The sequence below is a fragment of the Rosa rugosa genome, chromosome 1, assembly GCF_958449725.1.
Source record: "Rosa rugosa chromosome 1, drRosRugo1.1, whole genome shotgun sequence".
Lineage (NCBI taxonomy): Eukaryota > Viridiplantae > Streptophyta > Magnoliopsida > Rosales > Rosaceae > Rosa > Rosa rugosa.
The window spans coordinates 4945855-5014509 of record NC_084820.1 but is presented as its reverse complement, the minus strand read 5'-3'; the positions used below and the strand labels follow the sequence as shown (position 1 = coordinate 5014509).

General features: G+C 39.4%; 4 protein-coding genes, 2 long non-coding RNA genes and 1 pseudogene across 9 annotated transcripts; 2 read left to right on the top strand and 5 right to left on the bottom strand.

Annotated features, from left to right (window-relative positions):
• The first annotated feature begins 91 nt into the window (after window positions 1-91).
• On the top strand, window positions 92-2576 carry LOC133744780 (uncharacterized). The gene is made up of 4 exons (XR_009863436.1): window positions 92-798; window positions 1389-1444; window positions 1727-1789; window positions 2408-2576. It is a non-coding gene; the product is annotated as an uncharacterized LOC133744780 (long non-coding RNA).
• A 16891-nt stretch (window positions 2577-19467) lies between these two features.
• LOC133727033 (uncharacterized) lies at window positions 19468-23574 on the bottom strand. Its single transcript, XR_009854973.1, has 8 exons — window positions 23517-23574; window positions 23107-23181; window positions 20933-21166; window positions 20772-20849; window positions 20202-20316; window positions 20050-20116; window positions 19865-19963; window positions 19468-19762 (listed from the first exon to the last, which is right to left on the bottom strand). It is a non-coding gene; the product is annotated as an uncharacterized LOC133727033 (long non-coding RNA).
• Window positions 23575-23647: 73 nt separating this feature from the next.
• Window positions 23648-25149, bottom strand: LOC133730768 (uncharacterized). The gene is made up of 3 exons (XM_062158312.1): window positions 24532-25149; window positions 24220-24390; window positions 23648-23691 (listed from the first exon to the last, which is right to left on the bottom strand). Exons 1-3 carry the CDS (start codon window positions 24623-24625, stop codon window positions 23648-23650), a joined length of 309 nt encoding a protein of 102 aa, XP_062014296.1. The 5' UTR covers window positions 24626-25149.
• A 3162-nt stretch (window positions 25150-28311) lies between these two features.
• LOC133712017 (2-oxoglutarate-Fe(II) type oxidoreductase hxnY) lies at window positions 28312-31619 on the top strand. 2 transcript variants are annotated; one of them, XM_062138105.1, is made up of 11 exons: window positions 28312-29019; window positions 29112-29307; window positions 29419-29517; window positions 29644-29695; window positions 29942-30063; window positions 30148-30248; window positions 30355-30413; window positions 30655-30711; window positions 30882-30927; window positions 31149-31228; window positions 31313-31619. In XM_062138105.1, exons 1-11 carry the CDS (start codon window positions 28912-28914, stop codon window positions 31401-31403), a joined length of 1011 nt encoding a protein of 336 aa, XP_061994089.1. In that variant the 5' UTR covers window positions 28312-28911; the 3' UTR covers window positions 31404-31619. The 2 variants fall into 2 exon arrangements, with proteins under 2 accessions (XP_061994089.1, XP_061994081.1); XM_062138097.1 differs by having other exon boundaries at window positions 29416-29517.
• Window positions 31620-32080: 461 nt separating this feature from the next.
• LOC133712009 (NADP-dependent malic enzyme) lies at window positions 32081-38245 on the bottom strand. Its single transcript, XM_062138086.1, has 19 exons — window positions 37839-38245; window positions 37322-37442; window positions 37067-37141; window positions 36796-36947; window positions 36599-36704; window positions 36423-36488; window positions 36196-36291; window positions 36032-36103; window positions 34106-34189; window positions 33922-34020; window positions 33745-33792; window positions 33603-33656; window positions 33411-33509; window positions 33243-33332; window positions 33066-33143; window positions 32887-32961; window positions 32707-32797; window positions 32471-32599; window positions 32081-32379 (listed from the first exon to the last, which is right to left on the bottom strand). The coding sequence occupies exons 1-19, from the start codon at window positions 37988-37990 to the stop codon at window positions 32291-32293; spliced, it is 1776 nt and encodes a 591-aa protein (XP_061994070.1). The 5' UTR covers window positions 37991-38245; the 3' UTR covers window positions 32081-32290.
• An 843-nt stretch (window positions 38246-39088) lies between these two features.
• Window positions 39089-49833, bottom strand: LOC133711997 (probable RNA-dependent RNA polymerase 4; annotated as a pseudogene).
• Window positions 49834-52846: 3013 nt separating this feature from the next.
• Window positions 52847-64438, bottom strand: LOC133711980 (probable RNA-dependent RNA polymerase 5). Of its 3 annotated transcripts, none has more exons than XM_062138051.1 (29): window positions 63807-64438; window positions 63482-63613; window positions 63267-63398; window positions 63051-63179; window positions 62837-62965; window positions 62679-62750; window positions 62395-62550; window positions 62188-62310; window positions 61976-62104; window positions 61772-61900; window positions 61551-61691; window positions 61314-61434; window positions 61078-61207; window positions 60531-60605; window positions 59754-59946; window positions 58750-58948; window positions 58553-58640; window positions 58298-58438; window positions 57128-57202; window positions 56930-57001; window positions 56550-56656; window positions 56178-56326; window positions 55752-55977; window positions 55080-55305; window positions 54500-54648; window positions 53806-53968; window positions 53541-53679; window positions 53273-53442; window positions 52847-53178 (listed from the first exon to the last, which is right to left on the bottom strand). In XM_062138051.1, the coding sequence occupies exons 1-29, from the start codon at window positions 64144-64146 to the stop codon at window positions 52945-52947; spliced, it is 4269 nt and encodes a 1422-aa protein (XP_061994035.1). In that variant the 5' UTR covers window positions 64147-64438; the 3' UTR covers window positions 52847-52944. The 3 variants fall into 3 exon arrangements, with proteins under 3 accessions (XP_061994035.1, XP_061994044.1, XP_061994052.1); XM_062138060.1 differs by having other exon boundaries at window positions 62837-62890; XM_062138068.1 differs by lacking the exons at window positions 62679-62750; window positions 62837-62965 and having other exon boundaries at window positions 63807-64437.
• Window positions 64439-68655: the final 4217 nt, after the last annotated feature.

The following is a 68655-nucleotide window of genomic DNA, read 5'->3' as shown; positions in this document are numbered from 1 at the left end:
CAAAAACCTTTGTTCTTATCTTTTTAAGAGAAAATTTGCATTGCTTTTGTGTTATCATGTAAAGTTGGAATAGATATCTAGAAGGAAAATTTGTAATGCTTTTGTCTATTTCTCCTTTGGTTATTGTCACAGTGGTCCAGGCAGAGCTGGTATATGCACCACACCATTGCATTCCCACTTGGTTAATGTGGGGTTTGCTAAACTGTAGCTTCTTCCATATAACAGGAAAGTGACTAACTCACTGATTGATCTGGGAGTCACTAAGACTCACACCAAACCACATGTTCAAGATATAAAGTCACTAAACTACTATCAATTTAGGTCATAGGGAAGCGAGAGATTGCTCTTTTTGAGCTTTCTGTTTGATTACTCATAAAGTGAGAGAACAGGAAGATAAGTGCAAGTTGGGTTTTCAAGTGTGTAGTTTTGGGCTTTTGAAAACTAGGGAATCATGTCAGGGAAGTTATGTGCAAGAAAATTGAAGAGAGATTTTGTTTAATAAATTGATTGTGGGAAATAGTATGATCTTCTATCAATTTGATTCGAATTTGTAGTCTTAGCTTGAAATTCTTAAGATCAGCTTGAAAGTTGGTTACTGAAATTGAAGTATGAAAATCTCAATTGTCTTTGAAGCTCCAAATTTTATTCTATGCATTTATATTAACTAGTTTCAGATTTTGTATTCGATAATTGGGTTCTCTTTTTGTGTATAATTTTTTTTTTTTTTTTTTAAGGGATCTAGGCTTGTCTTTGGTGGATCTGGGTTGTTTCTGACTATGATGGGGATATCATCAGTAGGTACTCTGATCTAAACTTACATCTATCATGATTAATTATCTGCCATTTCTTTTCCCTTTGTAGTGTTTACATGAAATCTTTTTTGTGAATCTACGATATCATATCTAAGATCTAGTGTGTCCACAGTTTGAGTAACAATCTGATAGTATAATGTGGGGAAGATTTTGTTACTTTTTTATTGGCTTAGGGAGGGGGGGGGGGGGGGTTCAAAAGTGGTCTTGTTTTTATTATTATTAGTTTTAATATACTTCTGAGCACATGAGTGTTAAATTATAAGTAAGTTTTTTCCTTTTCTATTAATACTACAGAACTCTGAGGTTTCTCACAATAAGAGCAGTCGGTGCTTCTGCAGTTGTAGCATCTTTGGTTCTTCAAGGAGTTCTCCGTGGTTTTAAGGATACAAAAAACTCATCTTATATATCCAAGTTTTGTGTCCCTTTGTGCATGAACAATCATTTTCAAAAGATACCCAGTTGTTTAAGTGTTGTATTGAATTCTTTTTATATTTGTGCATCCCATTAATCGAGTGGGGAACTCAAACTCTAAATCACGAGAACTTAGAATTGTGTTGTTATTATCGATCATTTCAGGGGAACATGCTATTTAAAGAAGAAAATTTGAACTTGCGAAGGCAAAGTATGACAAGGTATTGTATGCATACTCTGCATGATTCGTTTTGGATTATGAGTATTTTCCTACAACAGTTGTTTGTTTGATCCCATTGCTACGTTGTCTGCTGCCTGTTACTAATTGATAAGCTGTAGGAAGTTATAACTTATAATATACCTTCATTTCATGGTCAATCCTTTGAGGAGTTGTATTATTGGCATGCAAGTGCCATTAACTCAGTTACAGCCATTCAATTTTTCAGATTATACAAGTTCTCATTGAAATCTTATTGTAAGTCTAAGAGTTTAGAGTATCCCAGGTTGCAGATGAACTTGTAGCAGAGTTTTCTGACCCTATCAATGGTGTTACATCCCCTGATCAGGTTTGATAACCAAACTGATGTGGTTCATTCTTTGGTTGAAATGCATGGTTCATTTTCTTTGTTAAATTTGCAATGTGGATAAATTTTTTAGTGTGGTTCATTCCTCATCTTTCTTTTTGGGCTAAATACTAGTTAGTACCCTGTGGTTTAGGTCCAAAATCAATTCAGTCCCTGGACTTCTAATTTCATCAAAAACACCCCTGCACTTTCAATTTTGATCTAATAGGTCCAATTCGTTAATATTCTTTCAAATAGTTGGATTATTTGTTGAAAAACTATTTATTTTTAATAGTAGGACTCACTCCTAAATTGACAATGCAGACCACCTTGACACCACATCATAAAATATAGGCCATATATGATCCACATTAACAAGTTAAATAACTCAATTGTCAGAAAACTAACAAATTGGACCTATTAGATCAAAATTGAAAGTGCAGGGGTGTTTTTGATGAAATTAGAAGTTCAGGGACTGAATTGATTTTGGACCTAAACCACAGGGTAGTAATTTGTATTTAGCCCTTTCTTTTTTGTCTTGATTTCTTTCTCTCTCTCTCTTTCTTTCTTTCTTTCTTACTTTCTTGTCATAGCTAATTGTTCATTCCATTTTATTTGCAGGAGAAAACAGAATATTTTGGCTACTAACATGATTTTGAGTAAGGCTAGTTTTTGCTTTGAAGCAAAGTTTGGTGTAGAACCTTTGTAGTTGGTTGCTAATATGTTTATAGGCTAGCCTTTGTAGGTTTTGGGGTTTTATTTTGTGAATTATGTAGAATCATGAATGAAGATGAGAGAATTAATGGAAAGCCCCAATGTTTGGATGATGAGAAATGTATTTCTAGATTTTTTCCCACCACCAGCAGCTACATGATTATTTGCACATCATTCTTATATGTATGAACTGATGTATATAAATGGGAAACAAAACACTAATGTCAAAGAAAACGATGTAAATTCAGAGATTACAAATCAGTACCTAAAACTGGACTGATGTCTCATGATTATGAACATCTCGAAATGTCACCCAAAAATCGATGTACACAAAATCAATGCACATCGATATCTAAACACCAAACTGTTATCTACTGTCAACGTACAAATCAGCTATTATAAAGTAAACCGATTTACCATGAAATACAGGACATCGGTTTTGAAAAATAGAAATGATGTCTACAAAACTAATAGACATCGTTTCAACTAACGAAAAGCGATGTTCCTAGTAACATAAAACATCATTCTTAATAGATTAACTGATGTTGCCTAAAGGTGCATACATCGTTCTCAGGAGAATAAGGCGGCAAGATGCACGTAAAAATGGACGCGAACAAACAAAATTTTTTGGAGACTGATGTCTACGAGAGTATTAGACATCATTTCTGAAATTGTAATCGATTTAAATGTTCACTTAGGTATTGTTCGAGATATACTTTATTAACCATAAAATGTGAAAATATGAAGAATTAAATATAGTTAACATAGAAGATTATGATAATTATAACGATTATACATCGATTTCTGTTTTAGAATCGATGTTGGTCGTTGTCTGGGACATCGGTTAAAAACGCGCTTATACTGATGTCTGCATCTTTTACATCAGCCACTAAGAGATCGGTCAGAATTTAGTTTTACATCGGTTCTGGACTGATGTAAATGAACAGAATTCTAGTAGTGGTTGAACTCATGATGCATCTTCATCTTCATCGCACACGACAATAACAAACCTAATAAACTTAAATTTGACCAGCGACCAGTCATATATAGTAGATTAGTATCATAAACACAAATATTACAAAAGACCCAAAACCCAAATTGGCTCTACAACGTCCACCACCATGTGATTTAATGTTGTAAACAATATAATTTAATAGCGTACGTTATGCGAGTTATTATCCCAAGCATTTGTGTTTGAAATTTTACGGTATACCCAAGTACTCAACTCAACATGCCTACTTTGTTAAAAAATGATGTGCCATAGCAATTGAACTTGCAGCAACTTATGCAAAATCATTTTCGACACAACGTGCATCAACAATAATAATTGTAATATCAACCCCTAGAGTCTCAGATATATTCAAATTACTTAAGTTTTCTTTAAAGAAAAAAAAATAACAGCAATAGGGGTAATAGGGGTTCTAATGATACCGTCATCGATACAGGTTGTCCGCCCTGTTTTATTTTTGCACATTCTGTTCTTTGTTTAAGAAAAATTGAATTGGGAGAGAATTGAGTCGTACTTTCATTGATAATAGAGGTCTCTTTATATAAAGGATTACAAGACATAGAATCAAAGTTGTACAAGGAAAGATAATCGTACAATTAATCAGATATCTATAAATATCTCCAAGAATATCTCTAATTCAAAATTAACCTTATTACAACTAGGTCAAGTAACCTAGAGTTTGGGCTAGACACATATTTTGGATTTACTTGAACACTCCCACTTGTGTGGCCCAAACGTGGTGCTCCTCTCGTTGCCTCGTTAAAAACCTTGCCGAGTAACAAAAACCCAGTGGGACAAAAATAATCTCTGTCAAAGGGGAAAAAGAGCACAACACAACCTTCACGTTTTGAGAGCATACATGTAGACATCTCCCCCTGATGTCTGCATCTCCCCCTGATGACAATGGTCATGGGAGTTCGGATAACTTCCGCAAACGATGCTACCAACATGTTTCTTGAAAGTGGAATTTAGGCAATGACTTAGTGAGCAAGTCTGCCACATTGTCCTCAGATTGAACCTAGTTCACTTTGATCTTGAGGAGAGTCTGTTCTTGTTGATTATGCTTGTTGTTGTCGCATTTGATATAGCCCTACTTCATTTAATTTGTTCAAAACAAGCAGCATTATTCTAAATGCTCGTAGGCTCATATGTGGTAGACTTCAAACCACAATTGCTTCGAACATCCGTAATTATGGATCAAATCCATCTACATTCACGAACCACTTCGTGAAGAGCAATAATCTCTGTATTGTTCGAAGATATAGCGACTAGGGTCTATTCTGTAGACATCTAAGATATCACGGTCTTACCCATGGTGAACACTTAACCAGTTTGGGAATGACCTTTGTGTGGGTCAAAGAGATACCTAACATCAGCAAAACCTTCCAAAACACTTATTGTTTTGGGATGGAGATAGAGGACGCATGCCAGTGTTGCCTGCGTTCCTGGTGTGTGATGGGTCCGAATCCATCGTCTCTCTGTAGAGATAGAACAAGCCCATATCAATCGTACATCTCAAGTACCGAAAGATATATTTTACACCAATCCAATGGCATTGGGTTGGCGCAGAGCTATACCTTAGCTAACAAGTTCACTGCAAATGAGATGTCCGGTCTTATGCATTGGGCAAAGTACAATAATGCACCAATTGTACTAAGTAAGACACTTCTACCTCTAGCACATCTTCGTCATCATCCTTTGGACGAAGAGGATCATTTTCAGGATCAAGACTACGGACGATCATGTGGGTGCTTGAAGGTTTGACCCTGTCAAACTGCCTAAGCATCTATCAACACGATGCTCAAGTTCCAAACTGAGACATAATGGTGTTCTCCCAAAATCCTTCATCTCAAAATCGGATTTCAAGTGTTCAGCGGTTTCCCTTAACTCTTTAAGGGCTTCTAATGAAGATCATGTTCAACATGAACCACGATAGAATCCGAAACTTGTTATGGAAACGGGCGGGCATATCCCTTCCCAATCAAATAGTCACTTTAGTGAGCGTTTCAACATCTTTGTAAAACGAGCTCCGTGGTCTAGAGCCACTTGACTTGGGTAAATGAAGTTCACCATGAACCTTCATGTATATTCCATATCTAGATCCCCATAGAGATACGTAGTGACCACATTCGTAAGCTGCATGTTCAGTTATTCGGAAACTACCAAACTGACAGGGTAGTGGAGTACAATGACATCCATTACGAGAGAATATGTCTCATCGTAGTCGATTCCAGGGCGTTTTGTGAGAAGTCTTGCGCCATAAGGCGAGATTACCATCTCTTTTTCTCATTACGCTTTCTAACGAAAACCCATCAGTTAATAAGTTTTATGTTAGGAGGTGTTGGCATCACTGGCTCGAAAACCTTCCTTTTCGTTAGAGAATCCAACTTAACCTGGATCGCATCTTTCGATTTAGACCAAATTTCTCTACGTTGGCATTCATTCATCAACGGAGCGTGGTTCGATATCATCAGACTCAACAAACTCATACGCAACTACATAATCAATTATAATGGAGTTTCTATCCCACGTCTCATGTACACTAGTGTAATTTTCAAAGAGCTCTATATTCTCAGGAATAAGTTCTGATGTTGAGGCGTCCCCCAACGATAACCATAATCCGGAAGATTCTCATGAGACGGATTTTTAGTCTTGATGATCAAAGGATTGGAATGTGCCAAAATATCCTTCGAACCCACGGGCCTCCCACGCATCCTAGCTGGGGCCATGACCTATAACGCCAGTGTACATACATGTACATTTGCAAGCATAATTAGCTATAATGGGCCACGCTCATTGTACCGCTAAAGGTACTAATTCCAACCAAAGGAATGACATACAGATACACCGCCAGGCGGGCTACAACCTCAGCGTCGGATCACCCCCAGATCACCGCCGATGCGCCGCCACGCGTCGCGCCAAAGTAGCATCAGAAGCTTCTGAAACTGGGAACCGAAGCACATCAGTCCCACATCGAAAACAAGGAGGAGGTCAGCCTCCTCCTCACTTATAAAAGGTTCTCTCCTCTCTCCTCATTAATTACGCATTCAATACTTACCTACTGTTACTCTGTCTATAAATACATTGACTAACTTAGGCATCGGAGAGTTGAAGGCGGCCCAGCGCGGTCTCCCTCTGACGCCCCCTTTGTATTTTATCTGACAGGTAGCGGAAGCTGAGAGCATCATGACTAGCGGTCCGCCCACCGGACCCACGTTAAACGAAGGATTGGCTACCGCCAGACTTTGTGGCTACCGCCAGACTTTGAACGTTAACATTGGCGCCGTCTGTGGGAATCCTTGAACAAAAGGTCATCCCACCACAATCACCATGACTAACGGTAGCGGAGGAAACGCTGGGGAGCAGGCGGACCATTCCACCATCCCCCAACCCTCCGGCCCAGCGGTAGGCGTTAACCGCGTACAATTCACAACCCCGGCCAACCCCGGCGGTGAGGCAAATCCTAGCGGTAGCCGCCCGCCAGGCCAAGATCTCATCACTATGTACGAGCTGGCGCTGGCGGATCTTCATAGGGCAAACAGAGAGCGTGAGGAGGAGCGCACGCAGAAGGCTGAGGCCCAAAGACAGTTGGCTACGCTGATGACACGTTTCAACAAACTGAAAATGACGCTGGAAGCCACCGCCAATCCAGCACAGAGTGAGCAATCACGCAGCAGCAGGCGCAGTCGGCCCGGCACCGGCACGTTGGTACCAGCGCCAGTCACGCAGATGCAGGTAACGCCGGACCCACCTGAACTATTGGGGATAGGACCACCGCCCATCCCCCAGCTAATGTTAAGGCAGGTGGCGGAATCACTGCCGAACACCAACCGCTCGGAAGCCAGAGCAGGGACTAGGGACACTCCGCCTGCTCCAGGGCGCGGGCAAGTACAGCGGAGTACCCAAGCAGGCTCCGCCGACGGTACAACTGCCCAGATACTGGAAAGGATGCAGCAACTGGAGCAAAGATTAATCCGGGCGGAGTCGGGCGCCCCGTCGCCAACTCAAAACCCACTTTTCGCTTCCAGACCTGGACCCTTCACCGCTGCGATCCTACAGGCTATCAGACCAGCGGATGCAAAAACCCCCAAAGATGTCACATTACGACGGCATGTCTGACCCCTTCGTCCATATGGACACCTTCAAGATAGTTACCAACAACAAGGGATTTGACGACGCCACCCTGTGCCACTTGTTCGGTGAAACACTAGATGGTGAGGCTATGAACTGGTTCTTCGAGTGTCCGCCAGGATCCATTGATTCATTCCATGCACTATCACACGCCTTCCTCTCTCGGTTCCTCTTGTTGTCCGCCAGACATCACAACACAGGTCAGCTTTTCAGCGTCAAGCAAGGGGCGGACGAATCACTGAAGGCATTCATCACACGATGGCGGACGGCAGCATCTCAGTGCCGTGATCTAAACAAAGCAATGGCATCGGCGGCCTTCAAGTTGGGACTCCTCAAGGGGCCATTCCTCTATCACCTCAATTACAATCATCCTAACGCGGCATATGACCACGTCATGAGTGAGGCGGTCATCCATGCCCAGGCGGAATTCATCACATATGGAGAAACCCCACCGCCACCAGCAACACCAACAAGTCAACCCAGCCATCCTCCAGTCATCAGGAAACCGCTAATGAGACCCCTTCGGCACCGCCAACTGACAATAAGAGGGAACGTCAGCAGGACCACTGACGGCAACAACTACCGCCAAGGTAATTCACTATCCACTGCCGCTATGGTGTCCCGCATACAATTAATCAGCGGCACGAAGTTCAACGGGGAACTCATGTCTTTCACCGCCAACCTTGGCACTGAGATTTGGGTCAATCGCCCATCCCCAAACCAACGACCCACATTTGGGATACCGAACACTTTCGGTACTACTACTACTACGTATGGTCATGCCGCTACCCAGGAGCATCTTGACTTAGCTAAACTTTTGTTCAATATTTAGCTAAGGGAAGCTACCCAACGGGTACTACCCCACTTTTGTATCCGCTGACCAGTCAGCTATCAATGAAACGAAGAATTATTCAAACCATTGTTCCCACGTCTAGCACCGAGGGCAACTGGCAACGCCAGTAATCGTTAGCGGACCACGTCCGCTACGTGGTGCACTTGGACCAATCTTAATTCCTTTAATGTTTCATCGATTGGCAAAAGAACACTACAAGTCAAAACTCTAACGGTACAGACATCATCACAAGCACAACTTCGAAAACTGCATTCCATTTCAAAGTTTCTGTTACAAGTTATTGTGCCTCAACAGCTACACAAAAAAAAACAAGGGAATCTTTGGCGGTCCCAGCTGGCTTCAGGGGTTGCCCTCGGCATCTTCTGCTGCAGGCGGCGGCACGATCGCTCGACTCGTTTGATCGGACCCTCGAGCTGTCAGACTGGGGGTCTCTATGGTGCCGTCCGCCCAGGTGTGCGCCGCCAGGAATCTAGCACGCGACACCTCCGACGGTGTCGGATTGGGGGTCTGCTGGGACCCTTCCGTCGGATGTGCACCGCTTTCCCCACTCCCTGAGCGGGCACCTCCCGCTGGGGCAAACACGACCTCTTTCTCCAGCGGGGCACTCTTGGCCGGCGGCGTATCGGGCTGTGACGCTTTGACGAAGTCGATGGCGCCCTTCCGCTTCAGCATTTCTATGTTTGCCACGGCCCCGGCGTTCGCTGACTCGGTCATCGCCTTCGCATACTCCGCCGACTGCTTGAATGCTTCAACAGCGGCGGCCGCGGCAGTTTTCCCTTCAGCCCTCAGGCGGACAACCTGGCCTTCCAACCGCTTCAGCTCCGTCGCCCTGGCGATGGACTCCCGCTGCACAATAATAAGTTTCTTGTCCTTAGCGGCTATCCGCTCTTGCAGCAGGGCGATCTCCTCCTCCAACTTAATGACGCAGTCATTCCTCTCCAAGTCCCGCTCGATGGCCACGTCGAGCTTACCGCGGACGTCGGCGAAGTCACATTCCACCTTGACCCGCCGCCTTTCTGCCTCCGCCAGCATCTATCTTGCCTCCGCCAGCTCCCTCCGGAGACCTTGGATTTCCTCCCTGAGCTCCCCCTCGACCAGAGGCTGCTTTGACGCCGCCACGAACATGTCGTGCAGCCCCGCCGATATTTGGCCAAACGCCGAGCTGTAGGGTGACTGGTCAATGGCCGTTGGGCGCGAAATCCCCGCTAGGCCGCCGAACCCTAGCCGTTCGCAGAGATGGAAGAGGAACTCCCGCTCACCATCCGTCATAAACTCCGCATACGCGGCAAACGAATCCAGGTCACTGGCGGCGGGCGCCTCTCTCTCCACCACAGCAGCTTTCGAGGGAGCTTGACAGGCTTTCTTCTGCTGGCGGAACCCGACGATCTCCACGTCATCCCCTTCCTCATCGGGGGAGTCGGGCTGGCGGCGTCTTCGCTGGGACATCTGTGTGTTCTCAGCAGCAGGCCTCGCTTCCGTCGGTGGCGGCCTTGCAATGGTAACGGTCCCCGCCGGCGACACCGTTCTCTCTTGTGGGCCGCGCCTGTTGGCGGGCACCCTTTCTTTTTGGGGCGCGGCGGTTGCAGATCTTTTCTTCCCGCCAACCACTTTGGCCCTCGCCTGAACGACGGCCAGGCCATCGTCACCTAGGTGAGAGTGGAGCGGCATTGACAGCACCACAGGAACCTCGGACTGGCTTACCGCCAGGGTCTCCGGGTTCACCACGGTCTTCTGGGCCGCCAGACCCTCGGCATACATCGTCTCCAGGAAGTTTTCAACCTCCGCACGATCCATCGCCTTCTCGAAGGCGTCGCGGCTCGACTTATTCCCTGGCAGAGTTTCTAAAAAAAAAAAAACAAAAATATATCAGTCTGGGACACTTGGGATCTAAGGAGCAGTGTGGCGGACATTTCTTACCAATGGCGCGAGTTAGCTGCTGGCCAACCAGTAACTCCCAACCGGTTAGAAGTCGAAAGTCCAGCAGGTTACGATTTCGCCAGCAACCTCTGATCCGTGCTACGCGACACTCCTCCTCGCACGTTAGGTTGTACCGCAGTCCCGCTGCACAAACACATCGATTAGTAAAGGTACATCTGCAAATACAAGAACCCGCCAACCACATTCAGCGGAAGCTGGTTACCAACCTCGGATAGGTTGGAACTCTGACTTAATCCTAAACGTCGGCCCTTCCTCGTTCGCTCGAACCTGATACTCCCACCCCTCTGTGGCGACGCAGAAGGTCCCCCGCCAGTAGGACATTGAATCCCTCAGATTCTCGATCAACTTGGGCGCTACCTGGCGGCGGCTCAGGTTCACTTGCCCGCTGCAACCCAGGCGCTTCACGTAGACCAGCTCGTAGAAGTGGAGCACTTCCGCCACAGTAGGCCCCTCGCACCCGGACAACCGCCACAGGGAATTCATCGCCAGCATCAACCGCCACATGTTGGGGCAGATCTGACCAAAGGCAAGGCCAAACTCGCACACCAGGATTTGGAGATTTGGCACCAGCGGAAGTGTCACTCCTTGGCGGAATATCGCCTCATGCACGGCCGCAAATCCCTCTAGGAGAATCGACGCCTTCTCATCTACAGTCGGCGGGCGCAGCTTCACCGAGCCCGGCAACCGGAACGTCTTCTTCATTCGAGTGACGCCGGCGGCGATCATCCGCCCTCCTGCCTCGTCAACGGCGATGCCATCCTGGAGGAACCACGCTGACTCAGCATTCTCCCCCGCTGTTTCTTCTTCCCCAGCGGAGCCGCTGGCAGCACTATTGCTCGCCAAACGCTCGTCGCGCCTAACTTTGGCAGCAGCGGCCTCACCAGCCCTAGAGCTCTCTGGACGTGGACCACGACCCATGGCTACTTCCCAAGGTATGGTCTGTAGCGGCTCAACCTCTAGCGGTTCTAGCAGTGAGGTTCCTGCATGGGCAGACGTACGCAACGAGTCAATAAATATCCTATCCGCCGCGCTGAACGACACGTCAGACCCGGAATCCTCACTGCTCGAAATCTCTATGACGTTAGCCATCCCAAACCCTAAAACCCACACCAGTTAGCACAAACACAGATCTAGCCTATTCTTACATCAGCCATAGCCAAGAACATCAAACACAATTTACCCAGAAAATGCCAAAATAAGAGCAAACACTCGGCCCAGATTCGACCATCTAGCAAATCCCTAAACACAAACTCTCTGCCAACCACCATAACCCACCTTCCCCCCCCCCCCCCCCCCCCCCACAAATCTCACTTCACATCTCAGAACACGCCAAAGAACATATATCACCCCAAAAAACAACAAAACCCAGAAAATAGCAGATCCAATGAAACAGGGAAAAGGGGAGTCCAGATACCAACCTCGATGGTGAAGCCTACGATAGGATGGTGCGCAATAATCTCTGGGGGGTGAGATCGTCCTTTCTCCGGAAACGATATCTCCACGCTCCGGCAACCTCTTCCTTCAGTCTCGGACGAACAGAGCGAGACGACGACGACTGTGAGTTTGAAGCTTCTACCAAAGTGTCAAATCTCGCTGAGTTTCCCCCCCTCTTTTATGTCAACATCAGCGCGTTCTCAGCCGTCCGCTAAAAAACGACATCACACACCAACCGTACACGTGTCGCGGGTCTCCACTTACTCTCCGGATTAACCGAGGCGTCGCCTCGGTTACGGAATCCATAATTACTATCATTAATGACGAGACGACGGCCAGGCTTAGGAGACAAGCCTCCGCACGCTAACCCTTTGCTGGTTAGACACGTGTCAACCACCATCAGACGAAGCGTCTGGTGGAGGTAGCCACTTCGGATGAATTCACCAACCGTCAGAAGTCTCCGCTGAGTGAAACCCCGCCAGCGGAACTTCTCCCTTGTCATCTTCCAAGTGACGAAGTCTCCGCTGAGCGAATCCCCGCCAGCGGAACTTCTCCCTTATCATCTTCCAAGAGACGAAGTCTTATCTGAGCGAAACCCCGCCAGCGGAACTTCTCCCTTGTCATCTTCCAAGAGACGGAGTCTCCGCTGAGCGAAACCCTGCCAGCGGAACTTCTCCCTTGTCATCTTCAAGAGACGAAGTCTCCGCTGAGCGAAACCCCGCCAGCGGAACTTCTCCCTTGTCATCTTCCAAGAGACGAAGTCTCCGCTGAGCGAAACCCCGCCAGCGGAACTTCTCCCTTGTCACCTTCCAAGAGACGAAGTCTCCCCTGAGCGAAACTCCGCCAGCAGAACTTCTCCCTTGGCATCCTGCAAGCGGGGCAACTTCCGCTGCACACCACTAGCGGAACCCCTTATCATCTTGCAAGCTGCGTACTTTGTTCAGCGCAATATCGCTCAATAAAATACCGCCAGGCAGGTCTTCTGGACGCTGCTTCCTGCTACAGTCAGTGGGGGGATATCCGCCAGCGGCGGATCCCGAGGCCACGCCTCACTCTGACGATGACCGTCACGTGGCGTTACGGTCAGATGGTCCCTACGGGACACGGGGACTTGTGTCAACAGTCTACGACGGCCTTGATCAGGCACGTTGACCCCCGTCACTTGGGTGCTAAAGATTGGGCTCGCTACCCAACACCCTCTGCTCCGCGCAGCTCCCCCTCAACAAACAATTTACAGACCATCCGGAGGTCTATCTTAGCCGGGGAGTGGGGGACTCCCTGGGGGGCCTAGCAGGGCCCACCCGAAAGGGTATAAAGCGTTTGCTCAGTAAAATCCATGGTTGCCAACGCACTGACGCTAATTATGCTCTTGCAAGTCTAGCGGAAGAAAACGCTTCAAACCACCGAACAACTCCCTAACCAAGATTGCCCTCCTTGACTGGGGACTTGGGGGACTTGTACATACATGTACATTTGCAAGCCTAATTAGCTATAATGGGCCACGCTCATTGTACCGCTAAAGGTACTAATTCCAACCAAAGGAATGACATACAGATACACCGCCAGGCGGGCTACAACCTCAGCGTCGGATCACCCCCAGATCACCGCCGACGCGCCGCCACGCGCCGCGCCAAAGTAGCATCAGAAGCTTCTGAAACTGGGAACCGAAGCACATCAGTCCCACATCGAAAACAAGGAGGAGGTCAGCCTCCTCCTCACCTATAAAAGGTTCTCTCCTCTCTCCTCATTAATTACGCATTCAATACTTACCTACTGTTACTCTGTCTATAAATACATTGACTAACTTAGGCATCGGAGAGTTGAAGGCCGCCCAGCGCGGTCTCCCTCTGACGCCCCCTTTGTATTTTATCTGACAGGTAGCGGAAGCTGAGAGCATCACGACTAGCGGTCCGCCCACCGGACCCACGTTAAACGAAGGATTGGCTACCGCCAGACTTCGTGGCTACCGCCAGACTTTGAACGTTAACAGCCAAAGTGCCACTCTCTTTGGCGTTGGTGTCATGCTTACCTCCATGTAGGGTGGCGCTACATCCTCTCGTAAGTACGTCCTTCCCTGCAGGCATGTTTGCAGTAGATATGTGTGATCTCGTCACTTTAGTGGGGATCGAGATGAGACATAGTGGGGACAGGTCACGACAATTTCTGTCGTTCCTACTGAACATTCGTGTTATTATCTCCCCCTAACGACGGGACGGGAAGACTGTCTCATCAAAGTGACAACCCACAAATCTAGCGGTAAGGAGATCGCCTAGCAAAGGCATTAAGTGGCGGACGATTGTTGGAGTCTCAAATCCAACGTAGTTGCCCATTTGTCGGTAAAGGCCCATCATAGTGCGCTGTGGCGGCGCAATTGGCACATAAATGGCATACTCAAATATGCGTAAGTACGAGATGGTACCCAGTCACTAGCTGTAACGTGGAGGTAGATTGAGTGGCGGTGGGTCGTAGATGAATTAGCAGAGCTGCATGCGATATTGCATCACCCCAAGCAGATATAAAGATATTGGTGCGCATTACCAATATCTGGGCTACCATCGTAGTCGTTTCCACGAGACCATTTTGGTGTGTACATAAGGATATGATGTCCAACATCAGTCCCATTGCAATAACGATCGAAAGTTTTCGATGTAAACTCTCTAGCATTGTCAAATCTAATTGACTATATAGGATGATCCGGGGAGTGAGCCCGTTAATATATGATATGTGCTAGGAGTGTAGCATGAGCAACATCACAAGTGGACAATGGCACAACACGTGACCAGCGTGTTTGCTTGTCAACCAACATCATGAGATATTTAAACGTCTGCAGGTTGGTTGAATCAGTCCACAGAATCCCCATGGATTCTATGTAAGAACAGAATGAGTATTTTCATATCCTTTACATAGGACGGTCTCAGTCCTAATTTTCTTAAGGAACAGTCTTTGTAAACGAGCGAAAGGCTTTAGAAGCAACCAATGAGGATTTTGGTTGGGCCTGAGCGTCTGAAACGCTATTTGAAGTAAAGTCGGTGATTGCAGCATCACCTGGGGCGCCATCACCATGATGGACGCTATCTATGGCGTCATGGATAGGGACTGTGCCAGCCCTAGGCTGGTGGTGGACGGCGGCGGCGCCAGAGGCAGCAGCGGCAATCACACTTAGTCCAGGAATCAACTTTTGATTCATGCTTCATTTCGCTCGAGAGAATGGATGTCCATGTGAAGTCTTTAGTAGTCGGATCATCATATCATGACTAGGATGACCTATCCTGTCGTGACAAAGCCAATATGTGTCTAAATTCAAGAGATCTTTTCTCATAACTTTATTGGATTTAATAGCTCGAATAGTGACATAGAGTCCACTAGAGTGACACATAAACTTCTCTAAGATACGTCTTTGTTCGCAATCGTTAGAGGTATTACAAATGAACTCATTTCCGTTCTCTACATGCGTTTTCGCATGGAATCCGTTGGCTATTCATAGGTGCGATTTGCCCTAAGAGCGTAGAGAGTTTCTGTGACAGTAATCAAGGTGTTATTTGGCAAGGGGAACTTGGGTTATTCCATGTCCTTGAATTAATACTGATGGCCCAGCCATCGTAATCACAAAGTAATATGCTCATAATCAAAATGGAGTCATAATGAAAAGAACTCAAAATTTTAGTCATAAGCCAACGGAGTACATCATTGTCTCTTAACCATTAGGAGAATCTAATCCAAATGCTAGCTAATGTAAAACAAAGGTAGTTGTTTGACTTCTTTCGGTAACTCCAAAATAAATATGACCAGGTGAGTAGAGAGATGGCGGTAGAGCAATGTTCGCTTAAATACCATTTATCTCAAAACTTTCCTAGACATCATACTCATTTTGGATGAGCCTATGTGAAGAAAAACTAAACCAATGACATTTACTACAAAGTATATGGCAATTGCGTATTACATTTCTTGAAAAAATAAAGACTTAAACAGAATTGGCGATCTATTAATCCCAGCCAGATTTGTAGTCTTCAACCCTTCACTCTAGATCATCTTCTTGATCTTCTTGTTCCACATAGTGAGCTTCTCTTTCTTCACAATATGCTTTGTAGGCGGTGACAATTTCTTCACGAGCTCTACAAATGTGTGCCCAATGACTGGATACTCCACATCGAGAACATACATCTCTTTGCTCAAACTCCATTGATTGAGGTGCTTTGAAAGCGTCATTTAGATGACTCTTAGTGTTGGTGGCACCACCAACGTGGCTAGAGGCGTTGCCTCCCTCTCTCTTTCCACGTTGACCTCTTCGGTTCCGTGTTCGCCTATTTTGGCGGTTACCTTCCCAAGTAGAGCGATTATATGGACCAAAACGTCCAGAAGTATCCCTAAGATTAGGGTTTCGCTCTTGGCGCCCTCTCTTAGGGGCGCAACTATAATTAGATTCCGGAATATGCTCCGTTTCCACGGATCTCGAATTATAGTTCTTCACAAGGATGTTGTCATGCTTTTTAGCAACATTCATAGCTCTAATAAGCTCATGAAACCTTGTGATCCGTCCTGCAAGAACATCGATTCGATAGTTCTTAGCAACCATCAATGCAGAAAAGGGGAAGGTAGAGAGAATCTTCTCAATCAACATCGCATCTGTGATATCTTTACCACAGAATTCCATTAAGGATTTAATGCGAAGTGCTTCCAAGTTGTAGTCAAGAACTGACTTGAAATCACAGAAGCGGAGGCTATGCCATCTCACTTCTAGGTCAGGAAGCAGGGAGTCACGGACATTGCCAAATCTTTCTTCGAGTGAGACCCACAGCCTTCTGGGGTCTTCTTCATTCATACACTCGTACTAGCGAATCATCCATATGACGAGTCATTAGGATGATGGCTTTCGCCTTATTTGCCTTTAAGGCTGCTCTATTTTCTTCCAAAGCTTGAGGTTGCTCAACAGTTAGCACGTCCTGGCTAGGCTCGAGAATCGTATCCAGGATTCTGTCGGCCTTGAGATGCTGGCGGACATCACGAACCCACCTGTGATATCCAGAGCCAGTTGTTCCCAATGAAGCAAAGTCCAATTTGTTCAAGTTACTCATCGTGAAAGAGAACAAGAAGAAGGGTTAGTTTCGGAGCGGAAAAAACTACCATGAAAACATATAAAATTTCTGAGCGTAATCGTTTCCAAGAGGTATTGGATTAGATCGAAACAATGACGTAAGTGGTCGATCATAAATTCTCTACAAACTCTAAGTTTGGAGATCTCAACAAGCTCCAAACTTGGAGTGAGTACGAACCCCCACAGTTCGGCTTAATTAGGTCTCCCCTATGATGAAGAAGGGAGTTTGCAAGTCTCCAAGAAAAAGAAGAGAAATTGAATAAAAACTCAAAAAACGGGAACTTTCAGTAAAAAAAATACCTTGAAATAGGTCGCCGGAAAATGGTTGGAAAAGTTGTCGGAGCTGACGTGGCGGGGCGGCTGATGTCAGTGGGCCTGTGGGCTACTGGGCTTGGGCCGCCTTCTTCTTTTCTTCTCTCTGGGCCGCGTCACTTCTTCCTTTTTTTCTTTTTTCTTTTTTTTTCTCTCTCTCTTTTCCTTCTGCCGGTTTTTTCTGCAGGACGTTCAGTCGGTCGGTTCAGCAAGTTATAGGTCGGTTTTTGAAATTTTTCTTCCGGTTCCTGGATCCTGGGATCGAGAGGCTGTTGCTGGAAAAATTTGGTAGAAATCGGAGGTCCGAAACGTGGTGAACCAGTAGAGTATTCGCTGCGGGTGGTTTGGAGCTTCCGGTGGCCGGTTCGGTAGGTTTCCTGCAGGTTCTGGTGGTTTTGCCGCCGGTTCTGGATTTCTAGGGTCGAGGGCTTCAAGTTGTGTGGTGGAGGCAGAAAAGGTTTCAAGGTTTTGTATTCGGATTTAGGGTTTTAGCTATTTGTTTCAGGGTTAGGACGTCGTGTTGATAACGTGTTTAAGGAAAACTGAATTGGGAGAGAATTGAGTCGTACTTTCATTGATAATAGGGGCCTCTTTATATAGAGGATTACAAGACATAGAATCAGAGTTGTACAACGAAAGATAATCGTACAATTAATCGGATATCTATGAATATCTCCGAGAATATCTCTAATTCAAAACCCTATTACAACTCGGTCAAGTAACCTAGAGTTTGGGCCATACACATATTCTTGATTTACTTGAACATTCTTAAATTTATCCTTATTATTTCAGTAAATTAGTTATGGGCCATCTTACAAGCCTATCTCACTTGATTTCCTTTTTCTAATAGGATTAGAATGACTCACTCCGTTTTAATAGTAAGCAACCCTTCTCCCTCGTGCTCGTGCTGTGTATCTCCCTTGATTTAGGGCATGAAATCAAGGACGTACAGGAAGAATGTCGTCATCGTTGAGTCAAGAAACCACCTAACTAGGAAAATACAAAGCTACTGCAAGTCGTGCTGAAGTCTAGTACTACAGTACGACTTGCAGCAGCTTTGTACTTTCCTGCTTAACAACCTTGGAGCAGCACGATGACATCAAACTGCGATGCGTACCATTGAGACTGCACTGAGCAGTTCCATTCAGAAATTGAACAGTATTCTTGAGACTATGGACGACCTTAGTGTAATTTGTTTGGTTGAGCAGATGCCAGAGGCTGTGGCAGTTGATGACGTTTGCATCGTTTGTACGGATGGTTTTCAAGGCAGTAGTGGTAACTGGTAAGCAAACCCAGTGTAGCCATGTCTACCACCGAAACTGCATATCAAAGTGGATCGCCAGATCAAATTCTTGCCCTAACTGCAGATGTATAATCATAGGAAAAAAGTAATGTGTTACGTTTGGCCACATCTACCTACAGCTCCCACTACTAGAATTTTGTTCATAGACATCGGTTCTGGACCGATGTTAAACTAATTTTCGACCGATGTCTTAGTGGGTGTAGAGAAAAGTATAGACATCAGCATAAGCGCGTTTTCAACCGATGTCCCAGACAACAACCAACATCGATTCTAAAAAACAAATCGATGTATAATCGTTATAATCATCATATTTTTGTATGTTAGGTATGTTTAGTTCTTCATATTTTCAGATTTTATGCTTTAAAAAGTATATGTCGAACAATACCTACTTGAACATTTGCATCGATTTCTATTCCAAAAGTGATGTCCAGTACACTTGTAGACATCAGTTCCCATGAGTATTGTTTGTTCGTGGCCATTTTTACATGTAGGTTGCTACATTATTTTCCTAGGAACGATGTCTGTATCTTTATTATACATCGTGTTTTTATTAAGAAATGATGTTTATTGTGAGACTGAACATCATTTTCAATTAAGTAAACCGATGTTCAATGGTATTATGTACGTCGACTATGTTTATTCAAACTGATGTGTTAGTTCATTGAAGATTACGGTTTGGTGATTAGAAATCGATGTGCAGTAGTTTTGATTACATCGATTTTGAGTTACAATTCGATATATTGATAATCATAGGACATCGATTTCATTTTTGATACTGATTTCTAATCTCTCAACAGACTTCGTTTTCCTTGGCATTACTGTTTTATTATACTTTAATACACTTCACTTCATTTTGACAAGTTTGCATTTAGCTATTGCTGGGGAAAAAATTGCATTTCTCATCATCCAAAATTAAGGGCTTTCCATTAATGTTCTTTCCAAATTCATGATTCAACATAATGGGCCAAAATAAACCCCTAAACTTACAAAACAAAGCTTGGAAAAATATAAGCAACAATGTACAAAAGTTCCACACCAAGCTTTGCTTCAAAGCCAAAACTAGCTAGCCTTACTCATAAAACATCTTGGCAGTCACAGTCCTACATCAAACTCTGTATATAATCAGCCACTTCAATGCGCACCTCGTCAATTTGATTTTGGTTATATGACTTCCGCATCTTTACCGCCCACTAGTAATATATAAACAACACATAAGGCACAGTGATTGAGTAAACAAGCTAATATTTAATAATAATCCAAAATGTTCTTTGAGATATAATATATGCATGTACCTTGGTAGGAAATGAAAGTGTCTCATCCTCTATTATCTCTTTCATGTATCGCATAACATAATAGCCACACTCAACTCCACCTGGTTGTTTAGGTACGCCCTATTTATTGAAGGTATTCAATTAGACAAGCATTGACATACTAGAAGCAATGTATTATCCCAGCCAAACACATGTATAAGTCTTACCGGAAGCGATTTCACTTTAGGCAGTTTGTTAACCCTACCAGTTTCAGCATTGAAGGTTTTCATCGCACTGCACAACCATTGTCATTACTCAATTTAAATGCTCATTGGTCTGATATGTTAAAGAAAATGCTAATATATAATGTAGTACTTACTTCAAACTAAATACCAGAAATAAGAAATCTGCATGCTAATCGTTCTACTTCATCTTGGATCTTCTACTCGAACTACATCAATGACTCCTTGACTGTAAGCATCTTTTCCCTTGAACTGAAATGATCAATAAATTAACATTACAGAACTAATTACACTAAATAGAGCAGCTAGCTAGTGAGCATGCACAATTCATCAAAAACATCACTATTTATATATTGTATAAATGTTCCAGCAGTACCATATACAAGTTTTAGATGCTATTATAATTGAATTTCAATGACATACACACACACACACACACCAATATAACAGCTTTCAATAATTGTGAAGTTGAAAATGAATTCCAGAAGCTTTGTAGACAGTTCATACTTCTTTGCATCATCGGACAACACCAAGTAATTCCGACCTAGCCATATGTAAGAAACCCAGAACAGAACAACAACAATATCATCAATTTGTTTTTGTTAAGAACATCATGCTCAAATTCCAATATATAATAGCTTAGCTCGTTCGCCTTAATGAGAAATAGATAGAGCACAAAACTTCAAAATTATCCTGGCCTGACGTACCAGAGTCAGATTATCTATGTATGGCTCACAACCACAGGCACAGGAATCATGCTTGCAAAATTCCATGAATACTCCCGGCTGCAACACAAAACTATATAAAAATATGAAAGCAAAGTACAATAAGAAAAAGTCTTGCTAATCCAAAAGCAAAACCAAATTACCCGAGTTTGATGCTTTGACAAAGGCATCTGTGAACTAGCATACTTCTCAACTAATCCTCCCTTCTGGTAGCACCTTGCAACCGTCCAAATTAACTTATCAGAAAACCAGATAAAAACTATATTGCAAGAAACCATATGTTTCAAAAGTAATTTAAATGTTTTGAGCCCAAAATTTCCTTCTCAGATAAGATACCAGCAAACTTTTTCCGGAAATATGAGGCAACCAGCAATACCCTGAAATTCAACGGTCCAGCTAAATAAACTAACCGGGAAATTCATCTTTTAATGACTATAGTGACTTGGCTCATAAACTCTCGCAAGCGTACGAATCGTTGTCAAGTAAGGGAAGTATTAAAACCTTGATTATCGTACCTCGGGGATTAGGCGTTGGACCTAACCGAGGTAATTGGCGGTAGAGTAACTCAAAAGCATACAATGAAAAATGAAAATAAAATAAAGTAAAATAATATTCACAAGGCACCAAGCCTCGGCAATGCTCGGCTTAGCTCACACTAAGCCTAATCAAAGCCACTAACTTGTAGCCCAAATGAGTTATGCACAATGGAAGGTAGAATTTTGTTTGAGAGTTTTGAATTGGGAATTAACTAAATTAAATGCAAACTAAAATAAAAGCAAACAACTAATTATCAAGCAAGAAATTAAATTTAGATTTTCAAATTAATGGGAACATGGGAGTGTCGGGTGATTCACACTAACTATCTTGCAAATATCGATGCCAATTTCACAAATGCATGCATTTCCTATATGTGTTAAGTCCCGTATCTAGTACCGGTCAAGGCTACTAAACCAATTATCCTTTCGGTGTATCGATTATGCCGATTAGGGCCACAATCAACTCTCTAACTTAGGCATTACGCCGGTTAAGGCCGCAATATCTAAAATTAGAGGCCTAGAGTGCAAGATAATAGAGACCTAAGCAAGCTTAGCTACAATTAAGCTGGCTAATGGTCACCACACTTAAATCCTAGATGCAACAAGACCAATAAGTTGTCAATTTATCAATCTATTCATCACAATTGCCCACAACATAATTTCAAAGGGTGACAAAGCCTAGAAACATGCTTCTAAGGACCAATAAATTCGGATTTAAAGCATACACAATGAAAATTGCATTTATTAAAATTAAAGCATCAATATTTATACAAGATGAGTTAGGGCTTCACAACCCTAACTCCCAAAATTAAACTACTCACAACCCATACAAGAATTCATCAACAAAAGTATATAAAAATTATGAAATAGATAATAAGGAAGAGAGGGGAGAGTTAGCTTGATCACTTCTAGCTATGAGCTAGTGTGAATCAAGCAATTTCTTCACCCAACTACCCAAATTAAGGTGTAGTACTCTTGATGATGATTCTCTCGAGGCCTTGAGTGTCTAATCCCAAAAGATTGAAATTAGAGAAAAGAAGAGAAGAGGAGAGGGTGTGAGGTGATGGGTGAGAGAAAAATGGGAAGGGATAATAAAATGGTGGGTGCGGCTGTTTTAGAGAAGAGGATGGAGATCCGGCGCTGTAGGTTTTTCCGTAGAGAATGAATTGATGATTATATATGGCAACTGCTACACGTGAGAGAGATAGGGAATGATGCTGGGTTGTGCGTGTGACTGTGGGCTTCATGGTCGAGAGAGAAAGAGTGATTGGCCGGCTATTGTGAGAGCCCAAAAGGAATGGATCACGTCTCCATCTCATGGACCACTAGCATTCATTTAATTAAACATTGGTTTAATTAAGAAATCAGCTGCATGCCATGTGTCAAGGCTCTATTGGCACCCAATCAATTAAAGCAAAGCATGTGTGTCCACGTTTTCTTCAATTAACCTAAGATTAGGTTAATTAAGCCAATGCAATTCTACCACCATTTTCATTATCGTCTTTTCATTTCTTCCTTGACGTTGACCACGTTGAGAATTTTTTATTTTGTCAACAACTCCAGTTTGCTCCGCTTTTACACCAATTTTTCTTGGTTTCCGCAATTCCGCTTATTTCCTACAAAATAAATAAAAGTGGATTAGTTACGTAATAATTGACATGAGGATTAGTTTAATTCTAGTGTTTTAGAGATAATTACACGTATATAAATGCGTATAATCATATAGATAAACCAGATAAATCAAATCCAAAGCCCCATTAAGTTAACTAAGAAACCAATACCATAATCTGGAAGAAAATGCTAAGGACTCGATGAACTTCCCCAAGGAACTCTGTGATTGTGAGGCTATATGACACCTGCAACATTCAAGTGGAATTACTTACTACACGCATGAATGTCTGGGTATCCCAAAGAAATTAAATAGCTACAATGCACATCAGAATAGCAATACAATCAGAGGAATCCAGAAAGTGTTGAAACTGAATAGAATATATGCATGTGTATTGCTGATACAAACTCTGCCTTGGATAGCAAACTTTCGGGTAGGTTTTAAAAAAGAAAATGATAACTCAAGGATTAACTTGCGTAGACATGCCAAGAACAAATTGAGAGGACTTGCAATATATGCAGTAGATATGAAGAGCTTTAAGGCAATCATACCTACAGAAATGCCCAAAGGTTCTGATCTTACCTGAGCTGCAAGGCATGTCCTTACAAGATCCAAAGGATATGTGGCTGTTGCAGCTGTTATTCCTGCCAAACCTCCACCAGAAACCTCTAAATCCCTCTTCACCAGCAATTCTTGAGGCCTCACGCCATAAGCTAGCTTTTCTCATAGTTGCAACATCCGAGTGCATGCCTTGTATCTGAAAAGATAAGATAATTCTCAATAAAGCAGTTCTTACCAAAATCAGACACACCCAATTTTCACTACCCATAACCAAACTAGTTTAAAGATCAGTGGCTAGAATCACTGCACGCTAGCCAGACTACATCACAACATAGAACTAAAAACCACAAAAGCGGAACAAATATCATAAACACATCTACAACAACTACAACTATGAGCTTCAAAGAAGCAAACCTTTACATTCAACATTAACTACAGCCCAATACTTTATGCTCTTAAACACAACCATAGTGCTCTACTGATACCTTAAATTACAGTCCACATTTACTAAACCAATAACTGTATAAAAACACTCCAACATTATTCAAAGGCCACATTTTTACCCAAATTTCCATTACACAAAGACACCACACTCCAAATTCATACCAATAAATCCCATAACAAATACTAATTACCCAAAAAAGTAAATTACTTTCAGAAATAAAACTTAAAAATAAGAACATCAGCTTTGCAAAAATTAGAGGAAAAAAAAAGGGGGCCAAACCTGAAAGAGTATATAGTAAGCCGAGCAAGAGGCGCAGTACAAGTCTTAGCCAGAGCTCCGGCCACACCTCCGGCGAGAAGCTGCAACACTGTTCCGATCTGAGACTGCTGTAGAGACTTCGGCTGCGGCTGCGGCAGTGACTACGCGAAGAAGCATCATAATAATACAAATCTACCATCCAATAAGATCACAATAAACCACAAAATCACAAGATCTGAACCGGATCAAAATCCAAAAATCAAAACTTTAATACAAGAATCATTACCCAATATCAAGAACAGGGGAAACTATTATACACAATAAAGGAGCTACCTTTACGATTCAACCTAAGTGCAAAATCATTACGGATCAGCACCGCTTTGAAACACCCAAAGTTGTGAGTCAGCTGGTTTAGCTTCGCATCCATTATCCTCGACCTTTACCCCTCTCTCTGGTTTTGCTTTCGCTTTTCGTTTTTCTTCTCTTCACTCTAGATCTGGGCATTAAATGGCGTTTCGGTTGTGCCCCATCTTTGATTTCGAGTTCGGTCGTCGGAAATTATAGTTGGAGAAACCGCAATCGGGGTCGGGGTCGAACCGATTCAACCTCTTTCAATCACAGATTATAATTGTCATCAGAAGATCGGGTAGGAGGGCGGAGAAAGCAGGAGGAAGTTGGGTTCGGGGTCGGGGTCGGAGTCGGAGTCGGAGGAGGTAGATGAAGGAGGCGATGAAGGTAACAAGAGCGGCGAGTTCGAGTGAGGAGAGAGGCGCTCGAGTTTGGGAGGAGCTCGAGACTGAGCTTAGGGTTTCTGTTTCAGTTTTGGGGGCTCTATTTTTTTCTAAGTGTGAAAAATTTTAAGTTTTAGTCCCCGCGTCCTTGAATTCATTAAAACACTTAGCACGTCCACGAAAATGAGGTTCCCGCAAATTTTCAAACAAAACTTTTAACACCGGTCATTTTAAGAACCGATGTTAATGGTATACATTTAAATCTGTATTTTTCTAAAACGATGTTAACTTACTTTTTTACATCATGTGCAAGTCTAACCGATTTAAATGAAGTGATGTAAATGAACAGATTTCTAGTAGTGTCCAAGCGTAGTCCTCAATTTCATTTTTGTTAGCTTTCTTAGGTTGTGCCTTTCTACTTCAACTTCTTCAATAAATTGGAGTTGTAGGGAGCCGGCCTTCTATCCAGCACCATTTGCCCATCTACAAGTTCTCTTTGTAGTTCTGTAAAACTTAAAATGTCTATGATATAGTTCAATCACATATGCAATCAGGGGATTTAGGGCTTAACTTTTAAGTTTTTTTTTTGTGGCTAAAATATGATTGGAGAGAGCAGAGCAATCTGATTTATTAAAAGAGCTGGATATTACAAACAGAAGAAGGGAGGACAACGCCCATGCCCCTAGCTAAAAAACAAAAAAACTAAAGAGGTTCTAATAATCTCTAATCTAACAGATTAAAAGCGACAAGAAAACTGCAACTCAATTTCTGGTTTATTTCAAAAGACCAAGTGAGTCTCGTCGACAAAGACTTAGAAGAAAAGGGCCGGAGAAGAGCTTCCGTTATCTCCCTAGCTAGCTTCTCCGATCCCTTAAATTTTTCAAAACTTTCAATTCAGCAACCAATTAATGAACTAGGCCCTAAGGTTTCTCACCTTCCCAGTTAACCTGAAACCACATAGTTTCATATACCAATATTGCAATATTTATAACCCCTCCTGCAATATTTATAACCCCTCCAAAGAACTAATCAACAGACTTGTTCAGTTCACCATAAATTCCATAATAATCTTCATGCATTATTTTTCCGATCTTGTTAGGGTATAGCTAGTATTTAAATCATACACCTTAATGCCAGAAATAGATCAAAAACATAGTATTGATCTAGGATTCTTTCTTTTTCTTTTCAGGTTGGGAATTGCTTTCTTTGTATAAAGTAATTAAGCAACCCTAGCCTATATATTTCTTTTTCCCTTTATGTTGGGAAATGCATGCTCTCTTCGTATAAAGTAAGCAACCATAGCCTGTATATTTCTCCGCCTGTCTCTCTATGTAGAGCTAGAAACAATGTCGTTGAGTCTAGGGAGGCCCCGGAACCCGACCCGTAATCATGAGACTCTGCGCCGTCACAGTGGCACTTTGCGCCGTTACAGTGAGTTTTTGAGCCGTTAGAGTGATATTATTGGCCGATATAGTGAGATTTTCCTCTGTGAAAGCGAAATTCTGCGCCCTGAAATCGCTGACCGGTTTTCTTTATTCTCTAAGCGTGAGAGTCTGCTCCGTGACCGTCAGGCTCTGCGCCGTGACCATGAGAGGCTGCTCCGTCAATGTGAGACTGTGCTCCTCACACATAGGACAGCGCTGCGCAACATCAACAACGACGACAACACTAATTCAACTAGTCTAGCCCTAAATAGACTCCACAAAGCTGTGCTCAATATCCATGAGACAATAACGAGGCAAATCAACACGAACATTGATGCAATCAGATGCCATGAGGATGAGCTCCATGCCCCTACAGACATCGAATTATCAATGGTGGCACCGAGACAATAACGTTGTTAACAACATTAATGATGCAAAGAGTTTGGTAACCAAGATGCCAACGGCGATGGCGGTTGATAGTGATGAACGTTCGGTTAGTTTTCAAGTTGAGAGATTATTAGGTAGGGCCGGCATACCACGTGGCGGTACGCCTGGCCAATAATTGCCTATGCAGAGAGGTGTTTTTGGTATTTTATTATAATTAAACATGGATAGTTTTGGAATTCAATTAAAAAATAGATAGATATGATTGGCTGGGCGTACCACGTGGCTGGTACGTTTGCCCTACCTAAGAATTTCTCAAGTTGAAGTTTTACGAGATGATGGTACTGCTAAGCAAGTCCTACGTGGACATGTTTACCGCCAAAATTGCATAGCAGAGTGGCTCTCCATGTCCAAATCATCTTGCCCTAACTGCTGCTGTAAAATAATCTAGGAACAACTAATCAATGCAGTACATACGTCCATCCAAATCAACCGGCCTACAAGTTCGTTATCTCATCTATAATTCTAGCTATATATATTTCGGTATATATGCATGCAATTAGGCCCTTCTATTGAGTGATTTCTTTTTTTAGCAATTTTAAGGGATTACTTATTAGACTAACTTTTTGGTCACATATCGGCATCTCTACTATTCAGTTTTTAGGTCTCTAGGAGTAGATCAATTCTGCAAATTTTCAGCCAAATTAATGATTATAAAAATGAACGGTTTAGGTTGAACAAATTTAGTTCGTCCATTGATTTAATTTAATTTGATACCTTCACGGTCATCAATTTGACTGAAAATTTGCAGAAGTGATATATACATTGAGACCTAAAAACTAAATGGCTGAGATGTCGATATGTGATCGAAAAATGGCTCTCACAAGGGATCCCTTAAAATGACAAAAAAAAAAAAAATAGATCCCTTACTAGAAGGGCCTATGCATGCAATAAACTATATGTTGTGCGGAAGCGTCAAACAGGTATGAAGTATCAGAAATATGAAAAGATAAATTAATAGAAAAAATTCAGAAGACCAAAGATTTACGTGATTCACCCCAAAATCAAAGGGTTACATCCACGGGCGGAAACGGTGAGAAGATTCCACTAATATCAAAAGGAGATTACAAGGTGTTTAGCACTCAAATCCAAAACCCGATTACACCCGAATACACTCACGGAAAGATAAAGACCAAATAGAAGAACAACTACCTCAAATATATATTGTCACTCACAAGAACAAAAGCAACAAGGCAAAAGGTAATTTTCTATGGAACCCCAAAACTGCGGCTACTTCTCAATAACCCTAAGTTGCGATTTTTTCTTTTCTCTCTCACACCTTAATTGGTGACAGAAAGCATATATTTATATGTGCATGAGGCATATCCAAAACCTAATAGAATTAGGTTAATCATGTGGGCTTAGTTCAAAAAATAATTGATGGGATTAATTTAAGCCACAAACCAACACTATATATATGGATTCTTCTTCAGAATTCACATGTATGTTTGGGTTGGTTTGCAAGTTTTTGAAACTGAGTAGAAGAAGAGTTAGAGAATTGTTGTCAATGAGCGGAGCCATATGGAATTATCGTATTGTTGTAGGATTATAGTTTTTTTTTTCCCACTTCAATCACATGCATGACTTTTTCTAAATTTGTTTATATAATTAAGTTTTCATTTCAGGTTCAGTTTGCTTGTTTTAGATTGTATTTTGGGAACCACGGGGTATACCCGATCTATTCTTAATTTTGTAGTGAATATTCCTGATGGCAGTTCAATTTGTGAGGAAATTGACAATGGGAGATAGTAGATGACGTCCTTTATCGAAGAGAGAGTAGATGACGTTTCGATCTTTCTCAACAAAATAAGAAAATTTTGAGCAAATATTGCTCCAAGTTTTCTACCAACACACTAAATCATAGGCCTCAAGGGGTTAGGCCCAAAATAATGAATGCCATTGGAACCGAACGAAGATAACTGACTGAACGAAAACTGGGCCAAGTGACCCATGTCGACATGAACTCATGAAGATGGAGTTCGTGGCATATTTGTTCATTTCTGACGGCGTGTTGAAAAACAGAAAAAGTGAAAAGCTATATATACTCCATTCTCCATCACCAATTTCTTGTACAGAAAAAACCAAGTATTCCTGGTAGCTCAATTCATCTGAAAATGGATAACGGAATCAACAACGGTGCTGAAGCCATAACAGTCTCGGCTCTCAATTGTATTGATCTCTCAAGCACAGATACTCACCAATCCGTCTCTCTACTCAAACAGGTTGGTTCGACATAAAAGTTCCAAACTTTCATGTTTCATTCTCTCTGCCTCTCTGCCTTGTAAAGAAAGTTAATCTAATTCTGGGTTTTTAGGCCTGTTTGGATTGCGGTTTCTTCTACGTGGTAAATCATGGAATAACCGAGCAATTCATGGACGAGGTGTTTTCACAGAGCAGGAGGATGTTCAGTTTACCGTTGAGTGAAAAAATGAAGCTTTTGAGGAACAAGAAGCACAGGGGATATACCCCTCTTCTTGATGAGCATCTGGACCATGAAAACCAAGTTCATGGTTGGTTCTTTATATTTATATCACTTACAAAAAACTCTCATACCTCTGCTAGTTTGTGTTTTCTGGGTCTTTGTTCTTGTTCTGAAATAAAAGTTTGTTCTTGATTAGTAGGAGATTACAAGGAGGGGTATTACATAGGAGTTGAGGTAGCTGAAGACGACCCAAAAGCGGAAAAGCCATTTTATGGTCCTAATGTTTGGCCTGCACCAGGTAATCGACAAGTAGAGTTAGAAATGTTGCCAATGTGCTGTTTCATTTAATTCGACTCGCTTTTGTGTTTTGGGTCTTTGAGCATGTAGAAGTATGTTATTGATCACCTTTTTGTTGTCCTGGTAGATATCTTGCCTGGGTGGAGGGAGACCATGGAAGAATTTCATAGACAAGCCTTGTAAGTTGTACATTCTTTACTAGGCATATGCTTCATAGGATGGATAAGGGCTTGTGATACAGTGTTTCTCCAGTGTGAGAAGTCTGATTAAATTTCATGTCTGCAAGCCGACTTTGCAATTTTGTTTGAAACTTTCTGAGATCATTCGAATAAGTATTTCCTTTAGATTACTACTTCCTAGAATGATTGATATATGCTGGTTTCAAAAGTAGAGGTTATGAGCTGTTTTGGTGTACATTGTTTCAGAGAGGTGGCTAAAGCAGTTGCTAGGCTCATTGCCCTTGCTCTTGACCTTGATGTTCATTTCTTTGATAAGCAAGAAATGCTTGGTGAGGCTATTGCGACGTTGCGCTTACTACACTATGAAGGTCTGTTGGAACCTTTGGAATCTTATGAAGTATCTTCCAGTTCACTTATCTAAGAAACTGTTCTTCTTTTCTTCTTATATATAGGAAAAATATCTGATCCATCAAATGGAATTTTCGGAGCTGGAGCGCATTCTGACTTCGGTCTCATTACCCTTTTGGCAACTGATGATGTCTTAGGTCTCCAAGTAAGAAGGCTGATCTGAGATTTAGCTATACTTCTATTATAGACTGGCATAACCGATAACTTTGCATCATTGAATCTGTTATTTCAATATCAATATTTCATTGCAGATATGCAAGGATAAGGATGCCAAACCTCAGTTGTGGGAATACGTAGCACCGGTTAAAGGGTTAGTTATTCAACCAATGACTGGAGATTGATAAAAACCAGAGTAGTTTAAGTCTGTTTAATTCAGATGTGCTACGGTTATATGCCCATTAATTACCACTTTTAACACTTTCTTAATTACACTCCTTTAGCTGGTGATATATTGTGAAGCTTCTCTGTATAAAAGAGTGAAAATAACGGATAATGCAAAAACACCATTTTGATTCAGAGGGGTGACATTGTTTCTCTTTTTCTCTTTGCAGAGCATTTATAGTGAATCTTGGTGACATGCTGGAACGCTGGAGTAACTGTATTTTCAAGTAGTGTACATGTTTCTTAGTTGTAACTATAGTCCACAGTGCATTCATGTGCTCCTAGAAAATGAATGCCATCAATTTCAGCCGCTGTGCAATTCGTTTGGCTCATATTTGCTTTATCCTTTTGGAATTCATGTATTCAACTATTGTGTGACACTTGTTCCTGCTTTCAGGTCCACATTGCATAGAGTTGTAGGGAACGGTCGAGAGAGATACTCTGTATGACCCTCTTCTTCTTTTTTCTCCTTTTCTTTCACTTTAACTGTATTAACTTTCAGAATCATTTACATGAGGTTGCCTGCAATGTCAATGGTTTTATCTGCATCTGAATTCTGCTTTGGCTCAATTCCTCAACTTTATGTTTGGATATGGGCTTTATTATATCTACTGCTTTCGACTCTAATGGAGATATATCTGATTTTTCTTCTTTTCTTTGGCAGATTGCATACTTTATAGAACCTAGTCATGATTGTCTTGTCGAGTGCTTGCCTTCCTGCAAGTCAGAAAATAACCCTCCCAAGTGAGTGTTCATTCTTGCACAATTATAGTTACTTTAGCAACCGAGTTAGCTGAACTGTGAATCTGCATTTGTCTACTTTGCCAGGTTTCCTCCAATCTTGTGTCAAACTTACCTGAGCCAGCGCTATAGTGATACTCATGCTGATCTGACTACCTACGGAGAAAATAAAAAATAAGTGTGCAACTCGTCTGCAATTGAAGATGAATCTCCTTTCTAAGATAGCTAACATAATTTTTCGGATAGGCACAAGTGTTGTACTGGACAATGTTAATCAGTGTTCGAGATTCCTTTGTAGATTCATAAAGTGCTCCGCTCTGGTATTCTTCCAGTCGAAGATTGTAATATGTTCTGCAACTTCAGGAAACAATAAAGGAAATTAGCTGTTGCATTCTTTTCATGTATACTAAAATGAAAGGAGGTTACTATATGAAAAACAATAATGACCCTTTACCTCTTTTAGTGAGATAACGATGGTGGAATTGGAATCTCCTCTTTATCACTTTTGCTTTACAATAATGCTGGGAAGTGGAAAAGGTCGATGATTGATAAAGAATGAGGGATGAGATTATGAGAGAACCAGCACCAGCACCACCATTGCTTCAAAAGAGTGGTTGTGAAACCTGATTATGAATCTCAGAATTACTGAACTAGTTATACGGAGTCAATTTTATTCCTCTCTAAATTCAATACGATGTTCTGGATTGGTATCGTCCCACTTTTATAGAGACGTGCTTCAGGAAACAATTATATCAAAATGACATAAGCTGTTGCAGACTCTAATCTGAATTGGTCTCTGATGGGGTGTGATGAGCAAACATCCGGGTCAAAATAGAATTTGTTGAAAGCATGACAAACAGCCGCAATGAGAAAATTCATTAATAAAAACTGGTCCATCAGATCCATCATCCCCACCTTTATTTGATATATAAAGAAACTGAATACAAGCAACGTCTTTCAATAATTTTACAAACACCATCTTCACCAAGTGACATAGCACAGCATCACTCAGAAGACAACTTTTTTCAGCAAGCTTGATAATAAGCTTTCGGGGTGGCAGACTGTTTACCGGTAGCTTCTGTAGAGAGGACTATACATGCAACTCTCAGCATACTTCACAAGATTTTCTGGACGAGGGAGTCGTGTAGCAACACCTACAGAAGCAAATATAAGGTGAAAATTAAAAATGAATGGAAGTACTAATTCTTTTTGTCAGATTATCTACTGAATATGAATTAAACTCACCAAGTTCATATGCCTTGGCAGCTACATTAGCAGCTATTTCAGCTGAAATCTTTCTGATTTTAGAGAATCGTGGATAAATAAGTCCTTTATCCAAATTCTCCTTTGAAACTTGTCCCGCCAGGGCCTCAGCTGTTTATGGGAGATGCACCAAAAAGTTGGAATTAATGAAAACTGTTGGCATTTATTCTAGAGTTTTTATGAAAGATTTCATCATTCCGAACATGCTGTCTACTTACAAGCTGCTAGAAGCATATCATCATGCACCCGAATTGCTCCAGAGATGACCAAGCCAAGACCAAATCCGGGGAAAATGTAAGCATTGTTGGACTGAATCAACAAGGAAAGCAGAATCAACCCATGTTTTCAAATTCGGTCTTTATAATACAAGATCACATGAGTGTTAGTATGTAATTTACCTGGCCAGGAATATAAACTTTGCCGTCATATTCAAAAGGATCGAAAGGACTTCCACTAGCAAAAATTGCACGACCCTAGGAAATGAAAGAAGGACAAGAAACATGGCAAAGAATTAAGTTTCGTTTACTAAATGGAATTTCTCATTAAAAAAAAATCCTCAATGAATTAATTGTTATACCTTAGTCCAAGTATAAGCTTCTTCAGCTGTACATTCTGACTGTGATGTTGGGTTGGAAAGAGCCAAAATGAGAGGTTTCTGCATCATTCCTATCTAAATGTCAATAAAACAGGCACACAAAAAGTTGCACAGAATTATAGATAGGCAGGAATTGGGGCAAAGAAGGAAGGAGAGCACCTCATTGAAGGAAGCTAGTGCCTCAATCACTTCTTTTGTGAAGGTTTTTCCAATACCAGATGTTCCAATAAGAACTGTTGGTTTAATTGCCTGATGGAGTATGGCAAGAATTATCAAAATAATCTTCAAATTCAAAAAAAGAAACATATATGATCATATGGTTCATACCTTGACAGCATCAATGAGATCCTTAATGGGTTCATGTTCATGAGCCCAAGGCTTCTTAAAATTTTGAAGAGATTCTTTACGAGAGCTAACAATTAGACCCTGAAAGATAATTCATGAGCTTTGTAAAGTGTCATAGGAAGAAAACTTTAAAAGAGAGTGGAAAGCAGAATCTTGCTTGAACAGTTACCACACCTTTGAATCAACAAGCCAGATCTTTTTGCGCGTCTCTTCCACAGGAACATTTGTCTACAAGAGAAACAATACTGAATAAATGAAGATCGTTGATCAATTATGAGAAGTCTTTTACATCTCAGTTTGTACAAATTTCTTTTACCCTTTTTGAAATCTCAAGAGCTATTAGCTCTGCTATACCTGTCCCAGCCTACAATGAAGCAACAAAAGTAGGATAAGAATTATATTTCATGGTTGCAGTTGCCTACTTCTACTTGGTTGACATAAAAAGCCATCATATGAGATAGTGAAGAAAAAATTTGATGAAAAAAAGTCTTACTTCCCCAGCACCGAGGAACAAAAACTTGTGCTCAGACAGGGTACCACCTATCAACTTTAGTGCCGCCACAACTCCAGCAAGAACTACAGCAGCAGTCCCCTGACACAAAGAAACAATAGTTTACGAGTTAAAGACCTAATTGTACAAGCCCTAAATAGTTCCATTCTCAATATACTTTTTGCACCTGTATGTCATCATTGAAGACGAGATGAGTATTTCGATATTTTGCCAGCAGCTCAAAGGCATTGTGGTTAGCGAAATCTTCAAACTGCACATATCAGTTTAAGGCATAGACAACATCAGAACTACATGTACAAATTCATACTCCTGAAATCATGTCACTATATAATGTAACATATAACTATTGAGATAAATGGTGGTCTAAAGGGCTGCTGTAAGTTCAATTCCTCTTTTGTTGAGCTTTATAGTGTAAATACAGCAAATATTAATAATATGTGTATATATATATTCACTTTTTTTTTTAACTCTTTTTCAGTTGGCACGAAACTGCTTTATTGTCAAACACATTTATAAGAAGCAAACATATATCTCTACTTATTCATAAAAGCTTACATAACTTGCAGAAACTTAACACACCTTTAGTTCTACTGACCTTATTATCATAACTATACAACTAACTGAACTTTGTACGTCCAAAACAAGTTGTCAGTACCCTTTATTCTAGCTGTTGATATTGGTATTTGTGCAGCTATATTTGGTGTCTGCACTTGAGGTGCTTGTACCGTGTTTCCCACCACATCATTCCTCACATAGTCGGTATCATCTTCTTCTGAGTTCATTGCAGCAATCACAATATCCATATGTGCCCTTAATCGGTATCTAACCAACTCCCTTTGTGATGCCAATGTGTAATGCTGCCTTGTACTTGGTGAATCATTGCAGCCAAAAAGTTGCTTGAGTCAACAGATATTGCAACCTCATAAGCTCCCTGATTTAGAGGTCGCGCCCCATTAGGCATAAGACGAAATCCTCCCCAACTATCAACACTTTCAGTAGGATGCATCTAAATCCAAAAAACTGAAAGTCTTGATAGTTGGGGAGGATTTCGTCTTGGACCTAATGGGGCGCGACCTCTAAATCAGGGAGCTTATGAGGTTGCAATATCTGCTGACCAAGCAACAGTACAAGGCAGCGTTATGCCTTGGCATCGCAAAGGGAGTTGGTTAGATACCGTTTAATAAGGGCTCATATGGATATTGTGATTGCTGCAATGAACTTAGAAGAAGATGATACTGACTATAACTATGCGATGAAGATTGTGGTGGGAAACACGGTACAAGCACCTCAAGTGCAGACACCAACTACGCCGCATCAACTATACCTGCACCAATACCAATATCAGCAGCTGGAATTAATAATGGAGCCAATCTACCAGACCTATTCCTCTGTGCTGAGTCGATATATTCAACAAACTACCCACGCTTGAATGAAACTCCAGCTATACTACACCCTTTTATCTTAATACTATAGAACCTTGAGTAGAAATCATGAGTGAAATGGTAAAGCAGAATAAAGGATACTGACAACTTGTTTTGAACGTACTAAGAGCAAGTTCACCCGTTGGGTCACCGGGCTATTCACTGCTTTTTAGTGTATATTTTCATTCTCTGGGTCACGAAATACACTGTGCTCGTGACCCAGGGCACGAAATACACTGTGCAGGTCACCATGGTGACCCAGAACACTGTACAGGGTGACCCAGGGCACGAAATACACTGTGCTCGTGACCCAGGGCACGAAATTAACACTAAAAAGTAGTGAATAGTGGGTGACCTGGTGACCCAACGGGTGAACTTGCCCCAAGTTCTGTTAGTTGTACAATTATGAAAATCAGGTCAGTATGTACTAAAGATGTGTCAAGTTTCTGCAAGTTCTATAAGCTTTTAGGAATAAGTAGAGATATATGTTTGCTTCTTATATATGTGTTTGACAATAAAGCAGTTTCATGCCAAACGAAAAGAGTTAAAAGAAAACTATATATATATATATACACACACACACACACATATTGTTAATATCTGCTGTATTTACACTATACTGCTCAACAAAAGAGGAATTAAACTTGCAGCAGCCCTTTAGATAACACAACCTGTACAACAACTTTTTCGCCATAGTTCTGCTTCACAGCACCCATGAACTCATGTAAAAGCTCAGCATATTCCTGCAAGTGATGTTAAAACTCTCTCATCATGATTCAGGTAAATAATATGATGCGTAGATTATGCACCTAGCATGATCAAGAAGCTACAAAACCTTTCCAGTTGCTCTCTTTTGTCTGAGCCCAATGTAGAACTCATCCTTCAGCAACTGCTCATTATTTGTCCCAACATCAATGGTTATAGGCAAACACTGCAGAAGAAAGTGCAAGGAAATTTTGTTAACAACTTACAGATAACAGTGGACTCATGGTTTTGAAGCAAGCCTATTGTGTAACGGTAAAAAAAAGATGTATATTAATTAGCACATTGGAAAAGGCCTACTGCTGAGGGACGAACTCCTCCAAGAGCCGTGTACAAAGCCAACTTCCCTACAGGAATTCCCATCCCCTGAAACATGTCCAACAATGCCATGTGAGGGCAAGTAACTTTCCATCTCATGGTCATTTGACCAAAGATATATGCTTATAATTTGAAGATTATGATCCCAAACACCTTACCTGACAACCAAGGTCACCAAGTCCCAATATACGCTCACCATCAGTGACAACAATAACTTGAATAGTCCTTTCAGGCCAGTTCTTCAATACCTCGAGAATTCTACCTCTGCAAGTCGAAGGATTTTCATGTGATCAGAACTTTATCTTGTAAAAACTGAAAAATCACAGGTGAAATTAAATTGTACATCCAGTCATACTTCTCTTTCAAACTTATGTAAAGACCCTGAGGGCGTCTGAAAATGCTTCCATATTTCTGGCAAGCCTCACCAACAGTTGGAGTATACACAATCGGGAGCAATTCCTCGACATTATCAATGAGAAGTTTGTAGAACAGCCTCTCATTCCTCTCCTGTTAACCAAAACAAATAGAATAATCCTCTGCACCCTTCTTCCAGCATAAAGCAAACTGCCTTCACGATACTTGTAACACACTACAGAGTAAGAAGATACTTGTAAAAGAATAACTACCTGGAGTTCGGTCAGTGCCATATATTTTTGCAGCGGCACTTGGTATTGTCTGATATTGTGCATCAGCTTCTTCTCCTGGTTAATTTGGGAAAACAAAGAGAAACAGCAAGATGTCAACATTTACTTAAACTTCAAAGAATGTTATCAAAGAAAAAACCCCAAAAGCTTAATTTAGAAAAGGAGCTAAGAATGCCATAGAAGCTAACATGCCATGCTAAAACAACCCAAAATCTTAATCAGGAATAGTAATGAAACCTGAAGTTGTTGAGTGGTAGTAGACGGAGGCAGAAGACCACGCAAGTAATGAGCATCCCTCTCTTTCTCGGTAAATGCTAGCCCCTTGTTGTATTGAGGATCTCTCAGCAGAGTGTACCCACTTGGAAATCCCAGAAACAAAAAAAAAGTGTTAATCAGTTACTGATATCAAAGAAAGTACCTTTTTTGTACATGATCCACAACAAAGTTCATAGAAAGGGAAAACTGAATAAAGGTATCATATATAACAGCTATAGAGAATCAGAATCAATGTCATGCAGCCTGAAACTTGCATATTTCTGAAAATAGAAAGAAGGTAAAAAAAAAAAAAAAAGAATCAAAATCTGAACTTTTCAGATACCAAAAGGGGAGAATCAGAATCCGATATCAGAACTACTTCCTCATAGTACTAACTCCATGAATGATCATATACAGAGCAATACTTAGATGCTCTAGATTGAATTCAGATTAAACAAAAAATAAAACAAACCATGATAAAGTTCTAGTGATTTCTCACCTGGCTACAGAGAAAGTCCAGGGAGTGACGAGTTGGTCCTCGGTGGCAGCATCCTCACCGTAGACGTCCCCAACGCCGCCACCGACGGCGGCTGTGGGGTCCAGGTCAAGCACAGAAACACCATCCCTCACCTCCTTGAGTGCGCTCTCCATTCTCACCGACTCAACTCGCTCTTTCTCTGACCAGACAGCGATCGTTTGAGTTCAAAGCTACTGGTTACAGATGATGCAGATCAGGAGCTCTGGCTCTGTGTTGCTCTAATAAGAGAACAACCCAACGACACATTCTAGTGTTATAACATGCACACCACATCAAAACGAAGTTTTATCCCATTTTATTATTTAAAGTCAAATGGGAAGGTGGCCAATGCAGGTGAAGATAGAAAGGAGGAGTCATCTTCGATTTAACTGGTCTTCTTTTCTATAATAATCCAGGAAAAAAGAAGAGACCAGAAAAAGGAGCTTTTTTTGTGCACTATATATATAAATATCTAGTGGAGGTGGTCACGGATGTCATGACTGATTTTATCGTTGAGTGGGGGGGTGTACAATGTTTGAGACTTGGAGCGAGAGAGACTTTCGTCGAGAACTGTATGATGTTCTGGCACTATTTACACACAATGAGGCAATCTACCGACATATATTTTCCGAAATTTAATATACTGGTAACACCCGATTATTGCGCAAAAATTATTGGAAAAGTGGAAGTAAGACTAGGACAGAATGACAGACTAACAAAGACATGGGTTTTTGTCTGTGTTCGGCTGAAGAGAGAAGGGGAAGTAGTATACTTATTGATGTTGGATAATGAGATAATACACGGTGCTGTCGGTTAATCATCCAAGGAGAGTCATATGCATTATATAATAATTGAAAATTATGTAATAATCCGAAAATTTATTATTGAAATGTCAGAACCAAAATGATTCAATATAAAGAAGATAACTACAAACTTCTCCACTTTTTTTGGCTGAGAGCAAAGTATTCTGAGCATTTGTCCAAGTGACCACAAAATCAAGAAAGTCAAGCTTCTGTTTGGGTGTCTTGGTTTGAGTATGGTCCCAAAGCATATAAGCATATTCAGACAATCAGACCCAAAGAAGCATCATTGTATGAGTCATGGAAGATCCACAAGTGTTGGTGTTATACACGTATGGCTCACTTGGGGCATGGAGTCGCAAACATTTCTGGTCATTTTCTCTCGAAATATTTCATGCTGGGTCGTTTTCATTTTGGCCAAAAACAGAGACGTGCACTAGCTTTTCATTGACCTATATACATTATAATCTACACATTACATAGAAACACTACAGTATCTAATATTACATACAACATTCCTTGATTAAAATCGAGATATCTGTTTCATTGAACTACATAATGTCCTTCAAAACAGAGGGTAAGATCCTGAAAACCTTTTCACCAGGTTTCAAACTCCGGTCCTCATGAAGCTGGCATAGAGCTGCACCTGCAACTTTCCAAACAAAGCCACATTTCCGGACATCTTGTGCCCCAGTTTCAGTCCTCACACTCCTGGCATAGTCATAACAAACATGATATATAGCGAGTGCGTCGTTATATATTTGTTGTCTGTCCCTTTTACTTTCCTCAAACTCCTCAGCCTCGTATAGGATCTAAGATGCATGGAAAGTGCAGTTAGAAATCTTGGATGCCATTCATTATTAAGAAGCATGAAAGTGATGAAATATACTCCAAGTACCTCTTTATACTCTCTTATGACGATATTGGCTGCCTGATTCTTGCTCTCTTTGTCTTCATATCCCATAGCAGAGGTCATCTTCTTCCGGTACTCTTTGTATCGTTTCTCCCATTCTTTAATTCAAGCGGTCCTCAGGAACGTCGTCTTCAAAAAGAGGAAGTTTCCGAATTTCTGCACAGAGGAAGAGCGTGCTAAAACTGTTGTTTTATGAATGGAAAGGGACTTAAGAACAAGCCAACAATAAAGAACTTGTATGAGTTGTATCACCTTTGACAGATCTGTCTTCTGTTTCATATTCCTCCACCTTATCATAAATGGATCCCAAAATGGAACTTGAATGGTAGGATTCTTGGTTTTTCTTCTCCATGAAATGTGGGAGCTCTCGCACCTTCAATTCTTTTGGAACTACAACCTGTTACACAGAAGGTAAGCTTCGTAACAAAGCACAGCCAGTCACTTGAAAGCACACTAAAATCATCAAGCAAGGACCACACAATGCTTGAACGTCAAATATAACTGACCTCAAAACCTTTTTTTGGTGCATCGAGAGCTTCATAGTAAATATCAATTAATCGCAGTATCTTGTCCTTCAGTTTGTTTTTCACATCAATACTCGTATCTCCTAGAGTCAAAAATTTATCCATCAAAGCCATCCAGTTTTGAGCTGCCTCATACACTGCGAAACTGAAATAGCAGAATTTGCAACACAGGAATGAAGAATTATCAAACATTAGGATCTTCATAAAAAATCTTGTACTAAGAATAAGACAAGAATAACCGTAAAGTGAGAACTATATAGCAGATCGAGTAGGATAGAAAGTTAGAAACCAATCAAACTGTTTGTAGAACTTGTATATAATTTTTTTATTCAACCTGATTTATATAAATAGTGGTCATTACTTTAGCAAAAAATCAATAAAACTGAGGTTCAACAAATTACTTGAAACATAATGGTCACCAACTTTTAGAGTAGGTAAAATTAAATTAATGTTTTTTTTTTTTTTTTGGCAAACTGGAGATTAAGAGAGGCAGAAAGCCTCCAAAACCCCAGAAATTATTGAAAAAAAAAAGAGATTGGGGACCAAACCCAACCTCCCAAGCAAAAGCCAAACAACTAAACGACACCAACTACCGAACACGAAAGTGTGGTAGTCCTAGTCGATCTCTATTACAATTAGCATGAATAAAAGAGGTAAAATTAATGTTTCATATGCAGTACTCCTTACTATTCTCTTTACTAATATGATCAATGAATGATGCTTTGTCTCATGTAATTAAAATGATATCAAAAGGTTAAAAGGTTCTGTATAAGATTAAAGTCTTAAAAGATTGACCAAATAATAGCCACAACACAGTGGGATCCTAATTGAAACTAAGAATTTGAATGTAGTACCAACTAAAAGATTAAAAAATAAAAATACACAGCATACCTTGGTTCAAACCTAGTCTTCAAGAATAGTTTGATGAGCTCATCTTCTAGATCATCCTTTGAAAGCTCGGTTGGTCTTTTACCATGAACTTTTTGGGCAGATGACTTTCCAATCCAAGGTTCACTTGGTTTAAACGATTTTAATAGCTGAAGTACTTCCAATAATGAGTGTTAAATCTTAAAAGCAAACCAGATATCATCAAGAGTGTGGAGAAGAGATAAGAGCAATACAAGCCACTTAAATCAATTCCAATGAAAATTAGAAAAGAATCCAGAGGATGGACTGTCTAATGATTCAAACTTTTCAAATCCCATATTTTATTTCTTAGATGCATGGAATGAATAATATAAGATCAGTTAACAAAGCATGGAGTATTGATCAAAGAAAAAAGAAAAACAACATGGTAGTTAAGTGGTATGGAAAACAAAACTATTTGCAATTACATGCAGATCTATTAAAGTATTTCTAAAGTGAGTCTGCATGCTGAATTCAAAACAAAATGAGCATGACTTATGTAATTGCCAACCTGAGGGTTTCTTGAGATCCAGTATAGATCACCATCAAAATCTCCACCAGCCATTTCATCAGCAACGGAACGTGGACCTTTACTAGAGAAGAATATACCGTACTTGGCATTGCCAACAACAGATTCTAGTTCCTTGACATATCTGGCCTTTAGGACATGAATATCACCGAAGTGTAAACCAGGATTCCGGTACACTAGAAAATCTCCCGACAGTAGTTGTCCATTTTCTCTACATAATCATTGACAAGAAGAATGTACAACACTAAATATCATGAAGAATTCTGACATAGGATATCAAGAAAACAATAAGAATGTACAACAAAAACATTGATATAATGATATAATTGAAGGAAGCAAACACAGTTTTCTAGAACAGCTCTACTGGAACAATTAGAAAAATCCTAAATGTAAACGTACTAGAACAATTAGTCAATACAACCTGAAATGTATCAGAATTTTTGCTTTAGCAGTATCCCATCAAAAATAAAGAAAAAGAAATACAATGCATTAGTAAGAAAATGATATTCCAAAGCTTACTAACAAAAGCATATCACACATCAATACATCATTAACATTAATTCCCGAGACCGTATTTCATAGCTAATGGCAGGGCATGGACCCGAAAAGTAAGGACAATGTGTTGCTATAAAACAAAAAAACATTAAGAAGTAGAACCAAAGGAATAACTCAATTAAATCTAGCTATAGTGTAACAGATATTAAACATATTATCAAATTCAGGAACACACTTTATATAACAGAGGAGGAACATGCCAGAAATCATACATACAGGATAATGCAAACTTCATCTTTTTCAAGTTTTCCTGTTGGATCAGCTGTCCCCATCAAATAGTATGATTCAGGAATACAAATTTTCCCTTTTTTGAGATTGATCTTTTCCATGTTCATAAGGGTTGAAAGACGATATTGCACATATGGTTCTTCAAGAGGAATACCACAGGAGATCATTTTCGCAACAGTACTGTTGTCATCGATCTCGCCACATCTAAGGGCAACTGCAAATATAGACAGTAATGGAACCAATCAAAGAACTAGCCATGCTGGACAAAATACAAGTGGAACATATAAGAAATAAGACAACGCTACTTAACCAATGAAAAGAAACAGAAAAAATTGGCGACCAATTTGACCCCAAACAGAAGAAAAGGAATGAGAAAAAGTTTCTTTACCTCTGAATGCTGCGCGTGGATTGCTAAAAACATCACGAGTCTCTTCTAAAGCTTTCATAAGTAACTCGATGAAGTATTTTTTTGGCACCCCTCCATGGTACAAAAGTGCAATTAAGTTCCTCGACAAATACGTTCTCTTATTAAGTTTACTGCAAGATCAAAAGTTTAAGGTGAAATTTATGCCTTAAATAATAGATAATAGAAACAGGTAATGCTTGCCCTGTATCTGAAATTCTCATTCACAACTAACATCATTGAGAGGAGCAAAACTGTCATCATAAAATTTTAGCATAACTATTCTAATTACTACTATTGTGATCTAAATCTTCCATAAGTTTTAGAAGATTCTCATGTCAAATATAATTGGTTCACTTTTGATAAATGGGGTGTGCGTGACAAGTCTGTCACTCTAATACAATCGAACATCACTGATTATTGTTGGATTCCCACCTTAATATTATTATTGTCTATATGATTGTATCATAATCGTCAACCTAGTCTAGATGATAGCTGAGAAACATTCAGTAGTTCCTTATGTTCAGCAGCTGTAGGTTTATTTCTTCACCATAACAGTTTAATTCTTTCACCTATTTAATCTCTTCTCTAAGAGATAAATGTATATCACCTATTTTACCTGGAATCAGAGTAGAGATCCTTCTCAGTCTCTTAAGAATTTTGTTTTTCCTTTCCTCCCTCTTGCTTCTAATAAATAAAGCTATATTCCAAAAATGTTGGAAATTTACCAGAAAGCATTACTCGAAGAAGCTCATACTCATATATAATCACATATCAATTTTTGGTTAACTTATAAAACTCTTTCTCCTTTTCTTACTCTGTTTATTTTTAACCTCAAAAGTATCTCACAACACATGAGAAACTGTATCCAAGATATGCCAATAATTACCAAGTTGATACAAAGTAAGTGATTTCACTGCAGGGAGCAAAAGCAATGAAATTATTGTACGATGGATCTACCTTGTTCCTACTATCTCCAGTGAATTCACTGTTTGAGGATCTGACAATTTTGGATCTGGCTCAACTTTAACCATTGACGGTCGAATCTTCAAAGTTTTTGGTGGAAGCTGCAAATTTTGATATAGAAATTGAAGCACTCCATCAATCATAAACCTTTTAGATTGTATTACTTCAGATAAATTAGAAGAATGCATTCCTGCCAGTGGTCAAATTGATCCTTTCCAAGAAGGCATTTTCAGACATGAAACCCAATAATTTTTTTTTTTCACTTGTACCAAGTTCATACTAGCTCGTCTGGTCCTTGTTAGCATACAGAAACTCCTTCAGTGGACGTACATGTTACATATATGTATACATCTCTTTGGAAAAATGAAAACTGATCAACTTAAAATGAAGTAATGAACGTTCCAAGGGTCCATTTAAGTGAAAATTTTAAAATGAGGGATTTGGATAAAAAGAAAACTCCAGTTACCTATATGAACTGACATTAATGTATAAATTTCGTTATTCATTACTCATGAGTAATGACCACTCTCAGAATTACTAGAAAAACAAGAGGGAAGTGTTAAATAAAGTAAATAACTTTTTCAGTAATTTAAGTTAATATTTCACTAACAAAAACAAAAGTTTTATATGGATTTTATTAGAATAAGAAGTTGAGATATTTCGTTGTTTCTTTTTTACTTTCTTTTGATTGCTTTCTGTTTATTTTCTTTTTAATTAAAATGATATGAATAACTTCCAGTTGAACACATAGAGAGAGTTAACATGTAGCTCCCCCTACCTCCATCCCTCGCATGCACTCATTCATTATTAACTGATACAGAAAGACAAACAGACCATACTCTGCTCATAATAGTATAATAGAACAATGTGGTGGATATTAGAATATGTAATGATATGACATGGAGCCAAGTTGGCTCCAATAAGAAGTAATTTTTAAGAAAATGGCAGAAAACATACCTCTTTATTGACAAGAAAAGTTCCTTTGATAGCACGGCCTTTGTAAAAAAGTCGGAACTGCATGAGCAAAGGCTACAGGGTGGAGGGAAAAACAAAAAAACAAAATGAAATGAGAATCCATTGCAAGCCCACAACTTAAAAGAGAACAGAAATTGCAACACTACATCCGCATACCAGTTCCCGAGTTCTAGTGCCTGGCTGTTTCCATTCCAGAATCTTGTCCTCAAGTTCATCATCAGGATCATCAAGTCCCTAAAGCATGAATCAAAGATAAGTCGTGCACATAAAAGAAGAGGAGAAATATGGAGCTGTATCCATAAATTCAGATTGTCTCAACCACTGATCACAAGTGCAAAGATAAGAAAAGGTTCATTCAATTCCAGGAGACAGAATCCATTGCGCCTAGCACATTCCAGATTGGCTCAACTATTGAGACAGAGTGCAAATATATAAAGAAAAGCATACTTGCAGAAGGCTCAGAGTGATAGGGCATAAAAATGACTCTTGCATGTTATACATGTTGCCCTTGCACACGGAGTTTTTTTCAGCTGTGTCACAAACTACCCTGTGGTCCCTGTCATACCAAGTGACCAGGTGAACTACCCCGTCTTATATTCTTCTTCTGTATCCATATTCATGGTCATAAGATTTCTATGTCTACATATATATGGCAATACAGCACAAGGAAAACCTACTAGTTTCAAATATTATCCACACATTGAAAACTAAATCTTCTGCAATACTTATTTTAAAAAGTCTAACATAAGTCAAACTGCAGTAGTAGACGGTAATTCAACTATGATCTTAGTATATACTATATAGTTATTATTGCTTCAAATAATATACATAAACTTAAGAGCTAACTAAAATAGAATCAGAAACCTCGATGTGTTCGTTATTGATCTGCTCTCCTTTGCGTGCTATCTCAGGACAAAGTAAAGCCAGATCCTCAGATATAAATCCTGTGCCATCAGTATGTATACGAGGTTTTCCATCTACATAGATGGGATTACCAGACTCATCCTGCAATTTAGGAAAAACAAAAACAAAAAGGAAGAAAAATAACTCTGCTTTTAAAATTGAAAAGAAACAAATTCGAAGAAAAGGAAATATAAGGACCATGGAAAAAAATAATAGGAAAGGCGAGAAAGTTCATGGAAAAATGGTTATAAGGATCATACGCAACAGTCTTTGTCTTTGATGAATTCCACCTTGACATGTGACCAATTTACTTCTAAAGTAACTGTCTTGGACAAAATGAGAGATAACCTGAATCTCCGACACAGATGGTACTTTAGAACCAGAAAATAAAATTGACTGTATACAGCTCGGGAAAGAATTTTGCTACAAATAATTAGATACCTATCCATGTAGCTAGCCAAACTAGGCCCAGTGTGTGCATGCGTGAAAAGAGATCTTCCTTCATGCATCGTTTTGCCAGATAACTTATAGCCTATACCCTTGTCTATCACTGCATCAGAGCTCCCACGAACAAAGTAACATTTCACAGGTGATGAAGTTGGGTCTTTCCACATATTCTTTCCTTTGTTACCAGCACGGAACACTGATTCATAACCATTAGAAAGAATTAGAGAAGTGATAACAAGTTCTGCTAGGATTCTTAACAACAAAATACTACCAATCCAAATACTCAGGTTTAAATGACAAAAAGAAGTGTCGACACATAGAATCCCAATTCTGCTATATAGCTAATATGGACGACATACACATACATGCAATGTATGTGTGTCTACCTGATGATTGTATCAGGAAATGAATAAACCATTATGTATTAGCAATGTATTCTATTTTTTTACTCAAACAAGCATTGTACTAAGTTAGAATGTGGTCATTAAAAATATGAACTCAATCAAGAAAGCTACATAGAATAATTTCAAAAATGGTTAGGGAAGAAACTTTTCAAGAACTGGAAATATAAAATTCAACATATGAAGGCTTGAAAAGCATACCAAAGAAAGCGTATCGCCGCAAACCAACAAGAATGCCTTCTCGCATTAACTTGCTATATGTACCACTGGAACCTTCCCCTTGGGTAAATTTCACCTCCAAAACATTGTCATCTCCTAACTGTTTCTGTAGGAGAGTTCTTGGTTTGTCTAGGAAGGGACCCTGAGTTTATTATAAAACAAAAGATTAAAAAAAGAAAAAAATGTTACCCATCCAATGTCTGCAAAATGAAATGTCAATAATGGTAGAAGCTACACGATGATCATTAACAGAAATAAAAGCAGAGAATCCGATGGAAGTTGCTTACTTTCATAGTATATATGTTTAAAGTGCCTCGGGTTTGACAAGTAAAAAAAAAATATATATAAAAAATATATATAAAAAAAAACATGATTTCCAGAAAAGAATTTCAGACGGTTAATCATACAACGCCATAGGAGCTTGAGACTTCCTGTTTAAATATTGGAAATTAGATCCAAAAAGTTGGCACTTAAAACCTCCTACAAAAACCAATGAGAATATCACATCCCATCCAACGCTTTCAGTAAAGCCATAGTTATTACTCATATCACAAACCCTGATTGAGTTTTAAGCAATGACTACCTGCATTACAGCTTCTCTCTGAAATATAAGAATCTTTTTCCTCCTGTGTATGCATATGCAAGTATGGAAACACATTTGTATGCGATTAAACAAACTAAGGGTAGAGAAGAAAACCTTGAACTTGTAACTCCCATCCACGGAAACATAACAATAGTACTGGTGTGTTCTTTGAGAATCCCAATCAGAATACTATAATACACCCAAAACATGAAAGAGTCAGATACAGTAAGGGATACTAGGGTGGCTTGTGCAGCTGTTATAGAAGACTAACAATGATTCTTTAGAAGGGGAATAGAAAGAAGCTGACAATTAATGGATTAAAATTTCTCTTTAGAATCTCAAGACTTTGAAAACTGTGTGACACATTAACATCAGTATTTTTATCCCTGAACTACTTGAGAAGTATAAAACCTGATGAGGCAAGGTTTTGACCAGAGTGGTCCAAAATCATTTTATTATCTTATGCAAGGTTATTTGTGAAGAGTTACGAGGAAAACCATCTCTCTTTTTTTAAGAAAAAGGTACCAAAATATGGCATCCAATATTACTTTGTGGGACTTGTATAACACTATAACAACTAACAAGTAGGATCGGTTAAAATCACTTGGTGCAGATTATGAAGAGTAAGGCATTAATATGCAGAAGAGCAAGAATGAGAGAGTGATAATCACCCATCGTCGGTCAGCCTTGCCAACATTGTTTTCACCCAAAGCATGCCAAACTGTGGTCTCGAACTTTACCATTGGCAAACTTTTCCAGCTCCTAATAGCCTCCGCTTCTATTACATCTTTTAACTTCGTTCTGAGAATAAATAAATGAGTCAAGACAGCAGGGATACATTTTAATCAAGATGAGCTTCAAAACAAAATAAACAACAAAAGGAAAGAGAAAAAACATAAAGAAAAACACTTTGTCATACCCTCCAGCATAACTCAAAATCAGAAATTGCTTTCTGAAATCGAGTTCTCCCAGAGCTTCTAAGTGTGCTGGTCCATGGTCTCCAGGATGGTAAAGAACTGGGGAGTGAGTGACAGTCTCACCTGTATCAACACGCACTCAGACTTTCACGGAGACAATTGGTTTAAGGTAACATAAAACACTATTGATCAAAACGCAAAGCATTGAAAAAAGTATTGAAAGTCTGATCTTGAAAGCTCTGATAAAGTTGAACAGGAGTAACAGGAGAGGCAGATAGGGTTTGAAAAGGAGAAATACGGATACCTGTAGAAAAATAAGCAGAGGAATCAGACTTACATATACGTAAACAGAAATGGTTTTAAGATAACATAACCTTTAAAGCTGTCATAACTTTGTACAGGAATACTAGAAGGAGCAGATAAGATTTGATAACGAAACATCAAAGAAAGCTATCATAAAGTTGTACAGAAATGAGTTCATGATCAACATAGGACATTATTTATCAGTGAAAAACATGAAATAAAGTACTGCAAGTCTGACCTCGGAACCTCTCAAAGAGTTGTCTAAGAGTATTAAATGGAGCAGATAGGATTTGATAGAGAGAAGGGAAGGAATAGGGTGATTGCCCATTGCACACTGTCCCCGGGGATGGGTTGGGAGTCTCACCTGCACCAAACAAACACTCAAACTCATCAAATTGCTTCAATTTCATCATAAAACTCTGTTGATCACTAAAAGCATCAATGAGAATAAAAGTCTAACCCTGAGGCTGAGAACTGGAATAAAATGATGCATCAGTAATAGTAGGAGAGGAATGGCTCTGATAAGAAGAAGTCGGGGAAGCTTGAGAAGGAGAAGCTGAAGAATAGATTGGCTGTCGATTAACAGGAGAACCACACTGGATTGTCTCACCTGCAACAAATATCTCACTCATATTAACACAATCGGCTTCATTTAGGAATTTCATGAATCAGCAGTTTATCAAATTGAAAAACCCTATAACTAAATATAGCCTTTGAGAAACAGAGGAACAGAGTCCATTCTCTCCAGACTGGTCTACAACTGCAACACTACCACACACTCAAACTCAAATTGATACAGGAGACAGAAATGCTTCCAAGTTTACAAGGTAAAGCAGGGAAGCAAAAAACAGTAAAAATCCAGACCTTGAGAATGATCAGGCCGTGCAGGACTAATAAATGAAGAAGAGGAAGAAGAAGCAGAGGGACTCTGAGGGGTCCAGACTGTTCTTGAAGAAGACGAAGAAGATTCATTCTCTCGCTCCTTGATCATGAAAGAGATGAATCCATTGAGGGTTTTGATGGGAGTTCTGCTGTTGTAAATTTGGTTTAGCACGTAGAGGGCGTCTTGCTCGCTCCGCGATGCAAGCTTTCTTCTGATGCCGTCGTTCGGCTGTGGTTGGTTTTCAAGGTGGCATATTCGATCCAGCGATTGCTGCACCGAGTCAGGTAGCTGCACGCCAGACATGGCTGCTTCTTGGTTGAAGGACACTGCTGCTCTGGGTTGATTGTGGTGGTGAGAAACTTAAAAGCCCCAAGAAGTATAGTGGTGGCTGTTGTTGAGGTTTCCCGCTCTTCCAAGGTTTGTAAATATAGCAGCGTTTCCGAGACATTATTCGAGGCCATTCCTTCTCCGAGAAGGAACTTTCCAATGGTGCTGTGTGCTCGGAAAGCTTTCTTTTTCTAAAGATAGAATCTCGACTCGGATCGTCTAAGTCGACTGATGTGTTTAAAACAATTCTACCGTGTAATTTAAAAAAATAAAAAAATAATTAAAAAAATAAAATAAAAAATTATTGATCGGGAGAGCTTCTAAAGGAGGACTAGTTGACTCGTCGAAAAACAAGGAGGACTAGTTGATGATTTTTTTGTGGGACCTACTTTTCGACCACATTTCCACAAATTAACCATTAGATGGTTAAATATTCATGTGTAGATCATTTATACAGTTTTTCAACTAAATTGAAAATCATTAAGGCATTTATAATCATGATTTATCAATTATGAATATGAAAATGACAAAGAACTTTCCAAAAAAGACATTATTCGAGCCCACCGTTCCTTCTCGGAGAACGAACTTTCCAATGGTGTTGTGTGCTTGGGAAGCTTTCTTTTTCTAAAGATGGAATCTTGACTCAGATTTTCTAAGTTGACTCATGCTTTTGAAGTAAGTCTACTATGTAATTGTAATAATAATATTTATTGATCGGGAGAGCTTCTAATGGGGATTAGTTTAAGATTTTTGTGTGAGACCCACTTTTCGATCATATTTATGCAAATCAACCATTAGATGTTTAGATTTTCATGTGTAGATCATTTATGCAATTTTTCAACCAAATTGAAAATCATTAAGGTACTCATAATCATGGTTTATCAATTAAGAACATGAAAATGACAAAGAACTTTCCAAAAAAGACATTATTCGAGTCCATCACCGTTCTTTCTCGGAGAACGAACTTTCCAATGGTGTTGTGTGCTTGGGAAGCTTACTTTTTCTAAAGATGGAATCTTGTCTCAGATTTTCTAAGTTGACTCCTGCTTTTGAAGTCTACCGTGTAATTGTAAAAATAAAAACAAACAGAAGTATTTATTGATCAGGCTTCTAATGGGGACTAGTTTAAGATTTTTTTGTGAGACCCACTTTTCGATCACATTTTCGCAAATTAACTATTAGATGTTTAGATATTTATGTGTATACCATTTATGCAATTTTTCAACCAAATTTAAAATCATTAGGGATTCATAATCATGATTTATCAATTATGAACATGAAAAAAAGGAACTTAAAAATACACTATTCGAGTTCATCACCGTTCCTTCTCGGAGAACGAACTTTCCAATGGTGTTGTGCTGGGATGCTTTCTTTTTCTAAAGATGGAATCCTTGAGTCGAGATTTTCTAAGTGAACTCATGTTTTTAAAGCAAGTCTACTGTGTAATTGTAAAAATAAAAAGAAAGGGTATTTATTTATCTTCCCTTAATATTAAATCTAGTTCTTCTCACTAATTCAATTTGTAGAAAAACAAAATAAAATGTTATTTAAGTTCATGCAAGTCTCGGATGATCCATTTTTCTGTCAAATTGGAAATGCGGTGAAGACCCAATTCATGAACGAGCAGCCATGTTTCCCTAATCTCGAGAACGCAATCTGTATCACCGACGATAACCAGGCGGTTATTGTGGACTTCCATTCCCCAGGCCGAAGAAATGTTTTTGACAGAAATGTCAGAAGTTTGGAGAACATTGCGCAAATTCTGTCAGGTTGTTTATGACATATTGGGGGTGGTAAAGACGAAATAAACCGGTTAAATGAGTTCATATCTTTTGTACGTCGCTACAAATGCTGGCTGAGTAGATATCCTCCGCAACGTCAATTGTTGGAGCTCTTTATTCTTTGTCATCCAATTTTCTGGAAAGATGGCGCAGAGCTAACCTTCTTCAACAATCTGGGCCGCATAACAGCTGCGCACAAACATTATGGTCCGTGTTTGGGTTCGAACGCTCAATTTGATAAACACATCCAACATTCATCAATTGAAGGCTGGCGAGTCACCGGGCTAGAGATCCTGTTCTTTCAGATGTTTATAATTACCATAACTCTAGTTACCGCAAGGCTGACCTTCCCCTGTTCTGTTCCAATGCAATGAAGCATTACTGGGACCGTGCCTGGATCCATAATTTGGCACAGCTGGACAGAAAGGAAGTGATTCGTCGATTGTGTCACGAGCTAAAATGACTAAAAGATACTTTGTTCAACGGCTATGCAAATGCGGTTATTGCCGGTAGATATAACCATCCGGTCTTTTCTCCTGACCACATTTTAACCAAAGATACATGAGTGTTGTGAAGCATTTCCAGCACCTGGTGTCCCACACAGCCACACCAAGTCATATGTGTGATCAAAGGACAGTAGCAGCCGTGGTTTACTTGTTTAAGCAATGCGAACGGATCTCTCGTATTATGTGTGTTTTTGTTTGGATATCAAGGATATTTAGATATTTTGCTTGATCTCTCGTATTTACATCTTGTTGGGAGTTCGGAGATACTATATACTTATTGTTAGCCTATTGTGTGGTTATGTGGAATTATCAGCAACTAAATGCATTCTTTGTTGCTACAAAAAAAAAAAAAAGTCTCGGATGATCCATGATGCCTCCCCCGTTCAAATACTCTTTACCAAAAAAAAAACAATGAAGAAATTCGAGCTTTTTTTTGTTTTAGTTCGGCCTCAAAACTCATAAGCATATTCAGACCCAAAAGAGCGTTATGGAATATCCACAGGTGTTAATGACCAGTTAATACCTAGTGTTGGTGTTAGTTTGTTTGCCCAAGCGCGTTCTTTGATACATATAGCTTACTTGGAGGACAAGCGGGCGGGTCTCATGCCCTTGAAGCAAATGCCCCCATGACACCTCTTAACGTGCTAAACCATGCAGAATCTCATATTTGTTCAAAGTGTCATGTTTGTTGATTAACCATTAGTAAAGTAAGATTTTTAAATGTGTTCCAATTTACAGAATACTGAAATCCTCTCATAAATTTTTTTTATAATAATTTTTCAAAAAAAAAAAAAAAAGTAAATTCATTTAAAAAATCCGTACTTCGTTTATGGATTAAAATCCAGTTTGGTCCTTTTTAGTAAATTCATTAAGAAATCATTTTGGTTTCAACACTAGTGTTTTCTTACGAGTTGATCACCATCAATGCGGAAGCCTGCGAAGACCTTTACATATATACATAAAATGTTACACCGTATAACACATTCCTCGACCATAATCAAAGGAAATGACAGTAGTAATTACAAAATCTCCTTCAAAACAGAGGATACTATCGTACAACACCTTTCATTCGTGTTCTTGGCGTGAAGCTGGCACAGAGCTTTACCTGCAACTTTCCACGCAAAGGAACACGCCTTCACACCTCCTATCCTCCTCGCATGGTCATAACACACATGATATATAGCTTGTGCCTCGTTATATATCTCATCGATCGGCCTTCTACTCTCCTCAAAGTCATTAGCCTCGTAAAGAATCTACAGATGAAGGTAAGGCAGTTAGCAAAACAGAAGCAAACTACAATCTTTTCATAATTAAGAAGCATAGAATGTAGAAATGTCAAAGATTTGCCTTTTTATATTTCCTTATGACCACATCGGCAGACTGATTTTTGCTCTGTTTATCAGCATCGTCCATAGCAGAGGCCATCTCACTCCTGTACTGTCGGTGTAGTTCCTCCCATTTGTCCAAGCAGGCATCAGGGACTTCATTAACATCAAAAGCAGGAAGTTTCTCGACTTCTGCATACAGATATGGAGGAAGATCGGCATGTTAAAACTCTCTGCATCTTTTAATGGACAAGAACTTTGACAACCAACTCAACTATTAGGTGTATCACCTTTGAGAGAATGGTCTTCTGTTTGATGCTCATCCACCCTGTTACAAATTAATCCCAAAACGGAAGTTGAAGGGTAAGAATTGTTCTTTCCCATGTAATGGGGGAAACATGGGACCTTCAATTCTTTTGGAACTACAACCTGTTACATAGAAGGTAAACCTAGTTTCAACTCAGAGCAAATCACTCCAAAGCACATGGAAGACTAAATAATTAGAACCTAGCTATTAATTTCCATTTCCAATTCTTGAACTTAAAGATAGCTGACCTTTACACCTTTCTTCGGTGCATCTAGAGCCGTGTAGTATAAGTTAATTAGTTGCAGTATCTTATCCTTCACATTATTCTTTTCGTCAATGTCACTCTCTCCTAAAGTCAAGAAACGATCCATCCAGGCTAGCCAATTATCAGCTGCCTCACTCATAGCGAAACTGAAACAGCAGAAATTGTTTTGTGAATCAAATCATAACTCATAATGGATTCACATTTGTAAGACAAATTTGCAACCAGAAGAAACAGTGAACTATAGCCAGAGACTCTCAGTAACGACAAGAGAGAGAGAGATCCACAATCCAACACAATATCAAGCACAATGTACACCATTCAATTTGATTTGTCATATGTTGTAATTGTAAACTAATTTTTTTTTTTTTTAGTTTGGCCTGATTTAAGGGCTTAGTGATAACAATTTATATCAGCAACCTTGTCAAGTTGAGGTTTAACAACTTACATGGTCGCCCGCAGTTAGGAGTTAATAAGAAAATCATTGTTTGAAGTTCCTCTTTTCCAATATGAACAATGCTTCATCACATCCCACTCAAAGCAATATCATAAGGTTTTATTTAGACTACAAAGTAGTAATATTCAGCAAATAATAAGCCTCTCCACTGTAGGAACCTAATGAAAACTAGAATGTCAAGGTAATACAACCCAAATGATTATAAATACAGTCAGCTGCATACCTTGGTTCAAACCTAGTTGTCAAGAATGATCTAAACAGAACATCTTCTAGATCTTCAGGCGAATAGTCAGATGGACTCCTACTGGGAACTTTTTGGGTTGATATTGAAGCTTCAATCCAAGGTTCACTTGGTTTGTACCACTCCAATAGCTGAAGTAATACCCAATATTATGTGTCAAATATACAAACAAAAATGGGATAACATCAAATAATAATGAAAATAATGATAAGAACAAAGTTCTTTTCAGTGTCATACCACATCATGACGTAGGAAAAGAATATAGAAAAGAGTATGAAAACCACATAGGTGCTATGCAAACCACTCAAATTAACGTCAATAAAATTCAGACAGTAGTATGGGCTTTTCCAATGACCCAATCTATCAAATACTTTTTTACTTTCCTAGCATGAAATGGATAGTACATAAGAACACTTATGAAATATGGTGTAAAAGAAAACAGATGATAGTTAAGAGGTATGAAGAACAAAATTTGCAATTTCATAGATTGGCTAAGCATTTCTGAAGTATCTATGCATGTTGAGCTTTTAAAAAACCAATTATGCTTCATGTTAATGCCAACCTGAGGGTTTCTTGAGACCCAGTATAGATCACCATCAAAATCTCCACCACCCATTTCATCAGCAATGGAACGTGGACCTTTGCAAGAGAAGAATATACCGTATTTGGCATTTCCAACAAAAGATTCTAACTCCTTCACATAGGTCGCCTTTAGAACATGAATATCCCCGAAGTGTAAACCCGGATATCTGTAGACTAGTACCTTCCCCGACAGTTGTCCATCCTTCCTACATCAGACCAAAACAGAGCCCCTCACAGTATAAGAGAAAAAAAATGTTGTTGACACTATGATGATGAAAACTGACCTACAACCAATAAAGCAAAAACACAACATAGAAAATATTACAATAAAAGATTGCTTCAAATACAATTTGATAACTCTACATCTGTAAGAATAGGTCTCATCACATGGATAATCAAAATAACTTATTTCTTCTATCATACTACATGTAACTCAAGAAACCGTTATTTGTTCTGATCAAGAAAAAAAAAACACTCACACACAGAGCTAATGTAGAGCTATTCATTAAAATACATATGTGAAGTATAACCAAAGGAATATCTCAATTTTATCTAGCTATAGCATCATAATAGATATCAGATATGGTCTCGAATTCTGGAATGGGTTTCATAATTCATATAACAGGGAAGGGAGCCAGAAAATGTTACATACAGGATAACACAGACTTCATCCTTTTTTAAAGTCCCTGTTGGATCAGCTGTCCCCATCAAATTATAGGAATCAGGAATATAAAGTTTCCCTTTTCTAAGACTGTTGTTTTCCTCTTTCATTAGGACTGAGAGACGATACCGCAAGTATGATTCTTCTAGAGGTATTCCAAATGAGATCATTAATTTCCCCAAGAAATTGTCATCAATCTCACCATACTTCTCAGCAACTGAAAGAAATGATGGAAATAAATAAAAAAAATAGTAAGTGAAAAGGAACAGTAGGAAATTGCTAGAATGTTTAACTGAGAATAGATATCAAAGAAAGAAATTGTCTGTCAATTTGACCCCAAGCAATCCAAAACATAAGGGAAAAAAAAAGTGATGGAAATCTATCAGCTCTAACTTCTAAGTACTATAAGATCACCACCTTTGAGTGCTGCACGTATCTTGCAGAAAACACCATGAGCATCTTCCAAAGCTTGGTTAAGTATCTGCATGAAAAATTCTTCCGGTACCCCTCCATGCATTAGAAGTGCAATTAAAATCCTCGATAAGTGCGTATTCCTAGGAGGAGTACTGGAAAAAGAAAAATATAAGTTTCTGTTGATGTATAAAATTCTCTCCTATTCTTATCTTGTTAAATATATAAGGTTGTAAACACTTCATTGTTCAACAAGTGAAATATGTAACGTAATTTTGAAAATGTATCCAACATATGCTAATGACTAACTATTTCATAACAACTGCATGGAGCAAAAGCAATGAGTTATGCAAAGATAAGGATTAAATCCTGATATACCTTGTGCCAACTATTTCCAATGAGTTGATTGTTTGATTATTGGAAATCGTTGGATCTGTCTTAACTTTGAGCATAGATGGTCGAATCTGGATTGTGTTCGGATGGAGCTGCAAATTTTGATACAAAAGTTGAAAATGGTGTACAATTAATGCTAAAAGAAGAGAATGAAGAAGCGACTAGTAGTCTGAACTAAGAAATATTCCCTAAGTTTTGCATTGTCATCAAGCCTACTCTGATAGATAGTATTACTGTATTTACTTTAGCAATGAAACCACAATCTAAATAAATTATTAAAAGAAAAGGTTAAAAGGAGAAACGGTACGTGGAGCGTTACCTCCACCAGGTAAAGTCGTTTCAAAAGAAAATGACAGGTTCCATACCTTTTTATTGACAAGAAACGTTCCTTTAGAAGCACTGCCATTGTGAAAAAGTCGGCACTGTGTGAGCAAAGGCTACAAGAGGAGAGTGAAAACAAAAGAAAAAAGGATATGAGAATATATTGCAAGCCAATAAATGAACTCGTGAAGCTCAACAAGTCATGAAAAGAGAACAACAACAACAGTTCTAAATTTGCATACCGGTTCTTCAGTTCTAAGAACTGGCCTTTTCTTTCCCATATCATTATCCTCAAGTTCATCAGGATCAGGAAGTCCCTAAATCATAAATCATAAGATAAGCAAATCATAAATCATAAGATAAGCTATGCAGAGAGAAGAGTAGAAGACATTTGCATCTTTACAGAAGATAAGAAGACAACATGAAGCTGTAAGCATTATATTCAGACTGGAGTTAACCAGAGACAGAGAGAAGAGAGAAAAAAACAAAATATCCAGTCAATTGCAGGAAACTATGAAGCAGGGAAGAGAAAATTTAATTGCCTAAAGCAAAAAGTAATACGTATAGGGCATAACATGACTTGCACATTATATGACTTTGTCTTGCATAACAAGTTTTTGGCTGTGTGACAGCAGATCCATACAGTAACATTTCTGCTTGATTTTTATTAAAATACATATGTAGTATCAATAACATTGGGTCCCAGAAGCAATATCAAAAGAAGTATTATAGCAACCGATCTTTCCCTGACCCATTTTTATATTTCTAAGGGCTAAATACAAATTACTACCCTGTGGTTTAGGTCCAAAATCAATTCAGTCCCTGAACTTCTAATTTCATCAAAAACACCCCTGCACTTTCAATTTTGATCTAATAGGTCCAAATTGTTAGTTTTCCGACAATTGAGTTATTTAACTTGTTAATGTGGCTCATATATGGCCTATGTTTTATGATGTGGTGTCGAGGTGGTCTGCATAGTCAATTTAGGAGTGAGTCCTACTATTAAAAATAAATAGTTTTTCAACAAATAATCCAACTATAACTTGAACCCATAACAGAATATTAACGAATTGGACCTATTAGATCAAAATTGAAAGTGCAGGGGTGTTTTTGATGAAATTAGAAGTCTAGGGACTGAATTGATTTTGGACCTAAACCACAGGGTACTAACTAGTATTTAGCCCTATTTCTAATATGCAGTGTTCAAAACCCAAAATAGAAGTATTAACCTTCTAATATCAAATATAATCCTACAAACTCAGGATTGACTCGTTTGCAAGCAGTCATTTTAAAACATCCATCTTGACAAGTCAGATGCCACGAATGTTGAAGATAATTAAACTATGGTCTTAGTAAATATAGTTATTAGTTAAAACAAACATAAAAACTAACTAAAACTTAGAATTACAAACCTTCATGTGTTCATCACTTATACTTTGTCCTTTGGCTTCTATCTTTGGACAAATTAAAGCCAAATCCTCAGATATGAATCCAGTTCCATCTGTATGTATAAGTGGTTTTTCATCTCTATGGATACGATTACCAGATTCATCCTGCAGTTCACAAGAAAGGAAAATAGATTAAGAATAAACTGCATTTAAGATTGAAAAGCGAACCGAAGAAAAGGAAAGGTAAGAGAGTTCACGAAATACAGTTAAGGATCATACGAGACAGTATTCTTCACCGATGATTTCAACCTTGACAACTGACCAATCTACGTTTAAGCTCGTTGTCTTGGACAAAATGAGTGAGAACCTGGATCCCCAACAAGGATGGTACTTTAGAATCATAAAGGAAAAAAAAAAAAAAAAAAGCTTCTAAACAGCATTTGGAAATAAATGTTCGTGCTACAAAAGTTACATACCTAATCATGTAGTTATCGATACTAGCCAGAGTATGTGCATGCATGAAAAGACATCTGGCTTCATACATCGTTCTGTTAGATAATATATAACTGACACCTTTGTCTATGGCTGCATCAGAGGCCACTCGAACAAAGTAACACTTCACAGGTGATGAAGTTGGGTTTTTTTTCTTCTCCTCATTACCACCATCTTTGAACACTGATTCATAACCATAAGACAGAAAGATGATAATCAATGCTGATAGGATTCTCTACAATTCAATACTAAGAACACAACAAGTTCAAGGATTGAAATATAGATTTAAAAACTTCACCAAGGAAAAATGGTCTGAAAATTTGAATATATGAAAAGTGTTTTGGGCATAGAAGTATGGAGAGAAACTCCTTAAAACCCTTAAGATTGATATTATGGCTGATTGCTATTATAGACCGGTGCAGACACATACACGACATGACATGGAAAGAATAAACTGTTATGATATAACAATCAGTTATTTGTTTATCCAAACATGTGTTATATCAAACATTGTTTCATAGGAAAATATGGCTTACGTCCTCCATTACAATTTTTTGTATTAAAATCTTGAATCGTTTATTTTCACAGATTCAGTTCTTTGAAAATAGCGAGTTATCCTTTTTATTTGCTGGCTTTAAGGTTCATGCCTATTTAAGACATTTCTGCTCCTTTCCCTATCAGGTATGACTAGTTTAAGGTGTAGTGCCTTTAATGCTTAGTGTTTAGCCAAAACCCCACAACCTATACCCAAGCTATGAACCAGTGATTCCAAAGGACCTAACCTGTGAAATCAAAATATTCAGAATCTCAACTAAAGAAATGTGCACGAAGGACCTCAAATGATCTATTATTTCATATGAGGTAAATATATTTTATGTAAATAATAAAAAAATGATACAGAAGAGAATATCTCAAAAGTGGTGGGGGAAGTAAAACATCTCAAAAACTGGAAGTTCAAATTCACCATGTGAAGGCATTAAAAACATACCAAAGAAACGATATCGCCGCAGACCAACAAGAATCCCTTCTCTTGCAACCTTCATATACATAGAATAATTATGATGGCAAGCAATACTTTGACCTCTCTGCACCTCTTCTTTGGCAAACTTCACCATTAAAACATTGTCATCTCCTAATTTTTTCTGTAGGAGCGTTCTTCTTATTTTATATAAATATGGGCCCTGGATTAAAGGTCAAGAAAACAGTTATAAAACATTAAAACATCTGCAAGCAGTCAAGAATGGTGACAGCACCATGAAATTATTACTGAAAAGGAAATGAATGCATAGAATTCAGTGGAAATTGCTCGTTTTATACTATCAAGTGCCCTATGTTGCTGAGCTGCTTAAGACATAAACAAGTACTACAAATATATCAACTTCCACAAAAGAACTGCAGATGGTAATTACACATGGCCAGAGGGATCTTTTACCTTAGATAGAATGGGAATTACAACAAGCAAGTTCCAGTTTGCCACTATTAAATTCACCTCTTACATGTATCAAAATGAATAATGCCATTCGTGAAGAGTTTACTTTATGGGTAAGATTCGAACTTGAAACCTCCACAATATCTAATGGAATACCTGGATCCCACCTGATTCCTTCAGTATATCAATCGTCTTACTGATAGCACATTTCATGATATAATATCTACAATTACTGCATCTCTTAGTAAGTTATCAACTTCTGCTCCTCTTGTGTATGCATGTGCAAACATGTAAACACAAGCATTAAACTTATAACAGAGAGGTAAACGGATAAACCTTAAATATGTAACTCCCATCCACGTTGACGTAACAATAATAGACGTGTGTGCGTCCAGAATCCCAATCAAAATTCTACAAAACATCAAAAATATAAAAAGGTCATCAGGCAGATATTATAATGGATACGAAGGTAGGCTTGTGCTTTTATTAAAGAACTTAACAATGATTCCTTAAAATCGAAAGAGAAAGAAGCTAGCATCTATGGGGTAGATTATGAAGGTAACAATTAATATTTTAACCTCTGAAGTAACTGATTAAAGTTTAAAACTAATCAATAAGATTTGCATCTTAAAACTAAATGGTTAGTTAAAAATTAGCTGAGCAATGGCTCAAATGATCAGTTTGATGCAAGGACATAGCCAATGGCTTTCCAATGTACTTATATCCAATGCACTTGTATATGATGTTAATAGTTTTTACATCTTCTTGAAAGAATTCATAATGGCTGCGTATACCTAAATAACAATATTCTTGCACAAGAGATGTATACAGATTAGGGTAATCAATAACAACAGTTGAGCAAGAATCAGAGAATCTATATTACCAATCGACGGTCTTCAAGGCTGATGCATTTTCGACCTAGATACTCCCAAATTTTGCTCTCAAACGTTACCATTGGCAAATATTTCCAATCCCTAATGTCCTCTGCTGCTATAAGATCTCTCAACTTCATTCTAACAAATAAAAGCAAAATGACCACCCAAAAGCAGGTAAACAATTTAACCAAGACTAGCTGCCAAATAAGCAAAGGAAAACACAAAGGGAAAAAATGTTCCTTACCCTCCAGCATAACTTAAAATCAGAAATTGTTTACGGAATTCTAGTTCACCCAGAGCTACTAAGTGTGCTTCTCCATGATCTCCAGGTTTGTCTATAACTGAGGACCTAGTGATACCCTCACCTGCAGCAGCACACACTCACACTGAGTCAGCAATGACTTTAATATAACATTATAATCATAATAACTACCAACCACAATGAAATGCTTGAAACTGAGAAAGTGAAAGTATGACGAACCTTGAAACCTTTCATGAAGTTGTACAGGAACAACATCAGCAGACATTCTCTGATAAGGAGAAATGCAGAAGGCTTTTGATGGAGAACAAGAGGCATATGGTGATTGTCCTTGAACAGGTGTCTGATCAGCAAATACCCCACCTGCACCAAAAGCCTTCATCATAAAACACCGCCCACCCCAACAAAAGGCATGAAACTGAGAAAATGGAAGCACGATGGACCTTGAAACCTCTCATCCAGTTGTAGAGGAGCAGTCAGTCTTTGATAAGAAGTGCTTGCGGCTTTCAATGGAGAACCAGAGGAGTAAGGTGATTGTCCAATAACAGGTGCCCGGTCATTAAATGCCTCAACTACACCAAAACTTAAACATAGTCATAAGCTGATCAGAATCAAATGAATCAAATAGTGTGTGAAATATGGCCGACCTTGAAACCTCTCATCAAGCTGTACAGGAGTAGACAATCTTTGATAAGAAGAAGTGACTGCGGATTTTAATGGAGAAACAGAGGAACAAGGTAATTGTCCAACAGCTGACCGGGCACTAAATGCCTCACCTGAACCAAAGCTTTAACATAGTCACAAAACACAGCTGACCAAAATGAAATGAATCGAATTGAGAAAGTGAAGTATGACGAACCATGAAACCGCTCATCAGCTTGTATAGGAGTAGACAATCTTTCATAAGAACCTGTGGCTTTTAATGAAGAACCACAGGAACAAGGTAATTGTCGAACAAGTGACCTGTCAGTAAATGTGTCACCTGCACCAAAGTTTTAACATTATCAAAAAACACAGTTAACCACAAAGCAATGCATGAAACTGAGAAAATGAGAGCATGACAGACCTTGAAACTTCTTATCAAGTTGTATAGGAGCAACCAACGCAGATGGGCTTTGACAAGAACAAGTGCGTGCCACTTTCAATGGAGAACCAGAGGAATAATAAGGTGATTGTCCATTATTGATGTTTCCTGGTTGCTCTAGAACAGTAAATGCCTCCCCTGCACCAAAAAGCTTTAACATGGTCATATAACAGCGGTGACCACAACAAAATGAATCAACTTGAGACTGCCTTGAAACGTATCATCAAGTTGTACAGGAGGAGACAATCTTTGATAAGAAGTAGTGCCTGCAGCTTTTGATGGAGAAGCAGAGGAATAAGGTGGTTGTCCAACAGATGACGGATGACTAAATGCATCACCTGCACCAAAAGCTTTAACACAGTCAGATAACACCGCTGACCACAACAAAATGAATCAACTTGAGAAAGTGAAAGTAGTGACAAACCTTGAAACCTCTCATCATGTTGGACAGGAGCAGACAGTCTTTGATAAGAAGTGCCTGCAGCTTTCAATGGAGAACCAGAGGAATAAGGTGATTGTTCAATAACAGGTGACCGGTGATTAAATGCCTCACCTGCACCACAAGGTTTAACATGGTCATACAACAGCGCTGACCACAACAAAAGGAATCAACTTGGAGAAAGTGAAATATGACAAACCTTGAAACGTATCATCAAGTTGTACAGGAGGAGACAATCTTTGATAAGAAGTAGTGCCTGCAGCTTTTGATGGAGAAGCAGAGGAATAAGGTGGTTGTCCAACAGGTGACCGATGACTAAATGCATCACCTGCACCAAAAGCTTTAACACAGTCAGATAACACCGCTGACCACAACAAAATGAATCAACTTGAGAAAGTGAAAAGTAATGACGAACCTTGAAATCTCTCATCCAGTTGTACAGGAGCAGACAGTCTTTGATAAGAAGAAGTGTCTGCGGCTTTCAAAGGAGAACCAGAGGAATAAGGTGATTGACCAATAACAGGTGACAGGTGATTAAATGCCTCGCCTGCACCAAAAGCTCTATTCTTATAACAGTGGTAGAACACAACCAAATGAATCAAACTTGAGAAAGTGAAAGTAAAGACGAACCTCGAGACCCCTCATCGACTTGTGCATGAGCAGACAATCTTTGACAAGAACAAGTCACCGCGGCTTTCGATGGAGAACCTGAGCAATAAGGTAATTGCCCAACAACAGGTGACCCGTCACCAACTGCCTCACCTGCACCAAAAGCTCTTAACATAACCACAAAAACACATATAAACCACAATGCAATGCATCAAAATTTCGAAAACGAAAGCATGACACCATCACACACACAAAAAGCTTCAACCTTTAACTCAGCCATATCATCAAACGCATGGTAGGCACCAAAAAGCTCCAACCTTTACATTCAAATTGCTTTCTGCATTACCTGGAGGGCTGAAGTGAAGTCTCTGAGGAGTGAGTGAAGTAGCATCAGGGCTTTGAACGTGAGCGGAACGCACCGTTTTGGACGGCGACGGAGAAGCAGAGCTACATTGCCGGATCATCCACTTTATATAACGGCCGAGGGTGGTTCTGATGCTTGTGCTGGTCGAGATTTTCTTCAGGGTCTCCATTGCCGACTCCTCGCTCTGAGCCGCGAGCTGCCTTATGGCGTCAGCGTCCGGCCAAGGTTGCTTTTTGTCCTCACAGATTTGCCGGAGCAATACCTCCACCTTCTGAGGTAGACGCGGCACCTCTTCTTGCTCATCCCAACTCTGCTTCATCATCAAGTTTCAATTTTTGACCGGAATTTTGGCCCCCCAAGTTTCGATTCTGATCGAAATTTTGGCCGGTTCCCGGTGGTTAGTATGACTTGATGGAGTGGTGTGTCAGTGAGATATGGTTTTAGTGAGAGAAAGATGTTCCTTTGTAAGTAAAGAAAAATTATTGTAGTCAAGGACAATGGAGTCCTACTGGCACTCAATGATTTTTTACTAGACTAGGCTAGATCAGTGATTAATTAGTGTTCCTAATGAGTACTTGCTTTCTATACCCAAGCCTCCATTGATGACAAGGCTCTCATCTTTTTCTTTTGTGTAATCACATCAATATATTGATGAGAATCTTTTAAACATGCAGATAGTATCAAGTTGAATCAAAACTTTAGTGGCTACACGACAGACTTTGTTTAAACTGAAACTAGAATTATTGAACCAGTGGCAGCTTGCACTTCTTTTTCTTTTCTTCATTTCTATTCTTTCCCTTTTTTATAATAATATTGCTTTGCATGTTCTCAGAATCTCACTTCACTGTTGGACTTCTTTCCTTTCTTTTCGTTGTCGTTGACTTTTTCTTCTTCTTCTGGCTGGATTATCCCTTGATTTCTCTGCGTAGTGAATTCACCATTGTTACATTGTTAGCATGAAGGCTTGGTTTGTGACCATATTTAACGATGAAATGTGATAAAAACAGACCACCAACTTGGATATGGTAACCTTAAAATCGTCATAGAGTTACTAAATCAAATGTAAGGGCATCTCCAACCCCCTTAGTCATAATCTATAGTCATTTTAAAATTTGACACCTCTACTATCATTACTATTCATTCAAATTTTGAATCTCCAACCCCCTTTAGTCAAAAGCCATAGTCATTTCAAAATTTTAATCATTTTAAACAATCATTTAACTACAATATGAGTTTATAGGGAGCCCTTCTAATGAGGACTACTAAAATGAGAACTAGTTTAGGACTTTCTAATCAACGATTTAGGAGACTCACTTTTCGATTACGTTACTGCAAATCAACCGTTAGATGTTTATGTATGTATGAGTATAACACTTCTGAAAATTTTATTCCAAATTGTTAATAGTTAAGGTACCGAACTAGATCAAATCAATGGACGAACCAAATCTGTCAAACATAAAATGTTCATGTTCATAACTGATAAATCATAATATGAATGCTTTAACGATTTTTGATTTCATAGAAATATTGCATAAATGATCTACACATAAATATCTAAACATCTAACGGTTGATTTGTGAAAATGTGATCGAAAAGTAAGTCTAACAAAAAAGTCATCAACTAGTCCTCATTTTAATGGTCCTCATTAGAAGGGCTCCCTGAATTTATATATCATATATAACTAATTTATATAATATATCGTCATAATAAAATATTTTTCTAATTTTTCAGAAATTTTTCTTTTATTTTTTCCAACATTTCCCTTTAAAAATATGTTACTTTATTATATTTACCCATTGCACTTTTCTGACCGTCAGATTAGAAATTAAGTAATTTTATATTTATTTTTTTATTTTCTGTACCAATTAATCTAGGCCCTCCATTTTGATTTGAATCAATGTAGAGTGAATCTCGACCACTTGTTTTTTGACCGTTGGAAGCCCACAATGGCTTCTGCACTAGTTGGGCCCAATGTTGGCCACATTTATGGCTCATCTCCAGCGCGTGTGAAGATTTGGACTGTTATTTTGTCGCATAGCACGTAGCTGAAGTCTTCTCCACCTGGCCTATAAGAGCTCGCGTCTCCTTTTGTGTAGCTGCCATCTAGGACCCACCACTTGTCCAAATCGGATTATTTGCTCAACTACCGTCCGATTGAAATCGGACGGTTGACATGTATTTAGATTTTTCAGAGGTGAGATCTGTCAACCGTCCGATTGAAATCAGACGGTAGTTGAGCAAATAATCTCTGGTCAGCTGCTGACCAGGGGAACGGGACTGTTGACTAAAAGGGTTGGAGTTGCTCTAATAATAACTAAATAAGTTTACTATCTTAACGGAGTCCCAGTTAAGGTCACCATCTTAATACTACAAGTAGAGCAAAATTATGTACAGTTTTTTTCTATATATAGAAGAAAATTAAAAACTACAATGAAAAACCACGGAGACAGCCTCCACCTATATGATCCAAGTGGAACACTGGGGACATAGTAACAAGGAGACAAGAAAATCAAACAGCATGAAGAGTTCTATCACAGCCAAGACTCGCCAACTTGTCAGCTATAAAATTCGCTTCCCGGAAAATATGTATGAATTGAACAAATTGGAATTGGCTGGCTAAGAGCTTAATATCACGAACAAGTAGCTTAATTCTCCAAGATGTTGTAGTTCTGTTGAGAATACTATCAATAAGAACTTTAGAGTATCTCTCCACCCAGGTGTGAGAAAAATGATTGAGGAGAGCAGAACTAAGGCCATCACAAAGAGCAGTTGCCTCAGCTACCAAAACACATGTCTGACCAATCTTCTTGGAAGCAACAAGTAAAGGATTACCATCTTCATTTCTAATCACAAAATCAGTAGAAGCCACACCATTTCTCTGAGCCATCAAAGTTCAATTTAACCATTTAGGAATCAAGAAATTGTCATTTAATATGAAAGGATTTTGAAAATTTCTTTTTAGGAACATGAGGATTAGCCTCGACAGTAACTAGTTTCAAAACAAACAGCCCCATAAAGGGTTTGATGAGGGGAAGAAACTAGCTGCTGAAAGACCAACTTGTTCTTAGAATTCCAAATATACCAAGTAATATTTGAACAAAATATGAGGTATGATATCAAGGGAAATATCATATATTTGAAACAAATGCTGAAGCCAATCTATAAAACTACCATGCCAGTTTAAAGGAGTAAATGAATGAGGTGTAAGATGCCAAACTTGTGAGGCAAAGGAATAGTTTTGAAAAATATGATAAATAGTTTCCACCTGAGAATGACAGAAGGGACAGTTAGGAGAAATATTATTAGTATAAACAGAAAGTTTATCTCGAGTTCTAAGACGATTTCTAATAAGAATCCATCTTAATATCTTTATTATAGGAGGAATCTTTAGCTTCCAAATTTTGGATAATGAGGAGGCTCTAGAATGAGAAGGAATATTCCAAGCTTGACACCAAGTTGCACTCTTTTTTTTTTTTTTATCGGGAAGTTAGGTTAGTAACGCACACACTCATGCAGTGGTATCTCAGCACCTGCACCGTCATTACGGCGAAAGCCAGACTAATCAACTGCACCGCAGATGCACGAACCCAAAGAATCCCTCAAATCTGCTGGCCACTGGATGGAACTGGGTCCCTCAAATCTATTAAGTTGCACTCTTAATAGTTAACTTACCAGAGCTCGAGGATTCCTAAACAAACTCATCCTGCGTGTTATTTAAAGGAATCAGAATAGCAATAATTTTTTGAACAATATTCTCAGGTGACATATAAGGAAAAGCATCTGTGTTCCATGTAAAATTATCAATAAAATCAGCATCAGTTAAAGATCAATTTAAATAATTTCTATCTTGTTCATGAATTAAAATATATAAAAATAAGGGTAAAACTCAATTAAAGACCATAAATAAATACTTTAACCATTACCTACGATCCATCTCATATCGTCTAGTAAGAGCTCTCTTGAATCCAAAGTATCCTTCCAAGTAAAATGGAGCAAGAAGACTTTTTTGGAGAAGTTAAGAAATGATGATTTTGAAGGTACCTATATAGGTAACTAATTTAACCCACCAATTAAAGGGTTCAATAAGAACCTTCCAACCCAACTTTTACTCATACATGTAACCGCGCCACAATTAAGTTCACCATCGTGTTCATAAATTAATATTGATAGGTTGTACACTATGAAGCAAGCCACGCCATTTTTATGGTTTTTTCTAGAGAGAGGAAGCAAGCAAAAGCTGTCGGCTGTGGAGATCAGAGAATCCCTAAGTTTTTATCGTCTTGTCTAATCGCATGAAAATAGTATTGGGGTTGTGAGGCCTACTGTCTGACTGGTTAATATACCATTCAAAAATTGATCAAAGTGTTTGAGCCCAAAAGTAATTTTGGCAAGATCCTTTAGTGGATTTAGCTTAGCAGGCCGATACCTGCGGCCCAAAAATAAGTCTACTTGAGATTGGGCTACAGCTTCACCCATTCCGAAATCCATAAGGAAAACGAGCCCTTATGGGAGTTAGGTAGCGGAGATTGAATAGGAAACTTCAATCAATAATCCTTCAATGGCAAGGAGCAGTCGAAACCCTAGGTATAAATACCAGGTTTCAAGGACAAATCAGACACAACTCTCAAATCAACTAATCTCTACGATTATCAAAACCTCCCCGGAGCAAACCTTCAACCTCGTTGAAACCCGGTGACCGTGCTTCCAGTCCTAGTCTCTCCAAGAGCCGACTGTTAGTGCTACTACCATCGATACTACCAGCGAAGCAAAGGTAACGCCCTCGCAACCCAACGAAGCTAAAGTCACGCTTTAGCAAACCCTGTGCTTTCTC

Coding starts and splice junctions, on each gene's coding strand:
- LOC133712009 (XM_062138086.1), bottom strand. CDS start 37,990: ATGGAGAGCGCACTCAAGGAGGTGAGGGATGGTGTTTCTGTGCTTGAC. Junction 36,292..36,422: donor GAGGAGTTCGTCCCTCAGCA/GTAGGCCTTTTC, acceptor TTTCTTCTGCAG/TGTTTGCCTATAACCATTGA. Junction 33,657..33,744: donor CTCTTGAGATTTCAAAAAGG/GTAAAAGAAATT, acceptor TTTCTCTTGTAG/ACAAATGTTCCTGTGGAAGA.
- LOC133712017 (XM_062138097.1), top strand. CDS start 28,912: ATGGATAACGGAATCAACAACGGTGCTGAAGCCATAACAGTCTCGGCT. Junction 29,308..29,415: donor CCATGAAAACCAAGTTCATG/GTTGGTTCTTTA, acceptor GTTCTTGATTAG/TAGGAGATTACAAGGAGGGG. Junction 31,229..31,312: donor TCAGAAAATAACCCTCCCAA/GTGAGTGTTCAT, acceptor CTACTTTGCCAG/GTTTCCTCCAATCTTGTGTC.
- LOC133711980 (XM_062138051.1), bottom strand. CDS start 64,146: ATGATGAAGCAGAGTTGGGATGAGCAAGAAGAGGTGCCGCGTCTACCT. Junction 63,614..63,806: donor ACTTCACTTCAGCCCTCCAG/GTAATGCAGAAA, acceptor CTTTTGGTGCAG/GTGAGGCAGTTGGTGACGGG. Junction 62,966..63,050: donor ACTTGATGATACGTTTCAAG/GTTTGTCATATT, acceptor CTTGTGGTGCAG/GTGAGGCATTTAATCACCGG.
- LOC133730768 (XM_062158312.1), bottom strand. CDS start 24,625: ATGGATGCGAAGCTAAACCAGCTGACTCACAACTTTGGGTGTTTCAAA. Junction 24,391..24,531: donor ACTTAGGTTGAATCGTAAAG/GTAGCTCCTTTA, acceptor ATTGGATGGTAG/ATTTGTATTATTATGATGCT. Junction 23,692..24,219: donor CTTACTATATACTCTTTCAG/GTTTGGCCCCCT, acceptor TTATCTTTTCAG/ATACAAGGCATGCACTCGGA.